Source organism: Hyperolius riggenbachi, chromosome 5 (genome assembly GCF_040937935.1).
Source record: "Hyperolius riggenbachi isolate aHypRig1 chromosome 5, aHypRig1.pri, whole genome shotgun sequence".
Taxonomy (NCBI): Eukaryota; Metazoa; Chordata; class Amphibia; order Anura; family Hyperoliidae; genus Hyperolius; species Hyperolius riggenbachi.
In genome coordinates, this window is record NC_090650.1 from 390120789 (window position 1) to 390192877 (window position 72089).

Here is a 72089-nt window from a genome sequence, read left to right on the forward strand (position 1 = left end):
CAGTTCTGTCAGATTTCTACTACCTACTGTGACAGCAACATAGGAGAAAAGTAATTTATTACTCATTTTACTCTGGAAGAAATATACTTCTTAATTGTATATGTTTACAAATATTTAAAATTTTAAGATTTTCGCGACAGAGGTCCTTTAAGGACCAGAGACTACTGGGACCAAAAACGTCTCCTACCCACGTATCACCGCCACAGGCCCTTTGCTTTGCCATCGCTATGATGGCAAAGCTCTGAGAGCCGGGCAGGAGTTGATTTCATTGGCTCCTGGCACTTTGATTAATGTGAGCCAATAAGATTGGCGGTGGTGCAACTGGAGGCAGCGGGTGGTCCGTGCGAGTGCGTTAAATGACATCTACGCCCTGGCAGGAATAAGCAGCTACAAACAGGGTGTAAATCTCAATAACCGCGGTTAGAAGTATTAAAGGAAACAAAGTGAAAACATTTTCCCGTTTTACTTAGCTCTGTCTTCTTCTAGCTCCATGTAGTCGTTCTGGTCCCTCCCATCGTTCCGCACTGAACTCTGCGTCAGCTGTGTGCCTCGGAAAGCTGCATGTGCGCCCCCGGCCCACTTATAACCCGCATGACGAGAGGGACTACAGGGGGATAGAAGAAGCCCTAAGTAAGGAAAACTGGGGATATTTTTTCACTTACCATACCCTTTAAGTAGTACATGCATATCTTTATGGCTGCAGGTAACCCCCATTACCAGGGGTCTGTGCTGCTGTGTGTACTAGTATTACTTACCTATCTGTGAACCATTGCCTTCACATCAGATCTAGTCTCTATCTGTCATCCATTCTCTCCCTGACCTATCAGACCTGATGTACAGATCACAAATGAGACACTATGCACAAAATTTCAATAACTGTGGCCTGAAAGATCATTTTGAGAAAGATCATTGTACAGACATACTGCTCAGCATCCTGTTCTGCTGAGAGGGAATGTCAAGTGAGAGGTTCCCAGCTGTGACAGTAACAGAAATGTCATGAGGCAAAGTGCTCCGACACGGAACATTTTGGAATGTGTTTTGTATGCCCAAAATAAGTCTGTCATCAATCCGTGAAACACAGAAAAATATTAAACAAAGGTACTGCGGGGATTGCTAATTTCTGGAGAAGTAGAATTTAACTTTAATCTTAATAAAAATGTTCCGTTCCATATCAGTGCGAAGCCAGTTAGAAGGCCTTGTTCACATTGCGTTCTGATTGCGTTAGCAGTGGGCATTTTTTGCCGGTTTTTTTTTGCGATTCTAGGCGATTTCTGTGCGTTGAGCGTTTTCTGTAAGCATTTTTGTAAGCACTTTTTTGGGGCGTTTTGCGATTTCTAAGTGTCCTAGGCCTTACTTTTAAAGGGAAAAATGATCTAAAAACTTCACATTTAAATTGACAGAGAAAAAAAAACCGCCCACGAAATCGCTGGCAAAAGCGCTTTTTCTAGCGATTTGCACTTTAGACATATTTACAAAACAACTACTCATTTTTTTACTCTTCTTTGTCTGATTTAAAGGGTTACAGAAGTCCACAAAAAAATTTATGTTTTAGGTTGTTTTTTTAGCTGGCTTCCAGTTATGTTTCCTGTAGTAATCCCCTGTACTGTCCCAGCCCACCTTGAACTCTTACCCCTTTAGCTACAACTGGTTGGTCTCACTCCTGTTCCTAAATTCTCCATAACATAAAATAACCTGGAAAACCAAGCAAGAAAAGTGAGACCCTGCCTCTCCCTCACATGTCTTCATAATAATAGGGGTAGACGCATAGACTCTACCGCATCACACAAAATAGCAGGTTTACCTGGAGTAACCCTTTAAACCTTTTGTAGGTTTCCATTTAGGAAATTTTAAAGTGATGAGGTCAGAAGTACGTGAGTCATCATTGCTGCCATTAACGGGAACCTGAAGTGAGAGGGATATGGAAGCTGCCATATTTATTTCCTTTAAACAATACCAGTAGCCTGGAAGTCCTGCTGATCCTCTGCCTCTAATACTTTTAGCCATAGACCAGGAACAAGCATATGCAGATCAGGTGTTTCTGACCAGTATAGTTCTGGTACAAGCCCAATCCCATAGAGCCATATCAATCCCCACCATGCACTGAGGAGGGCCAAAACAGGCTGTATGCGCATGTGGGGTTGGTATAGGCTTGTTATACACCACCAGATGTAAGCCTGGCTTCAGGGGCATAAAGAGATAATTTGCATATTCCATAGCGGTGCATTGTGGGTACACACAGATGTTCACTTAAAGCTGAATTATTGTAAATTCCTTCTTGTTTTAAAGGAAACAGGAGCTGAACAGATTTAAAAGTTTTATACATGCCTGGGACTTCCTCCAGCACCATGCGCACATATCGCTCCCACGCCGCCGTCCTCAGTCTTCTCCCTCTTCGGTACCGGGTCCCGTAATGTCCTCCAGTCGCGGCCAGTCTGTGCAAGAGGAAGTGCGCTCTTTGCGTATCTCTCTGGCAGCTGCCAGAGATACGTAGAGATACGTACTTCTCTTCTCTTGCGCAAGACTGACCGCAATTACGGGATCTGGTACCGAAGAGGGAGAAGACTGAGGACGGCGGCGTGGGAGCGATATGTGCGCATGGTGCTGGAGGAAGTCCCAGGCATGTATAAAACTTAAAATCCGTTCAGCTCTGGTACACTAAGTAGGCAAACCATACTAAGCAAATTTGAGTAACGATAGTGGAGCCAGGACTCCCGATTTGTGCATTTGCTCTGAATCACAGAAGCAGAGGATCAACACTATACATAGGCAAGCATTTTTAAAAATATGAATTATAGCAGGCAGCCTCCATTTCAGCATAGGTTTCCTTTACAAGCGTAGGCTCTGGGGTTGTCCTCTTCAGTCTGGAGTGAAACAAACATGCCGCTTAACATTTTCAGTCTCCAACCTGTGCTTCAAGTTATTCGGTGGTGAGGCCAGTATCAGGATGACAGCCCAGATGTTTGCACCTTTAAAGGACTTTAAACTGAAGTAAGAGGTATAATGGAGGCTGCCATATTTATTTACTTTCAAGCAGTACTAGTTGCTTGGCAGCCCTGCTGATCTATTTGGCTGCACTGCAGTAGTGTCTGAATCACACCAGAAACAAGCATGCAGATAATCTTGTCAGACCTGACAATAATGTCAGAAACACTTTATCTGCTGCATGCTTATTCAGGGTCTGTGACTAAAAGTATTAGAGACAAAGGATCAGCAGGATAGCCAGGCAATATGCATTATTTAAAAGGAAATAAACATGTCAGCCTCCACATCCTTCTCACTTTGGGTTACCTTTAAAAACATTTTCTCACTCTGACACTCACATTCATCTACCCTCTTGAGGTCCTGTGATAGCATAGCAGTTTTAAAATTATTAATTATACAAAAAAAGTAACAGAAAGACAACTATGAATAATAAAAGGAAAACCGTATAAAGACACAAATCAATATATAAACGAATATCAGTTTTAACACTTCTGGAGAACAATTGAAATGTTTGTGAAAAGTAACACAAATGACCGTTTCAACTGGAAAACCTCTGAGGTCACTTGGAGGGACCAAGAACCTGGTTTCCCCTTAACCCACAAAGGCTGAACTTACCAATCCAACAACCTGTGAACCAAGAAGTCCATTTACCAGCTGGAATCCAGATCTACTGTCCAAATTCAACAGCTTTCCTTCTACAACTTCTTTATGTTTCGAGGTGTTGGCAAGCAAAAAGCTTCCTGAAGACCTTCTGAGTGGTCAGTCCCAAGTCATGAAGAAGAGGTGATGAAGGTTCAGTTTAGAGCGGCCACAAAGAGGCCAACACAGGCAAAGAACAAAGCTGAATACACAACTGAGCAGAGTCTCTGCCCTAATGAACCAGCTCAGGCTGGTTCTCCACGAATGGCAGCACTCCGCTAACGTAGTAAGCTATGCCTAGAGACAAGAGGGCAATGACGATGAGCAAAAGAAGCACCCTCCAAAAACCCAGATCCTCCACAAATTCCTGCCAAGTAGTGCGAAAGCTGGACAGGACCCCTTCCCCCTGCTGTAGGTTTGGGTTCAGGAGAGAGTGGCTTTCCATAGCGCTGTAAGAGAAGAAGACATGTCAGAGGGCACTCTAGAGTAGGCATTCATCATCTGTACGCTGTACTGTTACGAAGGGTAAACTCACAAGATCTCATGTTGTCCCATAAAGGAGGACATTAGACTTCAGAATCAAACAAGGTTTGTATAAGTGTAACATTTCTGATAATGCCTTTAAAAAAAAAACCTGCCTGGCATGTGTCCTTTATACCTATATTTTCTGTGTTGGAAACCCTTATCTGATATATTTCAGCCATGAGAGCTGGGTTTTTGCCCCACCCACTTGGTGTACTAAACCGTATCTTTTGTAAAATAAAAAAGTCCACTCCAGGACATACACAAATATATTGTTAGGTTTTCAGAAGACACAACAGTACTCTCTTAACTTGTTTTTAAAGGACCTCTGTTGCGAAAATCTTAAAATTTTAAATACATGTAAACATATACAAATAACAAGTAGGTTCCTTCCAGAGTAAAATGAGCCATAAATTACTTTTCTCCTATGTTGCTGTCACAGTATGTAGTACAAATCTAACATTACTGACAGATTTTGGACTGGCCCATCTTCTCATGGGGGGCTTCTCAGGGTTTTCTTTATTTTTAAAAGCACTTAGTGAATGGCAGTTGCTCTGTCCAACTGCCAAAAAAGTGTGGCAGTGGGTAGAGAGGCTGGCCAGCATCTTTGCATAAATCTTTTTCAGGGAATGTCTTTATAAACAATAAAAGGCCATGCTGAGAATCCCCCTTGAAAAGATGGACTAACCCAAAACCTGTCGGTAACGTCAGATTTCTACTACTTACTTTAAGTGACACCAACACAGGAGAAAAGTAATTTATGGTTCATTTTACTCTGGAAAAAATGTACTTCTTATTTATATGTTTTTGAAAATTTTAAGATTTTTGCGACGGTGCCTCTTTAAGGAACAGACATCAGACATGTCAGACAATTGCTGTGGGACCCAGGTGGGATGGCTGAGCAGCAGAAGAGAGAGAACGGGGGAGTCTATAAATGCACTGAATATGTGCACAGGAAATTTTGGGTGTGCCATTCACCAAAGAATGTACTGTTATCTTGGCTAAATGGAAGCATGATATGTAGAGCTTCATCTGGATCAAGTCTGTGGCTGATGGAGGGACACCTGAGTCAGAATAACGTTATTGAATGACTGTTGCTGTTTCCTGGCAGCAATCATTCACTTTAACACAGGACTGTGCGCATTAAGGCCCCATTCACACTAGAGCGTTTTGCCGGCGATTTTGGCAAAACGCTCAAGCGCTAGTGCAATAATGACCTATGGGCCTGTTCTCACTTGGGCGATTTGCGTTAATAGCCGGCGATTAACGCAAATCGCCCCCCCCCCAAAAATTGTATCCTGCACCATTTTCAGCCGATTTTTCCGGCGATCACGTTTAGTGCTATAGAAGCGTTAATCGCGATCGTGGAAAATCGCCCCAAGTGTGAATGGCGTTAATCGCCAAAAAACGCCATAGGAAACCGCTAGCAAAAGCGCTAGCGTTATGTAAGTATGAATGGGGCCTAAGCAGTTAAACAGCCAAGAAACCGTGAGACACAACTTGAGATAAGGTTTTAATGCAGGAAAGTTCTAAGGGTCATTACTTCTGCTTTGTTTTACTGCTTAAAAGACAGAGTGTGGATTCTAAACTGCAACTGTGACAGAATGATGCAAGGTTATAAATTAAGTTACATAACTGAAAATTAAAATATGAGACTTATCTTTGTAACTAATGTTCTATTGATTATCCAGGGCTGTGGAGTCGGGACAAAAATCTTCCGACTCCGACATTTATGAAACCACGACTCTGACTCCAACTCCGGGTACCCAAAATGGCTCTGACTCCGACTCCTCGACCCCGACCCCTTAGTCTAAGGATTTTGTACAAAAATCATCAGACTCCAACTCCTCAGTTTATGAAATCAACAACTCCGACTCCGGGTGCCCAAAACTGCCCCGACTCCTCGACTCCGACTCCAACTCAGACTCCAAAGCTCTGTGATTATCCGTACTACAAATACAATTCATTATCTCATAAGTTTATTTTTGCATCAAGATTTGCTTTAAAGGGAACCATAGCTGAAAATAATAAAGATTCTATACATACCTGGGGCTTCCTCCAGCCCCATACGCGCTGATCGATCCCACGCTGCCATCCTCCTCTGCTCGCAGCTACGAGAACCGGCTCCGCGCTGTTCTGTCAGTCTGAGCCAGTCTAACGTAGCAAAAGTGCGCCATTTGCGTATCTCTGCAGCAGTGTATGGAGAGATACGTAGAGGGCGCACTTCTCCAGCATAGCCCGGCTCCGATGACGTCACTGACGGGAGCCGGTTCTCGTAGATGCAGACAGCGGAGGCGTGGGATCGATCAGCGCGTATGGGGCTGGATGAAGCCCCAGGTATGTATAAAAGCCTTTTCATTTTTTCAGGTAGAGAACATCTCTGGTTCCCTTTAATTATGTGACTTGCTTGGGAACAGACACATTAGTTCTTCATTATGGAATATGTGCACATTTTCGGAGTGTTTCATTTCAAAGCAAACCTGTAGAGGTTTGTATGACAGTGAACTAGTGGCAAGGATGGGAATGGACTCACTTGCCTTCTGGTGCTAACTGCATAACCTACACAATCTGTCTTCTCTATGCATAATGCCAAATCCCCTGCCATGATTCCCATTAATTAAATGTGTCCTTAAGCCTCCTCACAACAGCCGAAGCCAAGTGAGGTTTCACAAATAAGCTGCTAACCAGAGAGCCGTCCCTGAATGCGTACGGTCCGCTCAGACGCCTGCTCATGGAACACAGTGTTCATGCCCAGCAGTGCTGCTGCTCAAGAGTCACAGCGACTGGAAGGCAGACTGTACCATAGTGTGACTCATCACACAGCTCTGCCAGAGGCTCTGTGACTTGTCATGAATGGGCAGCTGCAAGAATCAAAACTCCTCTGTAGTTATCATACTGAATCTTCACCGGTTTATTTTTCTTGCTTCTGTGAATCCTGATACTGCATTTAACCACTTGAGTACCAGGGGCTTAAACACCCCCTAAAGAACAGGCCATTTTTTACAAAATAGGCCACTGCAGCTTTAAGGCCTCATTGCAGGGCCGCACAACTCAGCACACAAGTGATCTCCCCCCCCCCTTTCTGCCCACCAACAGAGCTTTCTGTTGGTGGGCTATGATCGGAGCGATGATGGGAGCCACGATGTTTATCTTTTTTTTCACAAATATTTATATCTTTATTTTCTAAATAAAATCTGATTTTTTTTTGTATACCTATATAGCTGTCCCCAGTACAGAGCTGCCTTAAATGTACGGAGTAAATAGACGGCGAACACTGTCTAACAGTCCCCTAGCGGCGATCACCGCTGGGAGACAGATGACGGAGCAGAGATGCGCGTGCATCGGCTTGCGCGATCTCCTGCAAAACACGCCCCCAAGACAGCACGTCGATCGGCGGTCCTGGAGCTGCCGTCGTAATTACAGCCATCGGCATGAAGTGGTCAGCTAAAGTGACATTAAAGCGACCCCCCCGAACAAACAAAAACTTAAGATTGATGAATTCTTTGTGTAGTACGGATAAGTAATAGAATATTAATAGCAAAGAAAATAATCTCATTTTTATTTTCAGTTATATAGCCTTTTTTTTTTTATAGTATTGCATCATATTGTCATATCTGCAGTTTGCTATGTTTTATAGTTTAAAATACAGAGCTAATGACCCTTTGAACTTCCTGCAGTTAAAGCCTTATCTGAAGCTGTCTGTCACAGTTTCTTGGCAGTTTAAGTGCTCCAGAAAACAGCAGTCGCCGAGAAGCTTCCTGTACTGAAGCAATATAAGAATTGTTCCTTTGCTACTAATGTGCGATTTCTTAGCTGTACTACACATACAACTTATTATCTCATACGTTTATTCACTTTAAAGAATACCTGAAGGAACATGTAAAATGATGAGATAAACATGTGCATATGCACCCCCAATCCAACTTACAGCTAGGATGTGTTTTTCTTATTTATAGCTGTAAAGGTGGCCATACAGCTAGCAATTTTGCATCCTAATCGACCATCTGATTCGAGAATTCTACAGAAGCTGATATACCGTATTTTTGCGGACTATAAGACGATCCTGACTATAAGACGCAGAGGTTTAGAGGACAAAAACCAGGGGAATAAACATATACTAAACCTGGTGCATCCATGGTGAAGGGACATCTTGTGGATTATGTCCCCTTTGTACCTCATGCCTCCCTCATGTGTCTCCCTGTGTCCTCCTCTATGCCCCTTTGTCCCCCGTGTCCTCCTCTGCATGGGCACAGTACAGGAAGTCCCCGACATTGTGGCGGATTGGAGAATTGTATTGGCAGAGTTCACAAGTCAGGAACTCCCTGCATTTGGACTATAAGACGCAGTGACTCCCCCCCCTCCACTTTTGGAGGAGAAAAAGTGAGTCTTATAGTCCAAAAAATTACAGTAAATTGGTGCTGCAAGCTGTCTGCCCGATCGATGATTTAACAGATTTCAGCACGAAATCAGTTAAGTCATCAATCAAGCATGCTGGAAAATTGCGTTCAAAAGCTCTCAATCATGTGCACAGCGGTGTTTGATATTATTATTATTATTATTTAGTATTTATATAGCGCCGACATATTACGCAGCGCTGTACAGTGTATATATATATATATCTTGTCACTAACTGTCCCTCAAAGGAGCTCACAATCTAATCCCTACCATTGCCATATGTCTATATTATGTAGTGTAAGTACTGTAGTCTAGGGCCAATTTTTTTTTTTTTCAGGGGAGCCAATTAACTTATCTGTATGTTTTTGGAATATGGGAGGAAACCGGAGTGCCCGGAGGAAACCCACGCAGACACGGAGAGAACATACAAACTCTTTGCAGATAGTGCCCTGGCTGGGATTCGAACCAGGGACCCAGTGCTGCAAGGCGAGAGAGCTAACCACTAAGCCACCGTGCTGCCCATAAGCCACCGTGCTGCCCATATATATGATATAGCAACATACGTGATGCACCCCTAGCCACGGCCCCTCCAGGGTAAAATTCCTACCCCCCCCCCCCCCCTGGTGCCCATGCTGTGTAAATTCACACTGGCACAACTCACGGCATAATCTGCTGTCACCCCCGTTACAGAGCGCCTGCACCATGTGGCACCAGACGCAGGTGTCAGACGTCACACATGAGCCAAGTGGTACACGCCTCACATGGTACGGGCACTTGCGGTAACCGGGGTGACAGCACAGGATGGAAAGGGTGGCGTCAGCGGGACAGGAGAGAATTTACACAGCATATTTTACCCCGGAGGGGCAGCTGCACCAGAGGGACACATTACACTGGGGCAAAAAAAGTTAACGCCTATCTCCAGGACTGGGCAAGGTTTGACTTCCTCCCTCCCACCTCACCAACAAACTTAATGGGACGAGGGGTTGGTGGAGGTGCAGCATGGTTGGTGCAAAGCATTTGGATGCCTGGTATGGAAAAACCAAACGGTACAGGGGTTGTGGCAAAGAAAGAGGTAAAATAGTACGGATTGAAACCATAGCTATTAAGAGATGCTATGGCTCTATAGCCCAATGGTGGGGTCACATGACCCTGAAGATCGAAATACTTGATTGCAGGCAAGCACAGTGGGGGAGGGTGAAGTGGTGCTACATTAGTTGGGTAGGAAAGCAGGGCAACATTTAAAAAAAAAAAAAGAAGAAAAAAAAGTGGACTTGGGCTTGACAACAGTCCGAAATAGGCTGTCTACATGTGGGGTTGATGTGGCTCTGTAAGATGTATTAGCTATAGGCTTGCTATACAGCAGCACTTCTGGTCTAGATGTAAGCCTGGCTTCAGGGGCATAAAGAGATCATTTGCATATTCAGTAGTGATGCATTGTGGGTAACCACAGTTGCTCACTTAAAGAGACTCCGTAACAAAAATTGCATCCTGTTTTTTTTATCATCCTACAAGTTCCAAAAGCTATTCTAATGTGTTCTGGCTTACTGCAGCAGGTTCTACTATCACCATCTCTGTAATAAATCAACTTATCTCTCTCTTGTCAGACTTGTCAGCCTGTGTCTGGAAGGCTGCCAAGTTCTTCAGTGTTGTGGTTCTGTGATGCATCTCCCCCCTCCAGGCCCCTCTCTGCACACTGCCTGTGTATTATTTAGATTAGGGCAGCTTCTCTCTTCTCTCTTATCTTTTACAAGCTGGATAAATCCTCATCTGAGCTGGCTGGGCTTTCACATACTGAGGAATTACATACAGGCAGAGCTGTCTGCACTCTGCAGGAAGAAACAGCCTGACACTTAAGTGGAAGATAGCTGCAGGGGGAAAGAAACACACAAATGATCTCTTGAGATTCAAAAGGAAGGGTGTATACAGCCTGCTTGTGTATGAATGTATTTTCTATGTGTGGACATACTGTACATCAACCTACTTCCTGTTTTGGTGGCCATTTTGTTTGTTTATAAACAAACTTTTTAAAACTGTCTTTAACCACTTTTAATGCGGCGAGGAGCGGCGAAATTGTGACAGAGGGGAATAGGAGATGTCCCCTAACGCACTGGTATGTTTACTTTTGTGCGATTTTAACAATACAGATTCTCTTTAAAGCTGAATTATCGCAAATACCTTCAGTTTAAGGAAGGCAAATTACACTAAACAATTGATTCGTTAGCTATAAAATCTAATGTCTATAGAGGACTTAAAGGCCCCTAATCAATATACAAAAACATTAGATAAGATATATAGATAAGTTACTTGTTATAGTTAGTTTTTCATCTCGGATCCACTTTAAATATTTTTGTAAGTTACAGCCAAAATAATTGAACGACATTTAGCACAGAAATCCAGCAGAAATTGAACGCCAGGGAGGCTACAGGGCAACTAAAGTGAGAGGAATATGGAGGCTGCCATATTTATTTCCTTTTAAGCAATACCAGTTGGCTAGTCATCCTACCGATCTTTTAGGCATCAACAGTGTCTGGATCACACACATGAAACAAGCAGGCAGCAAAGCCAGTCAAACTTCAATGCAATATCTTATCTGCATGCTTGTTCAGGGTCTATGGCTAAAAGTATCAGAGGCAGTGGATCAGCAGGACAGCCAGGCAACATGCATTGTTTAAAAGGAAACAAATATGGCAGCCTCAATATCCCTCTCGCTTCAAGTACCTTAAGAGTAAACAACTTTAATCTAGGAATGTGGTTGAGAAGAAAAAAATGGTTTTGTATGAATGTGCATTGAGTTTAATAGCTGCGTGGTGTCTGCATAAGGATTTTCTACAACAAGCTGAAAGATTTGATTTGTAATCTCTGGGCTAGGTTTAGAGATCAGTAATTGAATATGTGTAACTATCACAGAGGAGAAGTCAGACATAACGTACAATAAAAAAAAAATACTTGAGATTATATCTGTTCCCCAATAAAATAAAGTGGATAGAGGAAAAACAAGATAAACAAGTTGCTCAGAAGCACAAGATGATCTTCCTGAATCTCACTGCATTGTTAAATACATTCAGTGGAATATAGGCTTAAGCTGCTTGCGCTATTACCCAGCTCTCCTGAACTACCAGTAATTCTTAGACAGTAAATCCCAATTGACGTACAATGAGAATCCTCTGTGTCCTGACTCACATGTGCGCCACAGAGAATGGAGCCTTAGCAGCTAGAGACACCTGCTGGTTATATTAGGAAGTGAACCTCTAGTAATTAACCTATACAGGTAGTCCCCAACTTACGAATGCCCGACTTACAAATTAACCACTTAAGGACTGCAGTCATAAAACCCCTTAAGGACCAGAGCCTTTTTTTCCATTCGGACCACTGCAGCTTTCACGGTTTATTGCTCAGTCATACAACCTACCACCTAAATGAATTCTACCTCCTTTTCTTGTCACTAATACAGCTTTCTTTCGGTGCTATTTGATTGCTGCTGCGAGTTTTAGTTTTTATTATATTCATCAAAAAAGACATGAATTTTGTCAAAAAAATGACTTTTTTAACTTTCTGTGCTGACAGTTTTCAAATAAAGTAAAATTTCCTATACATTTGAGCGCGAAAGTTATTCTGCTACATGTCTTTGATAAAAAAAAACCCATTCAGTGTATATTTATTGGATTGGGTAAAAGTTATAGCGTTTACAAACTATGGTGCAAAAAGTGAATTTTCCCATTTTCAAGCATCTCTGACTTTTCTGCGCACCTGTCAGGTTTCATGAGGGGCTAAAATTCCAGGATAGTACAAATACCCCCCAAATGACCCCATTTTGGAAAGAAGACATCCCAAAGTATTCAGTGAGAGGCATGGTGAGTTCATAGAAGATTTTATTTTTTGTCACAAGTTAGCGGAAAATGACACTTTGTAACAAAAAAAAAAAAAAAAAAAGTTTCCATTTCTTCTAACTTGCGACAAAAAAAAATGAAATCTGCCACGGACTCACTATGTTCCTCTCTGAATACCTTGAAGTGTCTACTTTCCAAAATGGGGTCATTTGTGGGGTGTGTTCACTGTCCTGGCATTTTGGGGGGTGCCTAATTGTAAGCACCCCTGTAAAGCCTAAAGATGCTCATTGGACTTTGGGCCCCTTAGCGCAGTTAGGCTGCAAAAAAGTGCCACACATGTGGTATTGCCGTACTCAGGAGAAGTAGTATAATGTGTTTTGGGGTGTATTTTTACACATACCCATGCTGGGTGGGAGAAATATCTCCGTAAATGACAATTGTTTTCTTTTTTTAACACACAATTGTCAATTCATAGAGATATTTCTCCCACTCAGCATGGGTATGTGGAAAAATACACCCCAAAACACATTATACTACTTCTCCTGAGTACGGCGATACCACATGTGTGGCACTTTTTTGCACCCTAACTGCGCTAAGGGGCCCAAAGTCCAATGAGTACCTTTAGGATTTCACAGGTCATTTTGAGAAATTTCGTTTCAAGACTGCTCCTCACGGTTTAGGGCCCCTAAAATGCCAGGACAGTATAGGAATCCCACAAATTACCCCATTTTAGAAGGAAGACACCCCAAGGTATTCCATTAGGAGGATGGTGAGTTCATAGAAGATTTTTTTTTTTTGTCACAAGTTAGCGGAAATTGATTTTAATTGTTTTTTTTCACAAAGTGTCATTTTCTGCTAACTTGTGACAAAAATAAAATCTTCTATGAACTCACCATACTCCTAACGGAATACCTTGGGGTGTCTTCTTTCTAAAATGGGGTCATTTGTGGGGTTCCTATACTGCCCTGGCATTTTAGGGGCCCTAAACCGTGAGGAGTAGTCTTGAAACCAAATGTCGCAAAATGACCTGTGAAATCCTAAAGGTACTCATTGGACTTTGGGCCCCTTAGCGCACTTAGGGTGCAAGAAAGTGCCACACATGTGGTACCGCCGTACTCAGGAGAAGTAGTATAATGTGTTTTGGGGTGTATTTTTACACATACAGATGCTAGGTGGGAGAAATATCTCTGTAAATGACAATTATTTGATTTTTTTTTACACACAATTGTCCATTTACAGAGAGATTTCTCCCACCCAGCATGGGTATGTATAAAAATACACCTCAAAACACATTATACTACTTCTTCTGAGTACGGCGATACCACATGTGTGACACTTTTTTGCAACCTAGGTGCGCTAAGGGGCCTAACGTCCTATTCACAGGTCATTTTGAGGCATTTGGATTCTAGACTACTCCTCACGGTTTAGGGCCCCTAAAATGCCAGGGCAGTATAGGAACCCCACAAGTGACCCCATTTTAGAATGAAGACACCCCAAGGTATTCCGTTAGGGGTATGGTGAGTTCATAGAAGATTTTTTTTTTGTCACAAGTTAGCGGAAAATGACACTTTGTGAAAAAAAAAACAATACATATCAATTTCCGCTAACTTGTGACAAAAAATAAAATCTTCTATGAACTCACCATACTCCTAACGGAATACCTTGGGGTGTCTTCTTTCTAGAATGGGGTCATTTGTGGGGTTCCAATACTGCCCTGGCATTTTAGGGGCCCTAAACCGTGAGTAGTCGTCTTGAACCCAAATGTCTCAAAATGACCTGTGAAATCCTAAAGGTACTCATTGGACTTTGGGCCCCTTAGCACAGTTAGGCTGCAAAAAAGTGTCACACATGTAGTATCGCCATACTCAGGAGAAGTAGTATAATGTGTTTTGTGGTGTATTTTTACATATAACCATGCTGGGTGGGAGAAATATCTCTGTAAATGACACATTTTTGATTTTTTTTACACACAATTGTCCATTTACAGAGAGATTTCTCCCACCCAGCATGGGTATGTGTAAAAATACACCACAAAACACATTATACTACTTCTCCTGAGTATGGCGATACTACATGTGTGACACTTTTTTGCAGCCTAGGTGCGCTAAGGGGCCCAACGTCCTATTCACAGGTCATTTTGAGGCATTTGTTTTCTAGACTACTCCCCACGGTTTAGGGCCCCTAAAATGCCAGGGCAGTATAGGAACCCCACAAGTGACCCCATTTTAGAAAGACGACACCCCAAGGTATTCCGTTAGGGGTATGGTGAGTTCATAGAAGATTTTATTTTTTGTCACAAGTTAGTGAAAAATGACACTTTGTGAAAAAAAAAACAATAAAAATCCAATTTCCGCTAACTTTTGACAAAAAATAAAATCTTCTATGAACTCATCATACACCTAACAGAATACCTTGGGGTGTCTTCTTTCTAAAATGGGGTCACTTGTGGGGTTCCTATACTGCCCTGGCATTTTACGGGCCCAAAACTGTGAGTAGTCTGGAAACCAAATTTCTCAAAATGACTGTTCAGGGGTATAAGCATCTGCAAATTTTGATGACAGGTGGTCTATGAGAGGGCAAATTTTGTGGAAACGGTCATAAGCAGGGTGGCCTCTTAGATGACAGGATGTATTGGGCCTGATCTGATGGATAGGAGTGCTAGGGGGGTGACAGGAGGTGATTGATGGGTGTCTCAGGGGGCGGTTAGAGGGGAAAATAGATGCAATCAATGCACTGGGGAGGTGATCGGAAGGGGGTCTGAGGGGGATCTGAGGGTTTGGCCGAGTGATCAGGAGCCCACACGGGGCAAATTAGGGCCTGATCTGATGGGTAGGTGTGCTAGGGGGTGACAGGAGGTGATTTATGGGTGTCTCAAGGTGTGATTAGAGGGGGGAAATAGATGCAAGCAATGCACTAGCGAGGTGATCAGGGCTTGGGTCTGAGGGCGTTCTGAGGTGTGGGCGGGTGATTGGGTGCCCGCAAGGGGCAGATTAGGGTCTAATCTGATGGGTAACAGTGACAGGTGGTGATAGGGGGTGATTGATGGGTAATTAGTGGGTGTTTAGAGGAGAGAAGAGATGTAAACACTGCACTTGGGAGGTGATCTGATGTCGGATCTGTGGGCGATCTATTGGTGTGGGTGGGTGATCAGATTGCCCGCAAGGGGCAGGTTAGGGGCTGATTGATGGGTGGCAGTGACAGGGGGTGATTGATGGGTGGCAGTGACAGGGGGTGATTGATGGGTGATTGACAGGTGATCAGTGGGTTATTACAGGGAATAACCGATGTAAATATTGCACTGGCGAATTGATAAGGGGGGGGTCTGAGGGCAATCTGAGCGTGTGGGCGGGTGATTGGGTGCCCGCAAGGGGCAGATTAGGGTCTAATCTGATGGGTAACAGTGACAGGTGGTGATAGGGGGTGATTGATGGGTAATTAGTGGGTGTTTAGAGGAGAGAATAGATGTAAACGATGGATTTGGGAGGTGATCTGATGTCGGATCTGCGGGCGATCTATTGGTGTGGGTGGGTGATCAGATTGCCCGCAAGGGGCAGGTTAGGGGCTGATTGATGGGTGGCAGTGACAGGGGGTGATTGATGGGTGGCAGTGACAGGGGGTGATTGACAGGTGATCAGTGGGTTATTACAGGGAAGAACGGATGTAAATAATGCACTGGCGAATCGATAAGGAGGGGGGGTTGAGGGCAATCTGAGTGTGTGGGCGGGCGATTGGGTGCCCGCAAGGGTCTAATCTGATGGGTAACAGTGACAGGTGGTGATAGGGGGTGATTGATGGGTGATTGATGGGTAATTAGTGGGTGTTTAGAGGAGAGAATAGATGTAAACGATGGATTTGGGAGGTGATCTGATGTCGGATCTGCGGGCGATCTATTGGTGTGGGTGGGTGATCAGATTGCCCGCAAGGGGCAGGTTAGGGGCTGATTGATGGGTGGCAGTGACAGGGGGTGATTGATGGGTGGCAGTGACAGGGGGTGATTGACAGGTGATCAGTGGGTTATTACAGGGAAGAACGGATGTAAATAATGCACTGGCGAATCGATAAGGGGGGGGGGGGGTTGAGGGCAATCTGAGTGTGTGGGCGGGCGATTGGGTGCCCGCAAGGGTCTAATCTGATGGGTAACAGTGACAGGTGGTGATAGGGGGTGATTGATGGGTGATTGATGGGTAATTAGTGGGTGTTTAGAGGAGAGAATAGATGTAAACGATGGATTTGGGAGGTGATCTGATGTCGGATCTGCGGGCGATCTATTGGTGTGGGTGGGTGATCAGATTGCCCGCAAGGGGCAGGTTAGGGGCTGATTGATGGGTGGCAGTGACAGGGGGTGATTGACGGGTGATTGACAGGTGATTGACAGGTGATCAGGGGGGATAGATGCATACAGTACGCAGGGGGGGGAGGGTCTGGGGGGGTCTGGGGAGAATCTGAGGGGTGGGGGGGTAATCAGGAGGGAGCAGGGGGCAGTTTAGGGACTAAAAAAAAAAATAGCGTTGACAGATAGTGACAGGGAGTGATTGATGGGTGATTAGGGGGGTGATTGTGTGCAAATGGTGGTCTGGGGGGTGGGCAGGGCGGGGTCTGAGGGGTACTGTGGGCGATCAGGGGGCAGGGGGGGGGGCAGATCAGTGTGTTTGGGTGCAGACTAGGGTGGCTGCAGCCTGCCCTGGTGGTCCCTCGGACACTGGGACCACCAGGGCAGGAGGCAGCCTGTATAATACACTTTGTATACATTACAAAGTGTATTATACACTTTGTAGCGGCGATCGCGGGGTTAACAACCCGCCGGCGCTTCCGATTGGCCGGCGGGTTGACGTCGCGGGTGGGCGGAGCCTATTGCCGGTGGATGCGCGCGCATCCCAGCGCGCGATCCCCGGCCAGAGAGTGCCCCAGGACCTGACGCCAATCTGCGTTACGTGGTCCTGGGGCTGCCACTTTGCCGCCGCCAATATGAAGTAGGCGGTCGGCAAGTGGTTAACTGCAGATCCAAATGGCCTGAAAATATGAAATTTGATTCTGAGGGAACAAGTCAATTTTTTTTCCCCCAAAAACACCTAATAGTTTTGGAGAAAATCGATGTTAAAAAAATTCAAAGAAAAAATGTTTTTTAAACTTGGTAAAATTACATTTTGTGGCAGGACACTATACTATATACGTGAGTTCCAAGTTCTGTGAAATTAGCACATTACGATCATCATTAGGACAGAAAGAGGCACAAAGGGACATGGGGGAATTAAGGTGGTACAGAGGGGACACAGTGGATGCAAAGAGGGGGGCACTGAGTGAACAGGAGGACAGTGGTGACAGTGTGGGGCACTGGAGACACAAGGGAACAAAGGTGATACAGAGGGGGACACTGGAGGCACAGGGACAGAAGGGACACAGAGGGGGTCAGTGGATGCACAGGGGGAACAGAGGTTACACAGAGGGGATAATGGAGGCACAGAGGTGAGACAGTAGGAACAGAGGTGACACAGAGGGGGACACTGGAGGCACAGGTACAGAAGGGACACAGAGGGGATAATGGAGGCACAAAGGAACAGAGGGGGACACTGGAGACACAAGGGAACAGAGGTGACACAGAGAGGGAAACTGGAGCACTGGGGACACAGAGGAGGACACTGGAGGCACAGAGGGACACAGGAGGAACAGAGGTGACACAGAGGGGGACACTGGAGGCACAGAGGAACACAGGAGGCACACAGAAACAGAGGTGACACGGAGGCAGACACTGGAGGCACAGAAGGGACACAGAGGGGATAATGGAGGCACAAAGGAACAGAGGGGGACACTGGAGACACAAGGGAACAGAGGTGACACAGAGAGGGAATCTGGAGCACTGGGGACACCGAGGGAGATGCTGGAGGCACAGAGGAGGTACAGGGGACAGAGATGGCACAGTGTTCTGGCATAAGAATGGATTCAGGTTAAGAACGAACCTAAAGTCCCTATCTCATTAACCGGAGACTACTGTATTTTTGAAAGCATGAAAAGTGAGCTTTTCACTTTTTCACTCAAAAGGGGGCTCACATTGAAGGACTACATCTCCCGGCATGCATTGCGCCGGCCAAGAATGCGCCATAGGAGCTTGAATCAGCTGCACCTGCAGGACTTGCTGAGGAAGATGGTGGAATGCATACAGATGGGAGGGGCTTGGGAGCAGGCCCATAGGAGTGTAATGCTTGCTACCTCCCCAACGGCCCACACTGTTCACAAACCTCCCTCAGGGCGAGCTTCACGTTATAAGTATATAAAATTCACTATATTAATAAAATTATTAATATAGTGCAGAGAGATCCCTTTAATCTACATTAACTGATGCCCAAGCTGGTTCGGATTAAATCTGACTAAAGTGCAGCTTTAATGTAAGTAAGAGATGGGCTGCTATAAAGAACGCTCACATTTTTAATGACTTCTAACGCATTAGCCATAAGAATCATCTTCGGCGGTGTCTGATCCTGGTCACGAATCGGAATACTTGATTAGCTTTTACGCCATCCAAGGGATTCACTACAGGAAATGGGCTGCAAATCTCCTCTTGACACAGTTACACATTAGCTGGAAATCAAAGGTCACCTTCGCTGTGAATACCAGATTGGGCTGGTGCTCTTCTGCTCTACAAGAGGTGTTTGTGCAATTAAACCACTGCAGAGAGACACATTAAGGACAATAATGAGCTTTTATGGTGACAATTAACTAAAGAGTAAGGTGCAAAACAAACTGAATTGGCAGCAGCAGGGCAGAAGTACACAGTGCCTGTTAACAGGTGCACCTTAAAGTGGGCTTGTCACCATAAAAAATCAAATTTCAACAGCAATTGGTCTGAGTGTATTTACCTTCCTGGCGGTAACCCCGACCTACACCCAGGGTAGCCGCCGCAGAGGATTACAAGGCCCAGAGAGGAATTTTTTTGAATAAAGCTTGTTGTAAACCTTGTAGCTAGCACTAGGCTAGCTACCTGTGTCCCCCAAGTCCCTCCGCTCTGCTCCGATCCCCCTGATCGCCGCCGTTATACGTACCACCCCGGATCCCGCAATAGCGCAGCCTCTCCAATCACCTCCAGGCTTCGCTATGGGGAGAATTGGGACTGTGCACGATGTCATGACGTTAGACGTCATGTCCGAACGTCGCCATAGCGACGACTGAAGCTTAATGGGGAGGCTGCGGCTCTCGCGGGATTGCGGCTGGGTAAATATAAGCGCAGGCAATGGGGGGGGGGGGGTGGTTCAGAGAAATGCGGGGGGGACTTGGGGGATACAGGTAGCTAGCCTAGTGCTAGCTACAAGGTTTACAACAAGTTTTATTCAAAAAATTCCTCTCGCGGGCGCAACCACCGAAACTGCGTACCGCCAGGGAACCAGAAATGAACCTAGACGGGAAAATGAAAAAGATGTTATACATACCTGGGGCTTCCTCCAGCCCCATAAGCTTTGATCGATCCCACGCCGTAGTCCTCCGCTGCCTGCATCTACGAGAACCGGCTCCCGTCACTGACGTCATCTGAGCCGGGCTACGCAGGAGAAATGCGCCCCCTCTACGTATCTCTCCAGCGGCTGCTGCAGAGATACGCAAACAGCGCACTTCCCTTACGCTTAGACTGGCTCCGACTGACGGAACAGCGGGGAGCCGGTCCTCGTAGCTGCGGACAGCGGTGGATGGCGGTGTGGGATCGATCAAAGCTTATGGGGCTGGAGGAAGCCTCAGGTATGTATAAAATCTTTATTTCATCTATGGTTCCCTTTAAGTGATAAAGATGCTAATCCTGCATTCAAAACTTTCAAAAATGTTTCTGCTGTTATGATTTGGAGTTATCACATATTTAAGGAGCACTGGCCCTTTAGTAGTCATTGCCAAACAGTTGCATGCTGGGGGTTCTTTTTTATCTATTATATATTCCTCCTCTTCCATTTATTCCCCTGCCTAGCAGCTTATCTGAAACACGATCCCCTGCTCACTTGTGTTTACAAGCAAGGCCGAGGTGACTCACCGACTGTAGGAGAAAAGAAAAAATAGTAAAGGGCAGAAATGACATCAGGATTTAACCTAAACTGTGGGCAAAAGACATGGTTCCCACCAGGAACAGAATTATTTTCATTTACTATATAACATTCACTGAAATCAAAACGTGGACATTACAATACATGTGTTATGTAAGTATATCAAGTATTTATCTACTTATACAGTGGTTTGCAAAAGTATTCGGCCCTCGAAGTTTTCTACATTTTGTCATATTACTGCCACAAACGTGAATCAATTTCATTTGAATTCCATGTGAAAGACCAATACAAAGTAATTATTCAGCCTGTTCAGTCAATACTTTGTAGAACCACTTTTTGCTGCAATTACAGCTGCCAGTCTTTTAGGGTATGTCTCTATCAGCTTTGCACATCTAGAGACTGAAATCCTTGCCCATTCTTCTTTGCAAATCAGCTCCAGCTCAGTCAGATTAGATGGACAGCGTTTGTGAACAGCAGTTTTCAGATCTTGCCACAGATTCTCGATTGGATTTAGATCTGGACTTTGACTGGGCTATTCTAACACATGGATATGTTTTGTTTTAAACCATTCCATTGTTGCCCTGGCTTTATGTTTAGGATCGTTGTCCTGCTGGAAGGTGAACCTCCGCCCCAGTCTCAAGTCTTTTGCAGACTCCAAGAGGTTTTCTTTCAAGATTGCCCTGTATTTGGCTCCATCCATCTTCCCATCAACTCTGACCAGCTTCCCTGTCCCTGCTGAAGAGATGCACCCCCAAAGCATGATGCTGCCACCACCATATTTGACAGTGGGGATGGTGTGTTCAGAGTGATGTGCAGTGTTAGTTTTCTGCCACACATAGCGTTTTGCATTTTGGCCAAAAAGTTCCATTTTGGTCTTATCTGACCAGAGCACCTTCTTCCACATGTTTGCTGTTTCCCCCACATGGCTTGTGGCAAACTGCAAACGGGACTTCTTATGCTTTCTGTTAACAATGGCTTTCTTGCTTTTGCTGTGAAAATTGTTGCGCAAACGCTGACCGAACAATCGATTTCCATCCGAAATCTATCGTGTCCATGCGGATTTCGCTCAATCGCCGGCGGGTCAGAAGTGCGTCGATAGCGGCGTTCAAATGTCCGCCGACCGCCGCTAGCGGCAATACATTACCTGATCCGGCCGGCGCATTTCCCCGCTGCTACTGCTCCGCTGGGCTCCGGCAGGCTTCACTTCTTTCTGTCCGGAAAGAAAGTTTAAACAGTAGAGCGCCCTCTACTGTTTAAACTTCCCCAAACGTGAAGTGAAGCTGCAGCCCTGGAGCCGAGCGGCGGAGAAGTGGACAGCGGAGACCAGGGGACTGGTGCCGGCCGGAGCAGGTAATGTATGCGCTGGGAGCAGCAGCAGCTCAGCAGATGGTGAATCGGTTTCATGCTGAAATCGATTCACAATCTGTTTGCAGTAAAGGCAGCCATACGATCCCTCTCTGATCAGATTCGATCAGAGAGGGATCTATCTGTTGGTCGATCTGATTGCAAATCGACCAGTGTATGGCTACCTTTAGATGACTAGTTAACTCTAAAATAACTAACTGCACTCCTCTGCCAGGATAAATGGGTTGTTGCAATAACACATCATCTTGGGGCAGGTTTAAAATTATGAAAGACAACTAACGCTAACCTCCCATCCTAACACACCAACCTCCCCCCTCTCTATGTTCAACACGAAACCTCCCCTCTCCACTCCTTACACTAACCTCACCTCTCCACTCCTTACACTAACCTCCCCCCCCTCTATGCATAACACTAACCTCCCCCTCTCCTAACACTAACCTCCTCCTCTCCACTCCTAACACTAACCTTCTCCTCTCCACACAAAACACTAACCTCCCGCTATCCACGCATAACACTAACCTCCCCCTCTACATCGAACACTAACCTTCTCTTTCCTAACACGAACCTCCTCCTCTCCACACATAACACGAACCTCCTCCTCTCCACACATAACACGAACCTCCTCCTCTCCACACATAACACGAACCTCCTCCTCTCCACACATAACACGAACCTCCTCCTCTCCACACATAACACGAACCTCCTCCTCTCCACACATAACACGAACCTCCTCCTCTCCACACATAACACGAACCTCCTCCTCTCCACACATAACACGAACCTCCTCCTCTCCACACATAACACGAACCTCCTCCTCTCCACACATAACACTAACCTCCCTCTCTCCACACATAACACTAACCTCCTCCTCTACATCGAACACTAACCTTCTCTCTCCTAACACGAACCTCCTCCTCTCCACACATAACACGAACCTCCTCCTCTCCACACATAACACGAACCTCCTCCTCTCCACACATAACACGAACCTCCTCCTCTCCACACATAACACGAACCTCCTCCTCTCCACACATAACACGAACCTCCTCCTCTCCACACATAACACTAACCTCCTCCTCTCCACACATAACACTAACCTCCTCCTCTCCACACATAACACTAACCTCCTCCTCTCCACACATAACACTAACCTCCTCCTCTCCACACATAACACTAACCTCCTCCTCTCCACACATAACACTAACCTCCTCCTCTCCACACATAACAGTAACCTCCCCCTCTACATCGAACACTAACCTTCTCTCTCCTAACACGAACCTCCTCCTCTCCACACATAACACGAACCTCCTCCTCTCCACACATAACACTAACCTCCTCCTCTCCACACATAACACTAACCTCCCCTTCTACATCGAACACTAACCTTCTCTCTCCTAACACGAACCTCCTCTCCACACATAACACGAACCTCCTCCTCTCCACACATAACACGAACCTCCTCCTCTCCACACATAACACGAACCTCCCCCTCTCTACGCATAACACTAACCTCCCCCTCTCCACGCATAACACTAACCTCCCCCTCTACATCGAACACTAACCTTCTCTCTCCTAACACGAACCTCCTCCTCTCCACACATAACACGAACCTCCTCCTCTCCACACATAACACGAACCTCCCCCTCTCTACGCATAACACTAACCTCCCCCTCTCTACGCATAACACTAACCTCCCCCTCTCCACGCATAACACTAACCTCCCCCTCTCCACGCATAACACTAACCTCTCCCTCTCCACGCATAACACTAACCTCCCCCTCTCCACGCATAACACTAACCTCCCCCTCTCCACGCCTAACACTAACCTCCCCCCTCTCCACGCCTAACACTAACCTCCCCCCTCTCCACGCCTAACACTAACCTCCCCCCTCTCCACACATAACACTATTCTCCCCCCTCTCCACACATAACACTATTCTCCCCCCTCTCCATATCTAACACTAACCTCCCACCTTCACATCTAACACTAACCTACCCCCATTTCACGCCTAACACTAACCTCCCCCCCTCTCCATTCCTAACACTAACCTCCCCCCTCTCCACGCATAACAATAACCTACACCCATACCATGACCAACACTAACCTCCCCCCCTCCACATCTAACACTAACCAAAGCTCCTCCAAGCCTAATACTAACCCCCCCTCCCCATACCTAACTCTAACAACCCCCCCCACCCACCCCAATAAACTTGGATAATTCCAACTAATACAGAAAAGCGAAACACAAAGGCAACTATTTAGCTTTAAAGGGAACCAGAGAGGAAGGAAAATAAAAAATAGGAAAAGCTTTTATACATACCTGGGGCTTCCTCCAGCCCCATAAGCCTGGATTGCTCCCACGCCGCCATCCTCCGCTTCCTTTATCGCCGGTACCGGGTCCCATCACTTCCGGCGGACGCGACCAATTTTCCGCATGCACAGGGGCTCTCTCCAAATCCTTACGCATGCGCCTGCGTAGTATGGAGCCGCACGCGTAAGGATATGGAGAGAGCCGCTGTGATGTGAAAAATTGGCGGCATGCTTACGTCGACTGGCCGAAAGTACGGGACCCGGTACTGGCGGATAGAGGCAGCGGAGAAGTGCGGCGTGGGAGCGATACAGGCTTATGGGGCTGGAGGAAGCCCCAGGTATGTATAAATGCTTTTCCCCCCCAACATCTCTGGTTCTCTTTAACAGAAAACCAGGGCTGTGGAGTTGGAGTCATTTTGGGTACTTGCAGTTGGAAGTTTCATAAACTGAGGAGCCAGATTATTTTTGTACCAAAGCCTTAGTTCTGGTAAGTATTAGACTAAGGAGTCAGAGTCGAGGAGCCAGAGCCATGTTGGCTACCTGTAGTCAGAGGTTTCAAAAACGGAGGATTCAGAGTCGGGTGATTTTTGTACAGACTCCACAGCTCTGCAGAAAACTATAGATCAGCACATCCTGCCATGTGGCGTAATGAGGCTTGACAGTGAACTGAAACATGACCACATAAGCGATGTTATGTAGAAGCACAGGTTAGAAATTATATGAAATAATATAAAATGTTACAACATACCAGTCTTCCTCTGTGGATCCTTCCGAGAGATTGCCGTGTCCCTTTTCCATCAGCAGCTCAGAGCACTGGACATACCTTTCGCTCTCAACCGTCTGCATGGGCTCCATCTTAGAGTGTGTCCCTCTGTTAAAGCCCTTCACTTCCTGTTCCTCCAGAGACTCTAACATGCGGATGACTTCCTTATTCACTCCCCTGCGCTTGGCCAGAACGAGGGGAGTGGCACCTTGGTGATTACTGCAAAAAGAATGAAGAGAATATTACAGAGGAAGGAAGACTGAACACCCCAAAACCCAAACCCTTTTTTTTAAAGAAGAGAATGCACTTGTTCTATTTGTGAGCATTTTGCTGAATGCTCGTCATTGAAGACAAGGGCTCGCTCAGGAATCAAAACTTTTTTGCATTTGCGCATCTCCCATTTGCAAGTTTTTTTCCCCACATTTTTAAATCAGACAGCCTTCTGCTGTCTTCTGTACGATGCACAGATCCCCAATTACAATGCATTTCATCACAATCCGAAAAAGTACATATAAACGAAAAAAAAAATGCATGTAGAAAATCGCAATCGCAGATCATCAGAAACTCCAAAACTGCACGCAAACACGCTAGGACAAGCGAGTTCCATGCCTTAGGGTATTTTATAGAAATCCCTGATAAGGTCCCTGGACAGTCAGGCTCATTCCAAGCCCCACTAATTTGTGACATGCTGACCTGGGCCAATCATCCAGTCAGTGATGATACGAGCAGGCACAGATTTAATTCATAGGACCCTATTGGCCAGCCCTTCTCAACCAGGGTTCCCTGGTTTATTTTCCCTATCGAGGTCAGCTGCTTCAGCTGGCAGGTTGAGAAAGTTCCAAAATGATGTCTCTAGCTACTCAATGTGATCTTCACTCATTTTCCGCCCATCCTGAATTCTAGCTTCCCTAATTGTTCCTCACTGCTGCAATGGCCATGTGACTGTTATGACATACCGTACTACATTGTGGAATACCACAACTAAAGATGTATAAACAGCAGATGATGAGGAAAGGGAGAAAACCCAAACACCGGGCAACTATAACAGGAATGCAATTATGGAGGGCATGAAATAAGTGCCCATTAAAGGAGAAACATGGATTGGGACTATTACAATAATAAAAGGTTTAAACTCTCCCACTTTTAATGACCAATACTACTATAAATAAATTGCCTCTCCCTCAGTTAATGCAGGGGTTCCCTGAGATCCTAAAATAATTTGATGGGGTTCCTACAGAGTAAAAAGTTTGAGAAAGGCTGCTAAAGGCATAGATGTCCTGGCCCCTTAGACTTCACCCTTCATGAAACTACAAAAAGTGTGCCAGCTGTCATTTTTACCTTACTTCCTTTGCCCATCATAGGTAGCCAAAGGTGTCCCTTAGCATTAGGTAGACAGAGGTACCTTCAGTGGTAAGTAGCTAGAGGTGCCCCTGACTGAAGGGACATCTCGTCAGTGGAATGCCGAAAGCTGGGCGGGTAGTCTCTCATTTACACTCATCAGGAAGGAGGGGAAGGGGCACTGGGGGAGGGAAGTGAGGCGCCTTCTTCATCATCACATGCCTGTAGGCATATGCCTACAGTGCCTTATGGTAAATACGGCCCAGGATACGAGTCATGTCTTGCATTCTTGTCCTGAGCCGCAGTCTCACAAAACGGTGAAGCCGCAGAGTGAGCATGGTGGCACACAAAAGAGAATCCTCAACGTTGGTTAAATAAAGCCCTGCTTCAGCCTACTATTGGTTTTTCATAGGATTGCAAGTTATTTATTACCAGTGTTTTGTGCATTGGATGTCCGTACTTCCTGCAATAAATTTATGTATCCATTTCCTGTTGATATGCAAGTGCAGTTTTATAGGAAAGACAAGGGTACAAAATCCCTCCCCATTCAATCTTCACCCACCTCAGGGTGCCCACTAACGTACAATTTTTATGAACAATTATTTATCTTGATCAGATAAATTTGCTCAAATGGTGAATAAACAAGTCAGCAGTTGCTCACGATAGATGAAAAATGATCATAAATAGACTGTTTATTGATCCGCCCGGGAGATTTGAAAGATCGTATCTGATCTTACCGGAAAAAAAATTGTACCGCTGTTGGATAAATACAATCGTGTAAAGCCAATTAGTTTCAATTTACTGCTATTCCTGGCAGCTGCATGCTCTGCATGCATACCTCCAACTCCCGATCACGTGACATGCATTTGGAGACAGAGATATGCAGCATAGAGCATGTAGCTGGTAGGAAGATCAGAGGAGACCAGAAGCAGCACCGGAGCAGGTAAATGTTAAAGGGGTTCTGTGGATCGTTAAAAAAAAAAAAAAACTGACACTTACCTGGGGCTTCTATCGGCCTCCTGCAGCTGTCATGTCCCGCGCCAACCTCCTACGATCCTCCGTTCCCCGCCGCTGGTCCTGGTCCAATTATTAATCCGATGCTACTGCAGCTGCGCGCGTGCTCGCTCCCGCGCACGTCTCCGGGAGCTTACGCTCAGTAAGCGCAGTAAGCTACCAGAGACTATTCGTCTAGTTAGACGAAGAATTGGACCGGCGGCGGGGAACAGAGGATCGTAGGAGGATGGCACGTGACATGATAGCTGCAGGGGGCCGATAGAAGCCACGGGTAAGTGTCAGAACCCCTTTAACTGCTCTACTGTGCTACTCTGCAAAAGGGGGAGGAGCAGGTCCTTATATCCCTCAAAACCCCCTTCCCCCAGCACGGTCGCTACAGTTGCACAATTTAGTCTGACACTGTGCAATAAATGCTAAATCTTAATAAATAAAATTAGCCTGTGACTACATTTTGGTCCCTTATGTAATTGAGTTTGACAACTCTGCCCTAGAGGCTAAAACGTGACGACAAAACATCAGGAACCAGTGCTACAGGCTTTCCTGCTCAGTAGCCAACTGTGTGCACTGGCCCTTAGGCCTTGTTCACATTGCGTTTAGTTTTTTCCCGAATCCCGGCGCTTTGGTGGGCGAATCGTTTTTGTGCTTAGCGGTTTTCTAAGCGTTATTTCCGAGCGGTTTTGTAATGCACTTCCTGACGCAAGTCACAAACTGAACTCTATGACCCGGAAAAGAATCAATACAATTTATTCTTAAAAACGCGAGCACAATCGCCTTATTGTGCGGTTTTTGATTTTCCTATACCTTCCATTGAGGCGCGCTGATATGCACCTTCTCATAGACATTCATTGTCCACGCAGTCGGGAGGGGGGCGGCCTTTTTAAAAACCGCACGTGGCCGAAAAATTGCCGAAAACACCTGCAGTGTGAACATACTGTTTTATCACCTGTAATGTTGTTTCCAGTCCTCACCAGCAGGCTGCTGGATAAGTTGCCAATAAAGAAAACAGCATGTGAGACAGCAGCTTAGCTAAACCAGGCACTTACCATATGTCAATCTTAAGCCCATTGGAAACTAGAAACTGAATGGTGTCCACGTGGCCACACAAGTGCAGCGCTGTGTTCCCCTGGTAATCCGTGGCCAGAAGGTCTGCCCCAAACTTGTGCAGAAGTTGGCAGATGTCTACATTTCCTCGGGCCGCAGCTAGGTGCAGGCCGGTGCGGCCACGGGTATCCCGGATGTTGGGGTCAAAGCCACTCTCCAGGAGACGCTTGGAAAAGTTGAAGTCGCCATCAATGCAAGCCTGCAGCAGCGGCACGTTGGTCAGGGAGGAATCGTTCACAAACACATAAGACATGATTGGACCCAGATCTGCTGCAAAGAGATAAAATGGAGGAATTAGCACAAATCAGCTCTTTTTAGTGCAGTTTTTCTTAACATTTAATTGGTATGCACCCCTTTTTTGAAAGTCTCCAAGTACTCCCTGGTAAAGATTCTCTCATGTACCTCTTGGCACAGATGCATACCTCTCTATAGCATGCATAATCCTTTTAAACCATCAGTGACCAGATAACATATTGAAGGCAATACAAGTAACCCTGTGTCACTAAAGCCTTATGGCCCATACTCACGGGCTACAAATGTCGCCGCAACACGCGGCGCGCGTGTTGCAGCGACAGGTCGCCCGTGAGTATGCGGCGTTGCACGGGCGCGCACCCCGAACTGTCGCTCGTCGCTGATGTCGCCAGCCGATTAAACCACTCAATCGCCTGGCGACAGTCGCCGCCGCAACGGTCGCTAGTCCGCGTGAGTACGCGGACTAGCGACAGCAACAAGATAAGTAATATATTGGGCATCCGGCGGGGGGGGGGGGGGGGTCAAGAACAGAGACAGGTTCCGCTGCATCAGCTGCCAGGTCCCTCCGCCGTGTGTATGTGGAGGGACCTGGCGACGAGCTGTCGCCGGCCTGTCGCGCACACGCTCACGTGTGCTATCGACAGGCCAAAAAGTTGCCCGTGAGTATGGGCCATAATACACACATGGTTTGCGACTGGGGTGGCCAGTCCAGGCTGTCACTGCCAAGAATCTAGCATGTCTCTGTATACATGCTAGATTCTCGTCAGGGACCGCCTGGACTGGCCACCCAAGTCGCAAACCCTGTGTGTATAAGGCTTTAGTGACACAGGGTTACTTTGTACTGCCTTCAATGCTTTGCCAAGAGAACACCTTGGCTGAGCACATTGTTCTCCTCTTTACCCCCCAAATACACATAAACAGACACACACACACACACACACACACACACACACACACACACACACACACAGGAAGCCTCTCCGTCATACACTGCCGCCGTCCGTCCTCCTTCCCTCCTCCATAGGAACAGAGCATGCTGTGAGGCTGAAGACTACCGAAGCATCTGTACAGCTATTTTTTTTAATTTTTTTTTTTTATTTTAATGCCTCCAGGGTTGGAGTTGTTTTGAATAGGTGTGCCAAGGGGTCCCAAAGGCGCTAGGGGAAGCATGACAGAAGGCTCTGGTTTCAAATGTGTTGTGTTGGACTCTGGATTGTTGGGCTATGGGTCGTCAAGTTGTTAGATCCTGTCAATCTGAGGTTGTGGGAGATATGATACAGTTGCAACAGTTGCAACAGATCCTGCATTCATCCAAGGCCAAAATTGTGTAGCGATTTGAATATTAGTATGCCAATTTTAAAGAGGATTCTCCATTTTATAGGTAGAAGAGCAAGTAAAAAAAGATTGGCGTTATGTGGCAATAGCTTGGTTGGCTTGTCAACAGCCATGCGGCAGCATTCTGTACTGGCTGCAGGCAGTGAAGGTCTTTATTTGGAAGGCCCTTTCCAACATTGTAGTGATGTGATGAAGGCATGAACTAGGGTTGAAACATCTGCTAGAGGTATGAGGTGCTTGATTTTTGCTATGTTCGTTAGTTGAAAAAAGGAATGTTTCACAACAGCTAAAATTTGATTCCCCATCAATCAGTACACCCAAGCTGCACACACACTCAGAGAAAAGAAGTTCTGAACTTCCTACCCTAAGCAAACCCGAATTCAAAAAAATTGCCTACTTGAAAATCTTCTACTTTTCTCAGAAATGGACTCATTTTCATCCGCCCTCCCACAGCACAGCAACAGTCAAGGCTAAGCACATTGTTAATGAGCATGTGTGAACTGCACATGCCCAGCGAAAGGAACCACTCATGTACAATGGAAACGAGATGTGCAAAAGCAGTTCCCTTAATTCGAACGGCTGGATTTAAAGTGCACCAGAGCTTGTGAAAGAAAAAGTTTGATACATACCTGGGGCTTTCTCCAGCCCCATAAGCTCTGATTGCTCCCACACCATCGTCCTCCGCTGTCTGCAGCTTCAGGAACCGGGTCCCGTCACTTTAGGCAGTTGGGGCCAGTCTACACAGGAGAAGTGCACCCTCTACATATTTGATGGAGAGATACGCAAACAATGCACTTCTCTTACGTCAGACTGGCCCTGACTGACAGAAGTGACGGGACCCGGTTCCCAAAGCTGCAGATAGAGGACAGCGGTGTGGGAGTGATCCAAGCTTATGGGGCTGGAGGAAGCCCCATGTATGTATCAAACTTTTTCTTTTCACAAGCTCTGGTACACTTTAAAGTATACCTGACACGAGGCAAAGCTATCTTAGGTAAGCACAGAGGAATGTTCATGCAGGGAATAGGATGGTGAAAGGAGGGAAAATCGCTGCAAGCCCGCCTCTTTCTGTCTGAAAATTTGACTTTAGCCAAAAGTCAACATTTTTAAGGCGTGATTACAGGGATCAGAGGGAATGAGGAGGGGACTGGACATACAGCCTGATTCAATTAACTTTTTCTCCTGAGTTTTCTAATTTTATACAAAAGATAAATATATCATAGGAGAGCACTTAGGAGAAAAAGTTGATCGGATCAGGCCAAATATACAGAGGTGGATGGATCCAGCATGAACATACAGCTGTGCTTACTAGAGGTAGCTTTGCCTCAGGTCTGGTGTGGTTTAAATATTGAATACTTTATGCAGGAAGGAGTGAAGGCAAGACTAAAAAAAAAAAAAAAAAAACCCTGATAAGACACTGGGCCTAGTGTTTTCCATCCTCAGGTGTTAAGGGTACTAAGTTCAGTTATTGATAAACATGTATTTTTTGTGACTCTCTTTCAAGTGGGATAGTTCCAATGGACTTGCATACAGCCCCTGGTTTCCCATTATTTAGGAAGGGCAAAAAGCGTATCCCAGAAATGATACACCTGTAAGCGTAACATCAGTTGTGTGCAAACTATTTAACTATTTTTTAGCATCAATATGGATTTACTAAGAAACAGATCTTGATTGACTAACATGCTCAGCTTTTATTACACGCTAAATTCTCATATGTATATTGAGAAAGCTGGACATGTGATACTCGTGGACTTTGCAAAGGCCTTTGATACTGTTCCCCACAACAGTTCTGTGCAGAAGATGAGGATGCAGGCACTGGTGAAGAATCTGTGTACATGAACATGGAACTGAGACACTCTTAAGAACGCTTTTTTTTATCTGTCAGCGCTGGGTTTTAAAAAAAAAATGCTCCTATTGACTTGCATAAAAAATGCTGCGATCACGATATTTTGAAAAATCGTGATCTCGCTAATTTTGCTGCGATTTTTCCCTCGATTTTAATCCAAGTCAATGGGAACATTTTTTAAAACCGCAGACGCAGTGCTGACAGATCAAAAAGCGCTCTGCAGGCCTAATGGAGAGAAGGTAAAGAGCTGAGGTTAACAGCTCATATTAAAAATGGGTAACTGGTAGCAGTGGCAACAGTCACATGCACATGGCCACTGTGCCATTGGTGAATAAGTATGGAGGCTGTAACTCAGGATAGGCAGACAAGGAGTAAAGAAAGCACACAAGAGCCGAAGACCTCCTCTGAAGGTCACTAGAGGGAAGAATCTCAGGAGAACCGCTGCAGGGTCCTCAAGGAACCCTAGGAAAAGCCTGCTGTATAAAAGCTTGTGCACACGTCCAACAAAAGAGCACGAACAACCCATCAATATGACTAACTGCACAACCAAGTGATTGCACGACTTGTATTTTCCCGCATATTAACCACTTGAGGACCAGGGGATTTTCTAAGGATCTGTGCTGCGTGGGCTCTCCAGTCCGCAGCACAGATCAGGATTGAGCCAGGGTGACCAGACTTCCCCCTTTTCTTCCCCACTAGAGGATGTCCTGCTGGGGGAGTCTGATCGCCGCTGGCTATTTCTGCTTAGCGGGGGGGGCTCCTCAAAGCCCCCCTCCGCAGCGATTTTCCGCCTCGCTCTGTTTCCCTCCCTCCCCTCCTTCCCCTGGGCGGCGCAGGACGACGATCCGTCCTGCACCGCCTCTGATAGGCTTCAGCCTATCAGATGCCGGCGATCCCCAGCCAATCAGAGGCCGGAAATCGCCGATCTCCTTTACGGCGCTACTGCGCAGTAGCGCCGTAAACACCAGGGATTTCTTCCCCGTGTGTTTACATTTAGCCTGCGAGCGGAGGCTCGCAGGCTGTTCACGGAGACACCCTCCATGGTAACACCACTTCGACCTGCCGACGCCTATTGTCGTTAGGCGGTCGTTAAGTGGTTAACCAACTGAACAACAAACTCATTTGCATACTGCGCAGACAAGCGAGAGATGGACTGCATGACACGGACATATGAAAAACAAGTACAAGTCATCAAAAGACTTGTACACACGCTGCCAACTGTACAATATCAGCCCAACAGTTGTGTGAGTTGATCCGCCGGTTGTATCAGATTAACCGCCTGTTATCAGTCACTTGTCTACAGTGTTCTCCCCAGAATTTTTTTTTTTTTTACAGCCGGGTGGCATGAAAAAGTAGCTGGGAGATGACAGCCGGGTGCTTACCAAAACTAGCTGGGTGGAGCACCCGGCTAAAAGAGCCTGGAGAGAACAATGGTCTAGTCGTCTGTCATGAGTACACGCGCCCAACAAACCAAGGTTGGACGATAGCTTGGCAGAAAAGTTGCACGTGTGTACGAGCCTTATACATAGTTACATAGCTATTTTGGTTGAAAAAAGTACATAAATTGGAGAATAAGGTAAAATAAACTTACGTGTTCTTGAAATCGGGCAATCCAATTAACACTACTGTGCGTTTTGATAAGATGCAATCCAAGATCTTTTTTTTCAAATCTGCAAGAAAGAAAATTATATTGTCTTATTACAGTAATAGACAGTCAGTGTTCCAGCTATCATTCTACAGTATAATATTCTCAAGCAGAAAGCAAGACCGTTATGCCAAATTTTACCGTTGGCTGAAGTTGAGATAGACTTTGCTATAGGATTTTGCTTCTACTGCATATAAAAACTATAATTAGCGTATTCTCCAGCCTAATATCACAGATATTTATCAATGAGTTGCTAAGGATTCCAAAATGATGCAGATGCATGAGAATGCGGTACTGCCCAGCACATCACTGTGCCCCGTGCACTGCTTGCGCAGGCATCCCACACCGGCATTCTTTGCTGAAATCCACTCAGCAAGGCGTCATTGTGCCCAGGCACTAAATGATTTTGACTGGCCCAATTTTAAAGAGACTCTGTAACAAAATGTTCATCCTTATTTCTTCTATCCTATAAGTTCCTATACCTGTTCTAATGTGCTCTGTCTAACTGCAGACTTTTCTAGTTGCACAGTGGCTGTATTATCTCTGTTATATCATCTAATTTTCTCTCCTCTGTCGGTCTGAGGCAGTCAGGCTGGAATGTGCTGTGCTGCTTGTGATTGGAAAGACGCTATACACACCCTCTCCAGGCCCCCTGCACTCTGTATGACTCACACACTGAGCTACTCTCAGCCTATCACTTGCTATGTCTTGTTTGTAAACACTGCCTAAAAATGGCAATTACAAGCCAGGATTGCAGCAGGGAGTGGCAGAAACAGCACAGAGGGGCCCAGGAGAACATAATGAATAGAATGGTATGCTTTTTATTGTAAGAATTTTAGAGTACAGATTCTCTTTAAAGGGGAACTGAAGAGAGAGGTATATGGAGGCTGTCATGTTGATTTCCTTTTAAGCAATACCAGTTGCCTGGCAGCCCTGCTGATCCACTTCCTCTAATACTATTAGCCATAGCCCCTGAACAAGCATGCAGCAGATCAGGTGTTTCAGACTTGAAAGTCAGATCTGACAAGACTAGCTGCATGCTTGTTTCTGGTGTTATTCAGATACTACTGCAGAGAAATAGACCAGCAGGGCTGCCAGGCAACTGGTATTGATTAAAAGGAAATAAATATGGCAGCCTCCGTATACCTCTTACTTCAGTTCCCCTTTAAGCATTATACAAACTGCAATTAAAAAATGCATCACGGAAAAGTTGCAGCTCATTTGTCCACTTTATATATTGTGAGTAGGGATGAATGATCCATATAGGACCGCCGTTCCAAATCAATTGGAACAGAACAAGAGTTTGAGCACCGTGGCTGCGGGGTAACTCGCCCTTGACACTGCCCTCCACAGTGCACTCCAGCTCTTTATACTTCCTTCACAGCCAGAAGGAGAAAGTAGCTGGAAAGCTGGGGGCAGTGCACAGACGCGGCATCAAGGAGTTCACTGGAACCAGGAAATTTGGGCACCCACTAACAGCAAAAGTTTAAGCGCAGGCTTAGGAGCCCATTGTAATTATCCCTAGGGAGGGGAAATTTGGGCCCCTGGAAGTCGGGGGCTGCTGCGGGAGCCTAAATTCCCCCCTTCTTACCTGGGCGCCTGGGGATTGTTTTTCTTTTTACTGGTGGCAAGGAGGGTTAAAGTTAGCTGTGGGTAGGGTTTGAGGCGGAGCCTAAGGTTAGCCAGGGGAGGAGGAAGGGTTAACCACTTAACGACCGCCTAACGCCGATACGCGTCGGCAGGACGTTAGTGGTATAGCATGGAAACGGCCTTTCCATGCTAGTTCACAGAGACTGTCTCCGTGAACAGTGTGCGAGCCGCCGATCGCGGCTCGCATGCATAATGTAATCATGCGGGGAAGAAATCCCCACTGTTTACATCACACGGCGCTGCTGCGATCGGCGATCCCCGGCCTCTGATTGGCCGGGATCGCCGGCATCTGATAGGCAGAAGCCTATCCTATCAGGCGCAGGACGGACTTCCGTCCTGCGCATTACTGCTGAAGAGGGAGAGGGAGGTAAGCGGAGGGAGGGCGGAAATGGCTGCGGAGGGGGGCTTTGAGGAATAATAATAATAATAGCCGGCGGCGATCAGACCCCCCCCCCAGGCAGGACATCCCCCTAGTGGGGAAAAAAGGGGGGAAGTCTGATCGCCCGGCCACAATCCTGATAGGTGCTGCGGGCCCCCTGGTCCTTAAGTGGTTAAGGACCACGGGCTTAAACCCCCCTAGTGACTAGGTTATTTTTTACAAATTAGGCCACTGCAGCTTTAAAAGGTGCGTACATACATCGGATTTTTCCAAACAACCGGTCATTTGGACGTCGAATTGGGCGTGTTCAGCTGATAAGACTGGTTCTGACGGATCCGCTTGGCGGATCGGTAAAATCCAGTGTTATCAGCTGAACGACCGTTTGTACACACGCCCGATTTGACGTCCAAACGACTGGTTGTTTGGAAAAATCCGACGTGTATGTGCCTTAAGGGCTCGCTGCAGGGCCGCACAACTCAACTCAGCAAGTGATTCCCCCCCCCCCCCCCTTTCTGCCCACCAACAGAGCTTTCTGTTGATGGGCTGTGATCGCTCCCACAATGTTTTGGGGATTTTTTTTACAAATATTTGTTTTAACAATAAAATTTCCCTATTTTTTTTTTTTTTATTATTGTTTTTTTAACCCTCCCTCCATTGTGTTTCCACATTTCTGCGATCTGCAGTGCTCAAATTCTGGTTGCTCTTAATAATTTGGAAGAGCATTTTGAAATGGAACACTCATCCCCAATCGTGAGCTCCATGTTGTATTGAGAAAAAAAAGGTCCCTACTCAAGAGTTTTAAAAAAAAGCATTTCCCAAGCAGAGCACATTGTTCAAACGATGGTGCGATCTTTGAAGAAAAGAATACCTGAAGTGAGGAAAAAAAAAGTTAGAAACTTCAGTAGAGCGAAAGCTCTGGATAGTCCAAAAGCTTCCATGATCTTCTTACGTCCCTCTGTTCAGCACCGGGCCCCATTTTGCAACATTCAACATTATTGTTGAATAATGCTCCCTCGATGTACAAGAGTGGTCGTGCTGAACAGCCTGTTCAGCACCCCCGCTATTGTACATGGAGGGAGCATTATTCAACAATAATGGTAGTACGGACGGCGAATTGTAGTTTCACAGAGCTGTTCATGTGCGGATTTGTTCAACATGCACCAGCAGCTCTGTGCTAAGGTACAGATGTCCTTGTACACTGAGGGGAATGAAGCTGTGAAGAAGAGGCTCCCGGCTGGTGTACCAACTTGCCAGCAAACCTGTCAAGCCAGCATACATTTTCTTCTGCTCTTGCGCAGCGACACCTCCTATGTGGTTAGGTCATAATAAAATATTGGTAAACATTACCGATATTTTACTATATGAATGAAGTGGTAGAATATTGGTAAATGTACTATTACAGCTATCTTAAAGAGTAACTGTCAGGCTGCAGAAGCTAATTTAAACCTCTATTCTCCTGTGTTAAACAGTTTAGACGGAAGCCAAAAAGGCAATAGTGAAGATAAAAATCGATGTGTGCTTATCAGCAAAGCTGTTAGACCCAAGAGGACGCAAGCCGCATACCATACTGCAAAGCATTCTGGGGCCCTCCCCTCGGCTGCTAAGGAGAAGTTACAGGATCAAGTTTCAGCAGCTTGTAACTCAGTCCAGCGCACAGCACTGATAAATTGATAAATCTCCCGGCAGAGTACACTGCAGGAGTCCGCTATTGTTCCTAGCCACATGGCTAATTAATATTCACTGCACACTAGTGTTATTCAGTACGAGCTTTTCTGTGATCAGGAAGCAGGCAGGACATGACGACACATTTGGCTTCATAGGAGACAGACAAACATGGAACCTGCCATGAGCTGTCAGGAGCATCAATCTCTGCATATACTATATACAAATTCTGTGAAGTACAAACGTGGACAGTGAAATGCATATGTAATGTAAGTACAGCCAGTATTTAGCTACTGATATACGTGTTTATTTTCTCTGAGACCTTATACCTAACAGCTCCTCTTTAAAAGCTGTACTATTACCGCCATCTTAAAAATAGTGTATGGTAAGGCCCGGTTCACATCTGCAAAAACAGCCAAAAGGATACGGTGAGCGGATCCGGTCTCCAGATCTGGATGGCTCAGTCCATGGCTCGGTTCACATATGAAAACGGATCTGGTCAATGATTGAGTGGATCTGTTTTAATTCAGCAAATACATACCTGATCTTTTACTGCAGCTGACGGTAGAGGGTCCGTCTTCTTCCGCTGTGACTACACTCACATGACACGGAAGACTCTACCACCGGCTGCTACGGAAGATTAGGCATGTATAAACCCTCCCTAGCCCACCCAGTACCCCCCCCCCCCCCCCGGCTGCTGCACCCTCCCCTCACCTTTCGGCCCATGCCCCCATGGAACGGTCCGTTTCTTCACTAGTGTGAAAAAACGTTCGGTTTCCCATTGCCCCCAACGCTGCTGCATTTTTGTCTGGATCCGTACCGGGGGACGCATGTGAATCGATCCATAGGTTAACATTGGATCCATTCACATCCGTTCCGTTTGTACAGTATACGTTCCGGAAAAAAAACGCTAATGTGAACCAGGCCTAAATTAATAGGTAAGTTAGTCGGCGTTAGTCTAGTTTAGGGGACCCAGCAGGAAACCTCATAGGGAACAGTTCTCCAATCACAGCATACCTCTACAGCATGAAGCATTGTGATTGGCCTAACAGTGTGGGTGTAGTTTACTGATACCTAGCAGTGCTTTATAAATAATAGAGGATGTTGTCCAGCCAATCACGTCAGCTGAATTTCCCTATGAGGTTTCCTACTGGGTCCCCTAACCTAGTGCCAAAAAAACCGTTTCACTTACCTGGGACTTCTACTAGCCCCCTGCAGCTGCCCTGTGCCTGCACCATCCTAGAACGAAGTTGCGGTCCCCCACCATGGCAAAGTTTTGTTTTTGGCGACCACTGCACCTGCGCATCCTCGCCCTTGTTGCCAAGTCCCAGGTAAGTGAAACGGGGTTTTTTTTGGGGGGGGGGGGGGGTGGGGTTAGTTAAGGTTCTCTTAACTTGTCAAACTAACATACACATATTTTACTTGGTCATGTATGCTAGACTGTTGGAAAACCGGCAGTGAAGAGGTCGTGGAGTCCTCTGGCGCATCTTTTTTGGTTTTTGGTTTGCTTTTCAAAAGGCCACTATCGCAAAAAAAGTAAGCAGTTAAAATCTGACAGAACCGACATGTTTTGGGCCAGTCCATCTCCTCATGGGAGATTCTCTGGTTTTCTTTGTTTTCAACAACATTTCCTGAACAGTAGTTTAACTGCCAAAATAGTAAGATACCAGCCAACCTCCCTACTCACTTAGGGCCCATTTCCACTAGGAGCGGTGCTACATAGCCGCATCGCACCGCAGGTGTCCTGAAACACATGCACGTCAATGAAAGAGTTTCCACTGCGTGCATGTTCTGCGGAGCGGTGCGGAGCGATCCGAGAATCTGCAGCATACTGCAGATTCTCACACGCCCGCAGCCGCGTCCCATCTCCTCCAATACATTTCCGCATCGGGAGATGCGGAAGTGATACGGCCGGCAGCAGAAGTGGTGCGGCTAAGTAGCCGCATTCACATCACTAAGTAGTGGAAATGGGCCCTTACACATTATTTTGTCAGTTAGACTTTGCAAGTGCTGTTCAGGCAATGCTGTTGAAAACAAAAGAAAACCCTCAGAATTCCCCATGAGGAAATGGACTGGCCCAAAACCTGTCGGTTCTCAGATTTTAACTGCCTACTTTTTTTTGCGATAGTGGTCAAGTTACCTGGCTGACACACTTCAACATTTCCTGGCTACCAGGCTATGTGGACAGGTCACAGATAAGCCATTCCAGGCTCTATAAGCTGAGGGGAAAGGAGGAGGGGAGGAAGCAGCAGCAGGGAGAGAGGCACTGTGGGTACCTGTTTTGTTGTGGGTACCTGTTTTGTTGTGGGTACCTGTGTGTGTCATTCTAATGTCTGCAGCCAAGCATTCCGCAGAGAGCTGGTTTCCACTTTATTGATTTTCAGGCTGTCTACAAATTGCCATCACTGACCCGCTCCCAGCCCAGGGAGAAAGCAGCAGCAGCTGACTGCTGTGTACAATTACACTGCTCTGCCGTACATGTCACCAGTTGCCACCCTGCCCACTCCCCCATCACATTCCGCCCCGACATCACAGGCGGTCACGTCACGCCCCGACCGAACACAACATACCACCCACCTTCAGCACCAGCTCCGGGCCTGTCTGTGCCATCAGAACCGGAAGTGATTATTGGGGGAGGAGCCGTGACCGAGGCGCGCTCCCGACTCTCCCTGCCGCCGCCGCCTCCTCCTCCTCCTCCTCCTCCTCCTCCCTTCTGCTTGTGTCAGACTGTCAGGACGCAGGCTGCTGGGGCTGGAGAGACAGCTTCGCAGTAGGATTTTCACTACTTTTGTGCAGCAGAAACCTAGTTCTGTTTGTGAATTTATGCTTATTGCTTACAGGAAAAAATATATTTTCCCCAAATAAACAAGCATACAGTATAGTTATCTGTTTCCATAGATTTATGTATATCACCACTATTGTAAGAAAAACAAAAATTTGCTTTCCTAAAACAGAAAGAATTTGCGATAATTCAGGTTGGAGTGAGCTTGAGATGTCTCCCAGAGCACCACTGCTGAATATATGCAAATTAACCATTGTTACCCTTAGAAGCTAAACACACCTCCAGAACCGCTGGAATGCAATGATGTGTCAGCTTGTTAAATTGTACAGAGCCATAATAATCCAACATGCATACAGACTGTTTCGGATTGTTTGATCCTCATCAGTGCATGGCATGGATTAATTTGGCTCTATGGAGTAGGGCTTGTAAACCGAGAGGTACAGACTAACCAGCAAGCTCATGGTGACCCAGAACTCATTGGAGTGTGTAAGGGACTACAATGGTCCTAAAAGCCCCCTTACTAAGATGTTAAGAAAAACAAAAATTTGCTTTCCTAAAACAGAAAGAATTTGCGATAATTCAGGTTGGAGTGAGCTTGAGATGTCTCCCAGGCACCACTGCTGAATATATGCAAATTAACCATTGTACCCTTAGAAGCTAAACACACCTCCAGAACCGCTGGAATGCAATGATGTGTCAGCTTGTTAAATTGTACAGAGCCATAATAATCCAACATGCATACAGACTGTTTCGGATTGTTTGATCCTCATCAGTGCATGGCATGGATTAATTTGGCTCTATGGAGTAGGGCTTGTAAACCGAGAGGTACAGACTAACCAGCAAGCTCATGGTGACTATTGTAACACATACATTACAAGTACTCATAAACGTGCTTCATTTACCACAGTGTTTCTCAACATTTTATTGGTATGTACCCCTTTTAAAACTGTATTTACCAAGTACCCCCTACAATAGTAAATATCACACTGTACCCCTTGACAAATATATATTTAATCTTAGTACATGATAATTGGTTATACATAATTTCCAAGCATTTACTATTGCTTTTAATGAGCTACAATACTAAATTGGTGTTGTTAAAATAATATTTATCATTTCCTAAAACCCTAAATTTGTTAATCTTGGTTCCGTATATCAAGCCCAAGTACCCCTTGGAACCATCAGATCTACCCCTTGGGGTACCCATACCACAGGTTGAGAACCTATGATTTACCACACTAGAAACATCTGGTTTATTTAAGTTATTTTGTTATTTTAGGCCTCTTTTTCCACAGGCAGTTGTACTGTGTGCTCAACAAGCAGTTGCCAGGCAGCAGTGAGCAGTTGCCAGGCAGCAGCTAGCAGTTGGGAGAGTTTGAGAGGCATTCCACTGCCCATGAAAAAGAGGCCTTCGGATTCTTTCACACTGAGCATGTTGCATTGCAAAAGGTAGACGAAAATTTGGGAGTGCGGTGCGACCATACAGAGAAGCATAGAGTACAATTTTATTTTATTAATTGTATTTATAAAGCGCCAACATATTACACAGAGCTGGACATTAGTTTAAGTTACAGACAATATTTAAAGTGATCCTAAAGTCAAACCAAAAAAAAGAGTTTTACTCACCTGGGACTTCCAATAGCCCCCTGCAGCTGTCTGGTGCCCTCGCCGTGTCCCTCCGATGCTCCTGTCCCCGCCGGCAGCCACTTCCGGTTTCGCCATCAGGAGCCAACAGGCTGGGAACGCGAGTGATTTTTCGCGTTCCCAGCCACAATAGCGCCCTAGAAGGCTGGGAACGCGAATAACTCGCGTTCCCAGCCTGTCGGCTCCTCACGGCGAAACCGGAAGTGGCTGCCGGCGGGGACAGGAGGATCGGAGGGACACGGCGAGGGCACCGGACAGTTGCAGGGGGCTATTGTAAGCCCCAGATGAGTAAAACACTTTTTTTGGTTTGACTTAAGGTTCACTTTAAAGGTGACATACAGCAATAAGACAATACATGAATACATGCAAACCAGATCACGCAGCACCTTATGAATACAAGGTAATGCTAGGTCAGCCACTGGATGGGAGCATGAAGATTAGGCAAGTCGAGTTCACATCCATAGGATGGGTGTACGGTAATGATAGTATGCTTCTCTGACACTATAAACACACACTGTCCAGTAAACACACAGCATGCTGTGCAATACCCCGACAGGACCTTCCACACCACACACAATGTAAACATACTACAGGAATATTGTCAGTATGAAAGGACCGTTACTTTATCGACTTTTTTTTATTTTTTTAATTCTAAGTAAACCTGAGGTTTTCAAAGGAAGACGTTAAATATTTACCTCAGGATAGGGAAGCTTTTGGATCCTTCAGAGCCTTCCGCCGTCTCCCTACTAATCCCTAAAAAGGAGACGGGGAAAGGCTCTGAAGAATCGTTATCCAGTGGCTTCCCTCTACGGAGCAGTGCTTTTCTGCACTGCTAGATTTGGGCGCAGCCAGCGCCGCCATAGACTATAATGGGAATCAGTCTATAGCGGCGCTCAGTGAGTAACGTCGGCACCGTCAGAAGACGGAGCCGAAGTTGCTTTAAAAACACAATAATTCTAAATCCGCTCACGGTTGAATCTCTGGTTTGGTCCTCACTAACGCGTCCCTCCCTTCTTCTATCTGCATCCCCCTACACCTTGCATACTCTCAAGATATGGAAAAGATACCGCTATGTATTAGGCCTGCAAGCTACCCCCTCTTTATTCACTCGGCTGTTTGACAACCCTGACTTCCCTCCAGGCCTCAATTCCGATTTAGCTTGGTTAGCAACCTCCCAATACAAGAGACTAGCTAAATTTCAAAGATTTGGGAGCCTTAAAAAATGTTTGCAACATTTCCCCCCCAGGGGGTGGTATTATTTCATACTTATATGCCCAATTAGCATCCCGAGCTCAATCTGCCATGGATCCCGTTCTGGAGAAATGGGAAGCAGACCTTGATTTTCACCTTACTCCCAAGAGGTGGGCTCATTGTTTCGAAGCCCTTATGAAAGGGAGCATCTATTTCTCTATATTGGAGACTAATGTAAAGCTCCTTCATAGAGCTTACCTGGCTCCCGAGCGGGTTTCTGGCATCTTCCCTCAAGCCTCTTCCCTATGTTACAGAGGCTATGGTACCAAAGGTACTTTAGCTCACATGTGGTGGACATGCCCCCTGGTAAACAGATTTTGGTCACAAATTGCTGGGCTAATAGCGACGGTCCTCCAGATCCCGTTCTCTCCAACACCCTCAGTTTTTCTACTAGGCGAAAAGCCGTACAATATTAAACACCCAGCCCATAGGCTAGTGCAACATATTCTAAATTCTGCAAAAACATACTTAGCCTCACGCTAGAAAGACTCATTTCTCTCCCTAGATCAAGAGAGCTCCAGAGCTGGGCAGGGATAAGCATAGGAGCACATGACCTGGATGGGTGAAAGGTGACCCCAGGCAGTTTTGATAGGTCAGCTAGGGTCAAGGTGACAAACTAAGGCAGGCAGAAATCTCCTAGCCTTTGTTAATTACAATTGGAGAACAAAGGCACTTCCTTTCACTTCAAGAGAACCTAGATCATGTGATTGACAAGGTCCACAGGATCCTGATTCTTGAGAGAATGGTTGCTATCTCGGGGGATCGGATGCTACAATTCAGTAATACATGGTCCCCTTGAATTGATTATGCTGACAATAAAGGCCTTCGCTACGCCTTATTTTTTACACTGAAATATTTGTCATTTTTGGCTTCCTGTGCACTATTTTCTTTTACGCCATATATCTATACCCACATCGCTGCTGGTACTCTGACTACACTGTTAACTTATCTTGTTTTGTTTGTTTACTTTTTCTTATTGTATTATCACCCCCCTGTGTGGGGATTTCAGAATTGTTCTTCCTTGTTAACTTGCTACTGCATAATAACAAATTTGAAACTAAAAAACAAAATAATTCGGCCTCCAGCAATCGCTGGAAGCCGAATTATATCATTCCCCACCATCCATGGGAATAGTAATTAGCACAGCCCGGACTTATGCAGAAGCAGGATCAACCATATAACAGCTGTATACTGCGCCAAAGTCTACCGGTGCCGATTTCATATGTATGTTCCCTCTACCTAGGTAAGTACCTAAATTGGGCACTTTTTTCACTACAGGTTTCCCCACCTCTTGTTTTCCCCATTCCTTTTTAGATTGTAAGCTTGTCGCAAGGGCAGGGCTCTCTCACCATTTTGTGTCTTGGATTTTTATTTCATAGCTTGCACTCTGTTATACATTTTATTCATCATGTTACATCTGTCATTGTAACCCCCAGTTCTGTATTTTTTATCAGTGTCCATATTTCATGAATATCATTGTATGTACCTAATTTTCCTGTTTTGTACAGCTCCACGGAATATGTTGTCGCTTTATAAATAATAATAGGTATCAGCAGCAGAGGGGTTGCGGAGGATCTGTGAAGTCTCTGAAGCATCCAGAGACTCCCCTCTACAGTGGCATCTAGTCTACCTGTTTTTCTTGTCAGCTTTAGGTTTGATTTAAATATTTACATATTAAAAAAAAAGTTAGATACCTATTTAGAGGGAAGGTTTTGGATCCTATAGTCCCCAAGCATTTCTGAAGACGAATGGATCCATACTGGACTCATGCATGCGCAGCACAGATACGCTCAGCTAGGAAGAACTCAGGGATGTGAGTGCTTCCGGAGCCTTTTGAGGAGTCCTGAAGCTACGAATTTTGAATAAAAGGGGCCCATCACCTAACGATTTTCCCACCAATATACAGCAGATTTGATCACTGTGATCGAATCTGCTGTGAAATAGTCGTGCAGACGCTGACAGAACGATCAATTTCCGTCCAAAATCAAATGTTCCCGTCAATTCCCGTCGATCCGTCCGTGCGGAAGATTTTTCTCGATGGCCGGCGGGTCGGGATTGCGTCGAATTCCTGACGACTGATGCAATACAGCGGAGATACATTACCTGTTCCAGCCGGCGTGACTCCCCCGGTCTCCGCCGTCTTCTTCTCCTCTCTGGGCTCCAGGGCTGCAGCTTCACTGAACTTCCTGTTCCGGCAGGAAGTTTAAACAGTAGAGTGCCCTCTACTGTTTAAACTTCCCCTGGACAGGAAGTTTAGTGAAGCAAGCTAGCCGGACCAGAGACCAGCGCAGAGAAGAAGACAGCGGAGACCGGGGGAGTCACGCCGGCCAGATCAGGTAATGTATAGCTGGCGGGCAGGCGGCAGCTCCACAGATTGTGATCGGTTTCATGCTGAAATCGATTCACAATCTGTTTGCAGTAAAGGCAGCCATACGGTCAGGGCCGGATTTCTGGCAAGGCCACATAGGCCATGGCCTAGGGCACCATACGTTTAGGGGCGGCTCAGTGAGTGGCAGTAAAGCTGTTCTATGCAGCCATCACTATCTACAAGGACAGCTTTATCCTTTGAACTCTCTGTCCTGTACTTGTGCTGTCCCTGCAAGATATGTAAGCTCTATCCTGCAGGTACACATCAGCCTCACTCTCATGGTGACACATTGGATCCGTCATTAATGAGATGGCAAGCATAACATAAAAGTTCAAAACATAACATATAATCTATACCCATATTATTAAAATACCTATTGTCTGTGACACCAATGATGGAAAGTAAGGAGAATTCTCTTTGGGGCACACAGAGCTAACAACCATACAGACGATATAGTTGGCCTTGGGCGGTAAAAAGTACAAATCCGGCCCTGCATACGGTCCCTCTCTGATCAGATTCGATCAGAGAAGGATCTATCTGTTGGTCGAATCTGATGGCAAATCGACCAGTGTATGGCTACCTTAAGACAGACAGGAGATGAGAAGTTGGAGAGGATCAGGTAAGGCATTATGGGATCCAGAGCCTTTCCTCTAAATGTAGATTTGTCAGTGGTTAAGACATTAATGGCTTTGTGTTAAGTTATTTTGATAAGACAGGCACAGCCATACTCATTTGGGTGCAGGTTGGCTGAACTCAAGCATTGTGGGAAGAGCAGCCACAAACTTCCAAAGAGTCCCAGTGACTGGCACTGGGGCCAAGAGGACTAAAGGCCCGTGCACACCAAAAACGCTAGCGTACCCGCAAACACTAGCGTTTTTTCAGAGCAATTCTAGACATGTACAAAGAGATTTTTACACATGCCTAGCGTTTTTTGGGGCGTTTTGGTGTAGCATATTTTATGTTTTGTTACAGTAGCGCTGTAACTTAACAGCTTCTGTAACAAAAACGCCTGCAAAATCTCTCTGATCTAGCGCTTTCCAGAGCAGCTCAGAAATCAGCAAAGATGCTGCAGGACCCGAGTTTGCTTTTGGGGAAAAAACAAATCGCTCTGGTGTGACCCATCCCATTGAAATACATTAGCCAAGTGGTTTTCAAGCCACAAGCGTTTTTAAAACGCTCAGAACTGCTCTTGGTGTGCACCAGCCCTAAGAAAGGTTTTAGAGATTCCAGGGGATTCACTCCTACTAGGTAAGTATCTGTTTTCCAAGCTGCCTCTTTTTTTCTGTAGTACCCCTGAAACAAGAGGTTTTTTTTTTACCTTTTAATAATGGTTTATGTGCAGCATCCAGTGCCCTCTGTGGCCCCGCACTGCTCAGCTTTTATTTTCAAGAGAAACACCGATTACAGGCGGGAAGTGGCAATTCTCATCCTCTCTGCCTGTCCCTAGAATTGCCCCTTTAACTCTCTGTTTATTGTTCCGATACACGGTGTCACTGGCACTGCACACAGTGTGCAGGAGAGCTGCAACATGTGCCTACTTCAGGATAGTTGTATACTTGTGCAGCATACTTCCTTACCACAAGGTATTGAAGCATTGTAAGGAACTGTGCTGTACAAGTATCTACAACTATACTGAAGCAAGCTCATGTTGCAGCTCTCTTGCGCACTGTGTGCAGCGACACAGTATATCGGACCAATAAACAGGGAGTGAAAGGGGCATTCCTAGGGACGGGTGGGAAGGAGCACAACTGCCAGTTCCTACCGGCCCATAACAGACATTCCTCTCAGTCTAAAATAAAAGTCGGGCAGTGCGGGGGTCACAGAGGGCACTGGAAGGTGAGGATGGTCACAGCGCCACACGTAAACCATTATTAAAAGGAAAAAACAAAAAAAACCTTGGTTCGGGGTGCTTTAACCTCCCAAGCGTTGAGGGCCCATTCACACTTAAAAGCGTAAACCGGTAGTGCTTAGCGCTAATGTTTTGTGTGGGTGATTTTAACACGTTTCGCGCGGTAAAAATCACTGTATACTCCCACAATTCAGAGCAATCACGATCAGTGCTTTTATAAGTGCTTCTGAATCGCGGCAAATTGCTGCAGGGAACACGTTTTGCGATTGCCGTTAATCGCAGAACGCCCATGATTGGCAGCAATCACAGCAGTTAGATCACTGCCATAGGTTATTAAAAAGCACATTAAATTAAATTAAAAAGCGCCATCACTTCTGTGATTAGCGGGAATCACCCACTAATTGCCCGAGTAAGACCGGGCCCTAAAGGATAAAGGATGTGAGCAGGGACATGCATCTTTACTTACTTGTGGCTTCTTCCAGCTCCCAGGAGTCTTCAGGTTCCCTCGCCGCAGTTCCAGTGTTCCCCGCTGGCCACCCCTTAAAGAGACACTGAAGTGAAAAAAAATATATGATATAATGAATTGGTTGTGTACTATGAATAATTACTAGAAGATTAGCAGCAAAGAAAATATTCTCATACTTTTATTTTCAGGTATATAGTGTTTTTTCTAACATTGCATCATTCTATAATATGTGCAGATTACACAACACTCAGCATTCAAAATGAGTCTTTAAGGGCCCTTTTCCACTAGCAATCGCTAGCGTTCACGCTGAATGCTAGCGATTGCTGAATCGCAATAGCGGCGATTCCCCGACGTTCGCGGCCGCGATTTTGCTATGCTATGCACTGCATAGCAAAATCGCGGCAAAAGTCGCTCCGCGGCGCGATCGCGATCAAGTAAAAACGAATCGCGGTAGTGGAAATGACCTACCGCGATTCCTATGTTAAAAAGCAAACCGTAGCGATTGTAAAATCGCTAGCGGTTTGCGTTTTTGCGATTCAGCCAGCGCAAACGCGCTGGTGGAAAAGGGCCTTCAGAGCAGTCTGTGAAGTAATGAACTCTCCTCTGGCAGAGGAAAAGTAAACAGTTCAATTACAGTGGAGATAATAAAAGTCAGATAACAGTCCTCTCCAAGACTAACTTAGTCAGAGAGCTTAATAGCTTTTTTGCATAGAGATAACAACTGGAGTTTCTCAACTCTTCCTGTACTGGAAACAATTAGACTGATGTATCTGATCTTAATGTTTTATTTCTTAGCTGTACTACACATACAAATCATAATATCATAATTTTTTTTCGCTTCAGTGTCTCTTTAAGGCTGTCCCACTCAACAACAGGCCGGCGCTTCTGTGCAGGTGCCTGTGTACACGCCCACATCATCAGACCCATACTGCACCTGCACCAGTGTTGCCAACTCATCCCTTTAAATACGGACGCTTATGAATTATACATGTCTTGTGGCTAGTTAGATGCAGTTTAGGCACTGATTATTTGTGAGAAGCCCCAGAACCTGTATAACTTAGATGTGTAAGTATTTAAAGGGATGAGTTGGCAACCCTGACCTGCACATACTACTACACAGGTGCCCGGTGATGTGGGCACATCTGCGAGCGGCACTTCTGTGCAAGCGGGCACATGTGCAGAAGTGCCGATCCACCAGCGGGTCAGCCAGCCTTATGGACTGGAACCTGAAGACTTCTAGGGGCTGGAATAAGCCCCAAGTAAGCAAGGATACATGTCCCTGCTCACCTCATTTGTCCTTTAACCAGCTGAGCGGTCTGGACGAGCTCAGCTCGTCCAACACCGCCAGCGGCTGCCGCTCAGGCCCTGCTGGGCCGATTTTAATGAAATAAAAAGCAGCACACGCAGCCGGCACTTTGCCAGCCGCGTGTGCTGCCTGATCGCCGCCGCTCTGCGGCGATTCGCCGCGAGCAGCGGCGAAAGAGGGTCCCCCCAGCCGCCTGAGCCCAGCGTAGCCGGAACAAAAAGTTCCGGCCAGCGCTAAGGGCTGGATCGGAGGCGGCTGACGTCACGACGTCGGCTGACGTCGATGACGTCACTCCGATCGTCGCTATGGCGACGATATAAGCAAAACAAGGAAGGCCGCTCATTGCGGCCTTCCTTGTTTATTCTGGGCGCCGGAGGCGATCGGAAGATCGCCTCCGGAGCGCCCTCTAGTGGGCTTTCATGCAGCCAACTTTCAGTTGGCTGCATGAAATAGTTTTTTTTTTATTTAAAAAAAACCCTCCCGCAGCCACCCTGGCGATTTAATCAGAACGCCAGGGTGGTTAAGGAAGAGCCTAACTCGTCCTAAAAAAAATAAAAATTGCTGGAATCGGTAAGGACGAGTCAGGCTCGTCCAGCTATTAAATTATTCAACTGCGGCATTGATGGCGTGCAGGATCCTTCACCGGCGTGCGGCTTCCCTGCAAACGCATTTCCATCTTCTTTGCGTGATCTGCGGCGGCGATCTCCTTCTCTTCCTCCTTCAGTCACTTACAATCCCTCAGCAATCGTCCCACGGCCTGTCCCTCTGAGGATTCTGAGCGCGCCCCCTGGTGTTCGGCCCAAATCACATCAGGTGGCAAATTCAAATTATTTTATTTTGGACCCACTACAAACATCTGTATTAAATCCAATATAAAAAATTCTAATGCTGGGCATACACGGGTCGACCTTCTCTTATCAATCAAGCCGCTGATGGCTCGATTGATAATATCCGACAGGTTCGATCACCGCGCGGATCGATTCCCCGCTTGATCCCCGCGGGCGGACAACAGCGGGAAATCGAACGGCTGATAAGGAAGCGCCCGCGGGGACAAGCGGGAATCGATCTGGGCGGCCGCGGGGACGCGGCGGGAGTCGATTCGGTGGCTGATTGAGCCGTTGGATCGCTCCATGTATGCCCAGCATTAGTGTAAAGAAAAAAAACAAAGCTGTGGGCAGCCCTACTGCCCATAGCAGCAAATAAATAAAAAAAAAACAAAATTAAAATAAATGAAAAAAATGTTTTTTATATTGTACGCATGCTTGCTGACAACTTGCAAGACTGCACTTTTTCCACAAAAATGATTACAATATAAAGAAAAAGCTTTTGCTACAAAAAATTGCAGGGAAATTAAATGCTGGGGAGGATAAAGAGGACCTAAACTCTTTCATAGGAGAGAAGGAAAACAGAGAAACTCACCCTGTTTTTATGAAGAGATAACTAATTCTCCCATATTTGTTAGTAATGAGCCACTGTAATTTGAGCTGTCAGCTCTGTGCTGAGGTTTGTGCCATTCAGACAGGCTAAATGTTTAACCATTTCTGCGCTCCCATGAAACCAGGAAGTAACTAAACTGCAGCATCTCTGAAGGAGCTCTAAAAGATGTAAGAAATAAATGTTTTTCTGCAAAGGTTATTATGCTGCTGCTTATCTTTTAGAACAAAGGACGTCCTGGGTTTAGGTTCACTTTAAGGATGTAAGCAATTTTCACATTTCAATGCTACTTCCATTCATTCGGCAATACCTTTATTACTACTTATCATGCCTAAATCCGGTCCATAAATATTGGGACATCAGCACAATTCTAACATTTTTGGCTCTATACACAACCACAATGGATTTGAAATGAAACTTATGCTGGGAATACACAATACGTTTTTTGCGGTAGATTCTCAGCGCGAGTGCCTGGCCAACCTATACTTGGGGCAATTGTACCTAGTTACCAACACTGGGGGCACCTATACCTGGCTACTTACCTATCTACCTATACTGAGGGCGCTTTTTGGGGGGCTCACCGCAGCTATAGTGTGCGGTGCAAATTTTCAGGTGCTGTGCGATCATTCCAATCAGGGGGGAGGGAATCGCATCATCACAAGTTTGCCTCAGACAGCAAAAAGTCTAGAACTGGCCCTGAGTTTGCATATGTGCTTCCCACTTGTTAAATGGACCAAAAGTAATGGGACAGAATAATAATCAAACTTTCACTTTTTAATACTTGGTTGCAAATACTTTGCAGTCAATTACAGCCTAAAGTCTGGAATGCATAGACCTAACCAGACACTGGGTTTCATCCCTAGTGATGCTCTGCCAGGCCTCTACTGCAAATGTCCTCAGTTCCTGCTTGTTCAGGTGGTGCCTCAGTTTGAAAAGTCCGTCATGGGCAGGGTCATTGGTTATACATAGGGAATTATCATTTAAATGCCGCGGTCTGCCCATCGTAGCTGGATAAAGGGGCGCATTATGAAAGGTCTTTGGACCAGTAAATCTTTCATTGTGGCTTTTGACTTATGCCTATGCTCAGTGTCAGACCAAGATAAGCTTTAATTTTGGGCACAGTGGTAGTCTCCCATTTTGTCACCATATAGTGGGTGGGGTTATGTACCAATCACTGCACTCCAAGTACTGCTGTGGACATGCAGTGGGGCGTCCGTGCACACCCACCATTAATATACAGGATGCGCCTGTATGTCCTGATTGAGTAACTGCAGCTCATACTTGACGCATACGTTCATCAAGTTTAGGTTAAGTGGTTAAAGAAATTGGGGATAGACTTGTAGATACTTCCAATGACGCTGAGGCGACGTACCGATCATCAGTGTCAATGGTACCTCGACAATCCATTTTGATTGTGTGGTGAAGCAAGCACAAGCTTATCAGTCAAAAATCAGTGACATACTTCCTTTGCAGCAGGGAACAGGTCACTGAGCTGGGGGCGGAACTATGCAAATCACCCTGTCAGCACACTCTGCTGCAGGGCGATTTGAACATTAAATGGTGTGGTGCGATTGTCTTGCAGCAGGTTCCCCTGCCACAGTATAACCACATTGCACCATTTGCAGGGCCAGCGCTACCATAGAGGCAAAGGGGGCAATTGCCTGAGGACCCCAGAACCTGTAGGGGGCCCTAAGGTATTGCCTACCCTTCTCCCCAACTTAACTATTTCTCCCTGGAGCCCCTGCAGAGCCTTCATCAGAGTAGTGTCTCACCTATCCCGGTAGGCGCACACCTCTATCAGTCTGTGGCTCTGTGCACTCACGTCTTCAGCCACCGCTGACTGCATCTTCTCTGTGACCTCCGGCATGATGTTAAATAATAACATGCGCCAGGTCATGGAGGAGAGGCAAGACAAAGTCTGGGAGTGCAGGGAGCTATGTACTGACAGAGGAATGTGTATGCCAGAACACGCGAGACCCTACTCTGCCAAAAACTCAGCAGGGGCCCCGGGGAGCACAGGTAAGTTGGGGGAAGGACAGCAGCTCCCTCGGGGGAAATTTGGCTGCAACAAAGGGGCCCCATAGTTACTAGAACTGGCCCTGACCATTTGTGACACCAGCCTTAGCCATAGACCCCATACGTTATATTCATTTCAAAGAGACTAAGCCCATTTGTATAACTTTCAGCCTCATACTACAAGGTGCATGTAATATCATCTGCCAGGTTATTCACACTTTTAAAGGGAACCTGAACAGAGGGGTATGGAAGCGGCCATATTTATTTCCTTTAAAGGGAACCTAAATTGAGAGGGATATGGATGTTTCTTTTTAAACAATACCAGTTGCCTGGCAGTCCTGCTGATCTCTTTGGCTGCAGTTGTGGCTGAATCACACACCTGAAACAAGCATGCAACTAATCCAGTCTGACTCCAGTCAGAGCACCTGATCTGCATGCTTGTTAAGGGGCTGTGGCTGAAAGTATTAGAGACACAGGATCAACAGGAGAGTCGGGTAACTGGGATTATTTTAAAAGGAAAAATCCATATCCTTCTCAGTTTAGGTTCCCTTCAAATCAAAACCAGTTGCCTGGCAGCCCTGCTGACCTTACTGGAATGAGTAGTGTGAAGCACACACCTGAAACAAGCATATCACTAATCCAGTCAGATCACCAGATCTGCATGCTTGTTCAGGGTCTCTGGCTAAAACTATTAGAGGCACAGGATCAGCAGGACAGCCAGGCAATATGCATTGTTTAAAGGGAAATATATCAGCCTCCATATCCCTCTCACCTCAAATTCCCTTTAAAGGAAATATTCAAGGAGGGAGAGAAAATAAATAAATGAAAACAACCCCCCCCCCAAAAAAAAAACCCAGACATTTACTTAAGCCCTTTGCAGTCAACATGTCCCTCGCAGCAGCTCCAGTCCCAGCCGGCGACCTCGCGAGGTCCACTTACTGCGCCTGTACGAGCACTGCTGTCAATCACTCGCATGTGGTAATGGAGTGTACTGCGCCTGCTCAGTACACTTCACATCACATGCGAGTGACTGACAGCAGGGCTCGCGCAGGCGCAGTAGAGGACGACCTCGCGAGGTCAGCCTCTGCAACAGCAGGAACCCCGGGCCGGAAGCAGGGACCGGGGCTGCTGTGAGGGACATGTTGGCTGCAAGGGGTTGGAGGAAGCCCCAGGTAAGTAAATGCATTTTTCTTCTCCCTGGACATTCCCTTTAACCACTTGAGGACCGCAGTGTTAAACCCCCCTAGTGACCAGGCCATTTTTTGATAATTGGGCCACTGCAGCTTTAAAGAGAATCTGTACTGTAATATTCTTACAATAAAAAAGCATACCATTCTATTCCTTATTTTCTCCTGTGCCCCTCTGTGCTGTTTCTGCCACTCTCTGCTGCAATCCTGGCTTGTAATTAACAGTTTTAGGCAGTGTTTACAAACAAACTAACCAGCTTCTAATAGGCTCAGCTAAGCATAGTGTATGAGTCATTCAGAGTATGCAGGGGGCCTGCAGAGGGTGTGTATCGCTTCTACCAATCACAAGCAGCCCTGCACATTCCACACAATCAAGCTTTAGCCCGACAAACAGGACAGAGGAAAGATACATTGCTTTATTACAGAGACAGTGCAGTTAGGAAAGACTGCAGTAAGCCAGAGCAGATTAGAACAGGCATAGGAACTTATAGTATAGAAGAACCAAGGCAGGGCCGCATAACTCAGCACACAAGTGATTCTCCTTACCAACAGAGCTCTCTGTTGGTGGAGTCTGATCGCTCCCCCAGTGTTTATTTTTTCACAAATAATTTTGTTTTTGTTTTTTATTAAATGTATGCTTTTTAAATAAAAAAATGTTTTTGCCCGTCTCCCTCCCTCCCCCGCCAGCCAATCACTGTGGTCGACTGTCATAGGCTGAAGCATATGACAGCGGATCGCCCCTGAGCCTTCCAGGGGGACAGCTGTGTCACACAGCTGTCCCCAGTACAGCGCTGTCATGGATCGCAGCGCTGTACAGCAATAAAAGACGGCGGTTGGTTTCGCCATCTAACAGTCTCCGAGCGCCAATCACTGCTGGGAGACTGAAGGCGGAGCGTAGCTCAGTCATTCATATGGAGATGCGCACACATCAGCACAACGCGATCTCCTGCAATCCCCGCCTGCAGCCATTCACGCCAATCGGCGTGGAGTGGTCCTGGGGCTGCCGCCACGTTCACACCAATTGGCGTGGAGTGGTTGGCAAGGGGTTAAGACACCTGAACTAACAGAGATATGGAGGCCACGATATTTGTTTCCTTTTAATACCAGATGCCTGGTATTACTCTTTGGCTGCAGTAGTGTCTGAATCACATGCATGAAACAAACACGCAGCTAATCCAGTCACACTTAAAGGACACCTGAAGTGAGAGTGATATTAAGGCTGCCATATTTATTTCCTTTTAAGCAATACTAGTTGCCTGGCAGCCCTGCTCATCCTCTGCCTCTAATATACTTGTAGCCGTAGACCCGGAACAAGCATGCAACAGATCAGGTATTTCGGACATGGTCAGATCTGACAAGATTCGCTGCATGCTTGTTTTTGGTGTGATTCAGGCACTACTGCAGCCAAATAGATCAGCTGGATTGCCAGGCAACTGGTATTGATTAAAATGAGCTAAATATGGCAGCATCAACAGTCTTTTCACTTCATTTGTCCTTTAAAGAGAACCTGAATTGAAAATAAAAAGTCAAAATAACCATACACAAGTCATAATTACATCCTGTGTAGTCTGCTCCTCAATCTCTTTCTCCTCTCCTGCGTCCTGTTTATCCTCTGTAATCAAGGGAATTCTCTCCAACCTCCATTTTGAAAATGGCCATTATCCCCAGAACAGCTGTCTGGTCAGCATACTGTTAAACTGTAATATCGCCCACATGAGCCATAGGGATACATAGACATTACCTTGCTCATCAGTTGTCCTCTCAGCTATAACCGACAGCAACTGATATACTTTAGTTCTGACAAAATGTTATCAGAACTGGAAGGGATTATTGTGAAAAGAAAAGGGTGAGCTTCTGAGAGGAACAGATGGCAAGGTAACTATGTAATTTTCATTTGAAGTTACTCAGTTCAGGTTCCCTTTAAGAAATGATACAGGAACAGCTGTCCCCATGTTCTTCTCACCTCAACTCTCCTATCCACAAATATAAATGTAATTCCAGAAGTTGTGTATGATGGAGAAAATAATGAGACATGTATATTTTATTTACAGTTTGCTGTACATACACTTACATAATATTACAATGTAGATTACATGAGTAATTACAAATGATTAATACACAAAACAGAATACAATAAAGTTCCTCCGTTTGATAGCTGGTTATCCTCCCCAACCCTCCTCTGATTAGAGACACACTTTGAAAAGACACACATGAATGAGGCTTATGCTGGGTACACACACACAATGCGTTTTACCGGCAGATTTCCCATTCGATCAATTTTCGATTCGTTTTTCTTACTCTATTCTTTTATCTTTTCTTATCAATTTCCATTCGCTTCTATGAGAAATCGAGCGGTAAAACAATCGAAAGTAATAACAGACATGACGGAAATCATCATAAGGCCCCATTCACACTCGTTTTTCCGACGATTTCGGCAAAACGCTCAAACGCTAGTGCTTTTGAAAGTGCTAGTGTGATAAAAGCCTATGGGCCCATTCTTACTTGGGCGATTTGCACCAATCGCCACAAATTGCACAAAATCATGAAACGCAAACGCATAGTCTGCACCATTTTTAGGCGATTTCCCGGCGATCACGTTTCAGTGCTATAGAAGCGCTAAATGCGATCGCAAAGAAATCGCTGCACTGTCCAGTAATTTTTTTTTTTCAGAAAAATCACTCCCGCAAAACGCCGGCAAAAAATCGCCAGTGTTTTGCGCTTCTAAATGTGAATGGGGCCTTACTGTTAACTGAAAGTGTCAGGGCTGGTTTATACGGGTTATTGCCGGTCGGGCAGCACCTGTACCATAGTTTACTGTCGTTTGCACAAACGCAGCATTCCGATCCCAATATTTCCCATCGTTTCAGCCGAATCTGTACAGGGCCGGTGCTACCATAGAGATATTAGGGAGCAATTGCCCCAGGGCCGCTGAGCACCGATTTGTGAGAATAGCAACTCTGCTATCCCGGCGCACTGTTCCCTGTCTTTATCCCTGCTGGCTGCCGCTTCTCCATAATCAGTCATTACACAATAATTGCAGAGTGGCGGAGAAGAGGCAGCCAGTGGGGATGAAGACCGGAAGCATGGATGGAACTGCGCGCCGGGATAGGGGAGTTGCTGTTTTGATAAAAACAGTGCAGGGGCCCTGGGGGACACAGTAAGTTTGAAGGGGGAGATCTGGGGGGCGCCGCAGCTGGCTTAGGGGTGGGCCCTTGGGGGGTGAATATGCTGGTGAGGGGGCAGGGGGGCCCAAGGTTAGTTTTGGCACAGGGCCCCATTGTGGCTTGAACCAGCCCTGACTTAGAAGCAGCGTGCTGCTTTCAGGGATTGCTTACCACCGCATCTCCATGTCCCCCCACGAGCGTGAAAATCGCGTGAAGTTGAAAAATGCTTTTCTGCACGCCTACAGAAAAGCATTTGACTGACACACCGGCAGATGCTCGTGTGAACGAGGCCTCATACTCAAGTGTGGCTAAATTCTCTTAAATAGTATCAATATCAATACAATACACTTCCTATGATCAGTTTTAAAGAGAACCCGAGGTGGGTTTGAAGAATGTTATCTGCATACAGAGGCTGGATCTGCCTATACAGCCCAGCCTCTGTTGCTATCCTAAACCCCCCTAAAGGTCCCCCTGCACTCTGCAATCCCTCATAAATCACAGCCACGCTGCTGACAAACAAGCTTGTCAGAGCTGGCTGGAGCTGGCTGTGTTTATCTCTATAGTGTCAGTCTGCTGCTCTCCCCGCCTCCTGCAGAACTCCAGTCCCCGCCTGCATCCCTTCCCTCCCTGCTGATTGGAGGGAAGGGACGGGGCAGGGACCGGAGCTATGCAGGAGGTGGGGGAGCAGCCGAGACTGACACTACAGATGTAAACACAGCCTCACAGCACGGCTGTGATTTATGGGGGATTGCAGAGTGCAGGGGGACCTTAGGGGGTTTTAGGATAGCAACAGAGGCTGGGCTGTATAGGCAGATCCAGCCTCTGTATGCAGATAACATTCTTTAAACACACCTCGGGTTCTCTTTAATCCCCATTTGAAACAACAAGCACGTCTCTTATTTGCAGTAAAAACGTCTCAGTGTGTGCTGAAGTGCTGATAAGTGTCCAAGCAGGGAGGATAAGGAGTACAAAACAGCATTTTTTTTTTAAATGCTACATTTCACATCCCTATTTATTAAAATATACATTTTAAACCACATTTTTCAATGCACATTGCAGCAACTTTACTGCAAGTAGAAGTGCAGATGTACTAGTTATATTGAATACATTGGACTAACGCTGCTTTCTTACATTACTTGGTTATTTGAACACAAATAACCTGACATGAGAGGCTGACATTTTTATTTAATTTTTTTTAATGCTACTTGATAGGCAGTTTTGCAGTTTCTCTGCATTCTATACTTTGTTACCGGTGTACAGATGGAGATTTGCAACAAAATTCTTACTAGTGTTTGTGCACACTGGACTCTCAGCTGAGCAGCCAGTTCTGCCCAGGGGAGAGGTGAGGCCAAGTGTAAACCAAAAAGCGCTAGCATAATCGCAAACGCTTTAGTGCTTTTTGAAGTGATTTTTTTCAGAGCAATTCTAGGCATGTGCAGAGCAATTTTCTAAACATACCTAGCGATTTTTGGAGCAACTTTTTTTATATTTTGTTACAGTAGAGCTGTAACTGAACAGCTTCTGTAACAAAAAAATCGCTTTGATCTAGCATTTTTCAGAGCGATTTTCCACTTTCCTATAATTAACAGAGGCAAAAATGCTGCAGGCTGCAGCCCCTGCATTTGGGACAAAAGTACATCGCTCTGGTGTGATCCATCCCATTCAAATACATTAGCCAAGCACTTTTCAAAGCACTGGCGATTTCAAAAGCGCTCAAAAGCGCTCTTGGTGTGCACTAAGCCTTAGCAGACGTCATCTCAGTATGAGCAGTAGTGTAGCAATAGGTAATGTAAAGGTTGTGACTGCAGCTGGACTCAAAGACCCATCTGAATAGGGAGGGCAGTGAGGGAGACATCAGCCTAAAGGGGATCTCAGGTAAACTTTAAGGTCTAATTCCAGGATTCCTTTTGTTTTTATGTTAGGCTTAGTATAGGTTATGCTGGTTTAAGGAACCTGAAGTGAGAGTGATATGGAGGCTGCCACATTTTCATTTTTAACAATACTAGTTGCCTGGCATCCTGCTGATCTTTTTTGACTGCAGTGGTGTCTGAAACACATACCTGAAACAAGCAGCCAGGGTATATGGCTAAAAGTATTAGAGGCAGAGGCTCAACAGAACAGCCAGGCAACTGGTATTGTTTGAGAAGAAAATTATGGCAGCCTCCATATTCTCTCTCACTTCAGGTGCCCTTTAAGCTGAAGGACCTATTCATTCAGATAGTGCTGAATAAAAATGCCAGCATAATATTTGCTGGTGATTTTACAGTATTTTCCATCTACTTCTATGGAGGTGATAAATCAGATGCGATGGCATAAACAATGGGACAGTGTTATGCAAAAAGAGCATACCTTAAGGTGGCCATACATTAGGCGACTTAGAGACAGAGTGACCATTCAATTCGATTATTATAATCAAATTGGATGAAAAGGAGTGCCGCCAAGTGCATGCCAAACCGACAATGTGACCAATTTCGGGATGAAAATTGGTCGCATTCTCGATCGCGCATGCTGCAAGATGTTGCTTGATCAGGTGCGCGGAGGTAACGCCATTCAATTTCCCAACGATTGCGATGAAACCCACGACGGTGCCCCATGTAAAGAATACATTACAATGTCTGTGGCCTGTGCTTGTCCCTCCACTGGCTTTCAGACACATTCCCCTCTCCACACACGCACGCCCCACGTGGTCTCCTAGTAAGGGTGTGCGTATGACGTCACACACGCGCGCCCTTACTAGGAAACATGGGGGGCGCGTGTATGCAGAAGAGATACCACAGAGGCAGCGGGTGATAAGCACGGGCCACGGACAGGTAATGTATCCTTTACACGGGGTACATTTACATTAGGGAGGCACAGCGTCGGCGCGGTGAGGCGGCGGATGCGGCGCACAAAGAGGATTCCAGATCTATTACAGCATAAACTTGATTGGGAATCGGCCTGTGGTGTATGGGCAGCTGACAGATCTCTCTCTAATCAGATTTGATTAGATAGAGATTTGTCTGTTGGTCGAATCTGCCCATACATCACTAGATATATGGCTACCTTTACACCCCAGCGGGACACAGAAAAACAAACGGCTGAGAAGCTCAGGGAGGTGGGGATTATCTGGTCCTACTTTACATATTTGTATGTAGTTTTAGGGCTGGTTCATAATGCAAGAGCGTTTGCCAAGCGCTTGTGATTTGAAAAGCTCTTGCTAATGAAATGCTATGTGTTCTCACTGGAGCAATACGTTTTTAAAAAAAAAAAAATCGCCATAGCATTACATTACTAGTGCTTAAAGTGAACCCAAGGTGAGAGTGGTATGGAGGCTGCCATATTTGTTTCCTTTTACAATACCAGTTGCCTGGCAGTCCTGCTGGTCTATTTGGCTGCAGTAGTGAACCACACGAGAAACAAGCATGTGGCTAATCCTGTCAGTTCTGACAATACTGTCAGAAACACCTGATGTGCTGAATGCTTGTTCAGGGTCTATGGCTAAAAGTATTGGAGGCAGAGGATTAGCAGGATAGCCACTGGTATTGCTTAGAAGGAAATAAATATGGCAGCCTCCATGTCACTCACACCTCGGGTTCACTTTAAAAAGCTCTTGCAGTGTGATCCAGCCCTCAGGGCACATTTCCACTTGTGCGGTGGGAACTGCCGCGGAAAAAATTTGTATGCGGATGCGAATTTTGCATGCGGTTGTATGCAAATTTTCATGCAAATTCGCATACGATTTCACATGGATGACTATGTATGGGAATTTAACCGTGGCAGTGCCTGTGTGCTTTTCAATTGTTTCTATGCAAAATCGTATGCGAATTTGCATGAAAATTTGCATACCAAATTTTCTATTAAATACATTGTATGCGATTCGCATAGCGGTATGTGAATTCTGATGGCTTTGCCTTGCAGATTTTTTCTGCACAGAAAAACGCTCAGAAATCCTGACAAGTGGAAACAGTTCCATTCTCTTGTATTGCCGATGCGAATTTGCATCCCGCATGCAAATTCGCGATAGTGGAAACGGGCCCTTAATGTCAGTCAGCAGCAGCAATGAAGGTGAAGGAACAACAGTTATATTTTAGGGCGTTTGCTGGTTTCACATTGACACTATTACAGACTGAAGTCTTCTGACTCAAACACATCACTTTGTCCAACAAATGAAGAGAAAGAAACTTTCTCCTTCGGGATGTCAGCCTGTAAAAACAAAAACAACAAAGCATAACAAATAAGTAAATAAAATGCATGGAGTAAATTGCACAAATTGATTCCAAACAAGGTAGCATCAGGGTAGAGTACACTTAGAGCTCAGTACTGGGGGTGAAGAGAGACGGCCCCCACGCCTCTATGGAGTCAAATCTGAGCACGGCCACCAAGTAACACCACCCCATGTCAGCGCTTGGTGGTGTTATAAACGCTGCTATTTGGCTGCATTTTAACCACTTCACCTCTAAGGGCTTTTCCCCTTAAAAAAACTGGAGCAATTTTCACCTGTCAGCACGCCATCCATTCATTCGCCTATAACTTTATTGCTACTTATAACAACAAAACAATCTATATCTTGTTTTTTTCGCCACCAATTAGGCTTTTTTGGGGGGGTACTTTTTGCTAAGAATTATTTTAGTCTAAAACTGTTTTAACGGGAAAAATAAGAAAAAAATTGAAAAATATTTATTTCTCAGTTTTCGGCCATTATAGTTTTAACATGCTAACGTAATTAAAACCAACACATTGTATTTGCCCATTTGTCCCGGTTATTGCAACATTAAAATTTTATCCCTAGTACAATGTATGGCGCCAATATTTTATTTGGAAATAAAGATACATTTTTCAGTTTTGCGTCCAACCCTAATTACAAGCCCATAATTTATAAAGTAATAGTAATATACCCTCTTGAAATACATATTAAAAAGGTTCAGTCCTAAGGCAACTAGTCAATTTTTATTTGTCAATTTTTTTTCCAAAAATGTTTGGGGTAACTATTGGGGAGTGTGGGAGGGCAGGGGTTAATTTAAAATGTAAAAATAAGTTCTAAAAAGGTCCTTTATTGAAAAAAAAAAATAAATGTAGATGTCATTTTACTTTTTGGACACAAGATGTTCTCGCCGGCACACTTTCTTATGCGTAGTATTACTACGCATAGAGAAAGTGATGTGTGGACGTTCTTTGTGAATGGCAGCGCCGTCTCAGATGGCTGCAGTCATTCACACGGGGATTTAAATCCAGATCAGCTGATTTCAGCGTGGCTCTGAGAGCCAAAACTGGGCGCCCCATAGCAGCAATGCTATGCTGCGTGGGGCGCTTAGCGGTAATTCGGGGCTCTGGCGGCTGCCAGACTCCGAAATACATCTCCTTCCGAGTTGCGACAACTCTAAGGGGGAATAGTATTTAACGCGGCCTCGGAGTTTAGCATCAGAGGTGAGAGCCATCATTCAGCTCTCACCGCACCGAACTGATAGGCGCCAAAATAATATGCACCCCTGAAATCAATGAATGGAAACTATTTTCCCATTCATTGATTTATTGGCTACTAATCGGTGGCGGTAACGTGCAGGGGGGGCACGGGGGACAAGAATGTGCGGTGAGTAGGGATGTAGTAGCTATGCAAGTTGTACAAGCAGTTATGGCATTTTGCAGGGATGTAGTTACTCGTCCCGGGGGAGGGGGAAGTGGTTGAATTGCACCAGAATGGCACTAGTGGCTGGCATCCAGAGGGCTGACTTGCCCATCAAATGTGACAGAAGCCTGATAGTATAATATCTGTGGTCCACTTATGCTCCCTAATTAGTTACTTATCAGTAGGGATGATCGGAACAGGCGATTTCCGATATCGCGGTAATTCCGCTGTAACAAAATTCCGTCACCGCTACATTCCGGCGGATCCCCGCGGTATTTCACGGAATTCCGCATTCCGGCGGAACAATTTCCACAATGTTGAAGGGAACCTAATGGTTGTTTCCTTTTAAACAAATACCAGTTCCATGGCAGTCCTGCTGATAACTGTGGCTTTAGTGGTGGCTGAATCACAATCCTGATTACAATTTTTTTTTGGTGGGGAGCAGCAGGAGTTGTCATAAGCCATGGGACCTAGAGGTGGTTCCATGGCAATCATTACAATTTTTGTTTGGAGCAGAAGGATAAGTTGTAGGCCAAAAGCATAGGGTTAGGATAGAATAGAACGTTGGACAGCTGCAAAAGCTGCATTTTTATGATCTTAAAATGCAAAAATATGCAGCAGAGTTTGAGAGGGAGACCATTTGAGGCTTGAAAAACAGCATAATTTTAATTCAGTCTGTCTAATCTTATTCATGAATCAGTGAGAGGGGCCTTGTAATTATTACTGATCCATGGCGCGTTCATTTTTATGAACGTTAGTATGTCCACATTGTCTGTGGACAGACGGGTCCGTTGGTCGGTGACCACCAGGGTTGCCAACCTAATTTCTAATTTTTTACGGACAAAAGGTCCAAAAAAGCAGGACACACAAACTTTTGGACGGACATGTGGGCGGAGTCAGTAGCGCACTTTTTTTTTAACGAGGGAAGGTCACATTTTTTAAGTGTAGTTTTTTTTTATGCTACATAAATGGGTGCCAAAGGCTATTTCATACCCCTCTACTAGCAACCCCAGAGGCAAGAAGTGATAAATGCAGCACCCTGTGAGCCCCTTACACCCAATGAATTATGGATCAGGAAAAAAAGGCGATAGTCTACTTCAGGTGACTAAAGGGTGAAGCAGAGCCGGGGTCATAAGAGGTGACTTGCTGTCACAAAGCACTAGATTTTTTTCCACTCATGCTGTGCACTGCTTGTCTGCACCCCACCCTACCCCCAATGAAAAAAGTGCAGTGCTCTGTGACGGCAAATCACCTCTCCTAACTCCTGCTTTATTTCTCCCTTTAGCAGCTAGAATATTCCTGGCAGCTCCCCTTTTATTTATTCTAGCTGCTAAGTATTACCTGGCTGCCTGGTGGGATCAAGGAGAATACAGAAAAAGGCTGCATAAAGCACACACATACAGTTACATCCCTGAATGACCCTGACCCTCCAAGCATTTTATCACATTGTTTATCTTTATTGACCTATAGCAGGGACAGCAGCTGTTTTGAGCAATGTAGCCTGACAGGCTGAGCCACACACATTACCTGGCTCAGCTGGCTGCTGCAGTGCTCCGCGTCATGCTGGACAAGAGTGGCTGAACACAGGACGAGTCAGGATAGGATCAGAAAGAGCTGCCTGCCATGTGCAGATTCCAGCAGGAGAGATGATCTGCTTTCAATCAGAGCTCTGCACTCTTTTTTCACTTTCAGTTTGGAATCGGCAATAGGGCAGAGGAAAGACAAGCTGAAATGTGCAGGGGAGTGACAGACATCATACTGTGTGTGTGTCTCTCTCTTCTGCTCTATTGCGGATTCCGAGCCGATAGTGAAAAAAAAAAGTGCAGAGCTGAAATGACCTCTCCTGCTGTGTGTATCCCCACAGCTGGCCGCTTCATGGATACCTGCTGCCCCGGGGAACAAATAGAAGAGGAGGAGAAGAATGAATAAACTGTTCCTTAGCAGTCACTTCTGCATGCTGCGTGTGCCCTGATCACTCCAATTAGCTGTAGTCTGGACGGAGTTTCTATGTGGGCGGGCTCACTGGGCAGAATCTCTCTCTCGCTCTACTTCATTGGCTGGAGAGAGGTTCCTGAGCAAAGAAGAGACTTACTGATTGGATGGAGGGCGGTACAAAAGAGAAAGAGGAGACCTGATCATTTCCCAGCTGCCCGGGGACAAATTTTGCAGTACCGCGGTGCGCACGTGTACAATGACTGCAACAAGAGTTTGTTTGGACGGACGCCTGTCCCAAAATGACGGACACTACGGACAGGGATTTTTAAGTGTCATTTGGACGGACTGTCCGTCCAAATACGGACGCTTGGCAACCCTGGTGACCACCCCACCTGCAGCACTAAATACTCGCTCAGAAAGAACACTGGTGGCGGGTCATGCAAGAACCTCCAGTGCATACTGAGCGAGTTCAGGCCAGGTATCCAGTTGTTTTGTCCAATACTCCATGGGGTCATTACTCTTCATATTGTCTGGAGCACTGGCCGACCCCAAGTAATCATTCACCATACGGGCCAGCCGCTGACGGTGACTACTTTGCCCACTGGTGGTGCTGCTAGAAGGAGTATCTGGCATTGGCTGATAAAATTATTTCAACATACTCAGCAGGTTCACAGATTGGCTATTGGTGCTGCTGCTGGGAGTGGGACAACCAGACCTTTGCTGAGTATGATGAGGCTTGGTAGCTTGTAGCTTTCCTACCCAACGAAGAAGGGCATTCCGGATGTGGCTCATCCTGGCGTCTGCTTGGGAGGGGGGGTATGAACTGCCGCATTTTCCCCTTGCACCGGGGATCTAAGATGGTGGTCACCCACATGTCGAGCCTTGATTTTAGAGTTTTAATCCGGGGGTCCTTACGGAGGCACTGGAGCATATAGGCAGCCATAGGGAAGAGATGTCTGCCATTAATCACCTCTTCCTGGCTGTCAGAACTGTCGTCATGCTCCAGCTCCACATCAGAATCTTCTTCCCACCCCCGGGCAATTGGCTCTTCCGCTTCCACAAACTCTGCCTCCTCATCCAGGACTTGAGCATGCTCACTCACTCCCCTACTTGACTGACCACTGTTCAGTAGTGCTTCCTCCCCCTGTCAGAGCACTTTGTCGAGAGCCTTGTCCAGCATGAAGACAATAGGGAGCACTTCTGATATGCTGCAGTGCTCCTCACTGACCAATTTTGTTGCCTGCTCAAACTGCTCCAAGACTTTGCACACCTGTCCAATCAGCTGCCACTGGTCCACAGTAATGTAGTCCAGTGGCCCTGTTCTGGAGGAAGATGTCTGAAACAGGTATACTGTAGCCTGACCACCATTCGCTGCTCCCACAACCTCTCCAGCATGTGGAGGGTGGAGTTCCACCACGTCGGACAATAAGAAATAAGCCTGTGCTGCGGCAGGCTATGGTGGCACTGCAGCAGTTTCAAGGTCGCGGTGGCGGTTGCGGAGTGATGGATGTGGGCTGACACTGGGCCAAGCAAGGTAAGGGAGTGTAGCCACCTTCAGAAATGGCAGCCAGCATGTTGGCACCATTATCAGACACCACTACACCTGTCTCCAGTTTTCGGGGGAAAAGCCACTGCTGAATCTGATCCTGTAAGGCTGCAAGGATTACAGATCCGGTTTGCCTGTTCTCGTCTATGGATTCAAGTTTCAGCACTGCGTGGCATCGATGGTGCTGCAGACCAGTGTAGGAGCGGGACCACTTGCTGGGAGGCTTAGCAACGGCGGACTGGCCTTGGACAGAACAGGTAGCAGAGGGAAATAGAACAGGCCTCCCCTTCAACCCACGTGGTGGCACCACCAGCTGAGATGCCCCAGATCTTGCACCCTCCTCAGCAGCACCATGGAGAATGACCCAATGGGCGGTAAAAGTTAGATACTTTCCCTGCCCATGCCTGCTACTCCAGCCATCCATAGTGAAGTGCACCTTGCCACCGACAGCGTGATCCATAGACCGGCCGACACACTCCACAATGTGCTGGTGAAGGGCAGGGATAGCATTTCTGGCAAAATAATGGCGGCTGGGGATCCGCCATTGTGGAGCAACACTGTTCATCAGTCTGCGGAAGGAGGCACAGTTCACGAACTGGTAGGGCAGCAGCTGTTGGCCCAACCGCCTTGCCAGGAGTGCATTATTTTTTACAACAAACGGATCAGTTGCAGGGAGCATCCGCTTCCTCTGCAACATTTCTGGCACAAAGGCCTGATGCTGGAACACTGGTGATTCAGAGGAAACCAACAAGGGTGATGATGAGGTGCTTGCCGAAGTCTAGAGCCCTCTTCCAGCCTGGCATGCAGAGGGATTTGAAGTAGAATGGGACGCAGGTTGGACAGGGACAGGACGACTAGAAAAAGAAGAGGAGGGGCCTGTTGCTGCTGCTTTTCCTCCACCCATCTTATTGTAATTCTTTACATATTCGAACTCCCATCTGGTGGTTGCGCAGATGGCTTATCAGACCTGAAGTGCCGAACCCGCTGCCCGATTTGCCTCTGCTCACCGATTCACGGCACACAGAACAGACTGCCCTGGATTCATCCTCTTCCAGAACAGTATAATAATTCCATGCAGGGGACATGGAGCAGTGGTGCGACCTGTTCTAGCACGTCGATGCTCAGCATTCGACAGGTGGGTACTGACAGACGGGAAAGCACTTGCAGGCTGCTGGCCAACCATCTGCTCCGTTTCTCCAAGCTGCTCATGCTTGCTAGTGCCTAACCCACCAGATGGCGACCATGTTGGATCAGCCACCTCATCATCCAAAACATCATCCAGTTCAACCAAATCACTGGAACCCATAAATGACTTTTCTGGACCCCCCACCTGGCCATGAAACACCTCTGTAGTTGACTGGTAGTGATGTAGATTGGTGGTGACACAAGCTCCCAGTTGTGATGGATTACTGGGTGAAGAAAACACAGGGGCCATTTCTGTCACCACAGAACCCACCATTTCTTGGGACCTTGGTCCCATGGTCTCCTCCAATGCCTCATCCCGATCCTTCTGCACATCTCTCTCATCGACATAGGTGTGCTTTAATTCTGGAGGAGAGTACTGGGAGGAAGCAACCTAGTCAAGAGAAGCAGCTGTGGTCGGGTTCTGGTCATGAGGAACCTGGCCACTACTGGTGCTGCTGCCACTAAGCTTCAAGTTCCTCACACTGGGTAGAGGGTTCCTGATCGAAATAATCAACTACCTTGTTCGCCTGCTGCTCTGTCAAAATTTTCCTGCGTGCAAACACAGGGAAGACATCTCTGATCAGGGTCGGAACGCTTCCTGCTGCTGCTGCTACCCTCAACCTGATCACGTACTTGACGTGATCCTCCAACATCACCATCACTCCATTTTCTTTTAGGAGTGGCAGGACGTTACTGCTGCTCTCGCTCCATTTTTTGGAGGGCCAAAAACTTTATTGGGGAAGGGGTATGAGCGACAGAACCAAAGTAAAATAAATCCACCTAACTTGAACTGAAAAAGAAAATAAGAGGGTGAAAAAGAAAATAAATCAAAAAGAAAAGAAAGAAAAAAAAATGAATTTAGAAAAAAAAAAAAAAACTTGCACTACACTCAACTAATCAATTACCTAACTCTCTCACTCTGTCAAACACTAAAGGCTTATACACACATCAGACCATAGACTTTGGAAAATGATAGATCACAGACCAATTTTATCCCCTTCCATGTAGTATGAGAGCCATACTCTACACAGTCAGTCTATTCTATGGAGCTGAACTCCCCATCAGACAGAAATCTGATCTGTTCCTGCAAAATGCATTCATAGTCTATGATATCTGCAGATCATCATACACACTTGTTTAACAGACATTCATCTGCAGATCAGATCCACCAGGATGGATTTTCAGATCTGCAGATGATTGTCTGATCTGCAGATGAATGAATTTGCAGGAACAGATCTTTGGCAGGAACAGATCTTTTGCAGATACTGATCTTTTGTGTCTGTACAGCATCTGTGTGAGCAGAATCTTGCAAAGATTTTTTTCTGATGGGGAGTTCAACTCCATAGAAAAGACTGTGAAGGTATTGCTCTCATACTACATGAAGGGTGGTAAGATTGGTCTGTGATCTTTTATTTTCCAAAGACTATAGTTTGATGTGTATATGAGCCTTAAACCTGCAGCCTGGCTGGCTCTGTCTAATGGTGTGTACACACTTGAAAGATAAATGAAAGATATCAGACCAATTTTACCACCTTCCATTTAGTATGAGAGCCATACTCTACACAGTCTATTCTATGGAGCTGAACTCCCAATCAGGTAAAAATCTTTGCAAGATGCTGCTTACAAAGACCGCTGTACACATTCAAAAGATCAGTATCTGCAAAAGATCTGTTCCTGCAAAAGATCCGTCCTTGCAAAATGCATTCATAGTCTACGATATCTGCAGATCCTCATACACACCTTGTTTAACAGACTTCATCTGCATATCTGACAATCATCTGCAGATCTGAAAATCCATCCTGGTGGATCTGATCTGCAGATTATCTGCAGATGAATGTCTGTTAAACAAGGTGTGTATGAGGATCTGCAGATATCATAGACTATGAATGCATTTTGCAAGGACGGATCTTTTGCAGGAACAGATCTTTTGCAGATACCGATCTTTTGAATGTGTACAGCATCTTTGTGTGCAGCATCTTACAAAGATTTTTACCTGATGGGGAGTTCAGCTCCATAGAATAGACTGTGTAGAGTATGGCTCTCATACTACATGGAAGGTGGTAAAATTGGTCTGATATCTTTCATTTATCTTTCAAGTGTGTATGTAGCTACTAATAGCTCACACACAGTATAATTCTCTCTCACAGTCTTTAAGACAGTCTTAAAGACTTCTGTTTTATATACAGTCTTTAAAGAGACACTGAAGCGGAAAAAAAAATTATGATATTATGATTTGTATGTGTAGTACAGCTAAGAAATAAAACATTAAGATCAGATACATCAGTCTAATTGTTTCCAGTACAGGAAGATTTAAGAAACTCCAGTTATCTCTATACAAAAAGCCATTAAGCTCTAAGACTTTCAATGTCGTGGAGAGGGCTGTTTACTGACTTATCTCAACTGTTAGTTAATTTTTTAGTTTTCCTCTGCCAGAGAGTTCATTACTTCACAGACTGCTCTGAAAGAATCATTTTGAATGCTGACTGTTGTGTTATCTGCACATATTATAGAATGATGCAATGTTAGAAAAAATACTATATACCTGAAAATAAAAATATGAGAATATTTTATTTGCTGCTAATCTTCTAGTAATTATTCATAGTGCACAACCAATTCATTATATCATTTTTTTTTCGCTTCAGTGTCTCTTTAAAAAGACTATTGTTTTAAGTTGAAACAACTAATATGGGTCTGTCTCTCCTTTCTCCAAAACACCAGACTGAAACCCACAAGCTTCGTGACGGCACACCTCTCTTATATACAAAATGGGTGGGATAGCTGATGATAGGTAGCTAGGAGCTGGTTGCTAACGTAGGATTGGTTGGTTTTTGTTAAGACTAATTGGTGCAGAAATTCCGTTTTTAATGCTCTATCCCTTCCGATCCCTCTGATTGGCTAATGCAGCTTTTACACACTTCTGATTAAACTCAGACGGAATTCCGCATAGAAATTCCACTATTTCCGGCTTACCGGAACGGAATTACGGAAATCTCCATTCCGCGGAATCCAACGAGCAACCCTACTTATCAGATTTAGGTGGTCATCGGGCCATTTAATGCCTTCTGGGGAGCTTAGCAGGACTATCTAACACTGGTAATTGGAGGGAACATCTTGTTACTGAATACTAATATAATCCGAACATTTATATAGCGCTTTTCTCCTGTTGGACTCAAAGCGCTCAAGAGCTGCAGCCACTAAGGATGCGCTCAAGGGGCCACCCTGCAGTGTTAGGAAGTCTTGCCCAAGGACTTCTTACTGAATAAGTACTTACCCTAGCCAGGATTCAAACCCTGGTCTCCCATGTCAAAGGCAGAGCCCTTAACCTGCTGGGCGGTCTGGACGAGCTCAGCTCGTCCAGTACCGCCGGAGCCTGCCGCTCAGGCCCTGCTGGGCCGATTTGGCTCAAATAAAAAGCAGCACACGCAGCCGGCACTTTGCCAGCCGCGTGTGCTGCCTGATCGCCGCCGCTCTGCGGCGATCCGCCGCGAGCAGCGGCGAAAGAGGGTCCCCCCAGCCGCCTGAGCCCAGCGTAGCCGGAACAAAAAGTTCCGGCCAGCGCTAAGGGCTGGATCGGAGGCGGCTGACGTCAGGACGTCGGCTGACGTCGATGACGTCACTCCGCTCGTCGCTATGGCGACGATGTAAGCAAAACAAGGAAGGCCGCTCATTGCGGCCTTCCTTGTTTATTCTGGGCGCCGGAGGCGATCGGAAGAACGCCTCCGGAGCGCCCTCTAGTGGGCTTTCATGCAGCCAACTTTCAGTTGGCTGCATGAAATAGTTTTTTTTTTATTAAAAAAAAACCCTCCCGCAGCCTGCCTGGCGATCTTAATAGAACGCCAGGCAGGTTAAAGGATACCCGAAGTGACATGTGACAGGATGAGATGGACATGTGTATGTACAGTGCCTAGCACACAAAAACTTTGCTGTGTTCCTTTTTTTCCTTTCTCTGCCTGAAAGAGTTAAATATCGGGTATGTAAGTGGCTGACTCAGTCCGGATTCAGACAGGAAGTGACTACAGTGTGACCCTCACTGATCAGAAATTCCACTTTATCTCTTTCTTGCTCTCAGAAACTATTTTCTGCTAGGAAAGTGTTTTATAGTTGCAATTTCTTATCAGTGAGGGTTACACTGTAGTCACTTCCTGTCAGGACTGAGTCAGCCACTTACATACCTGATATTTAACTCTCTGACAGAGAAAGAAAAAAAGGAACACAGCATAGTTATTTGTGTGCTAGGCACTGTACATACACATGTCTATCTCATGTCACTTCGGGTATCCTTTAACCAGTACACTATCCAGCCACTGGATATCAGGTTCATGTTCATAATACAGTTACACCTGGCTGCCCAATATTACTAACTAGGTGCTGGCATACAGTACATACCATCTTGGGGACACACCTGGCTACCCTATCTAGGTGGGGGCATACATACCGAGAGGCTCAGAGGGCGTGCAAATACTACCATATGGGTAGAAGAATATATATTATCCAGGGGACACACCTGGCTACCTAATGCCACTACCTAGGTGGGGGCATTCAGTACATACTATCTGGCTGCGCGCACCTGACTACCCCATACTACTATCTGGGGGGGGGGGGGGGGCTCCCAGGGTTACACTGTATTGCTGGGAGAATATCTGGCTAGCAAGCACTGCTATCTAGGGGCACATAGCTACTTATTGTATAGGAGGGCACACAGCTACTTATCTGTTGTATTGGAAAGGCTTGGTGCTCACCTGTTTTTGTGTCCTCCTAAACAGACTTCTTGATTTCTTTGGATCTATCTGCAGGGAACAAAAAAGAAAAGAAAAAAAATCAGCAAAAAGAGAATGGAGAATGTTCTTGTTACACAATGATGTACAGTTACACAAGCATTTATATCAGGCTTTATACTGAACAGGACCCAGCATCCTCCTGTTTGGCAACTCTAGCATCTTCATCCTGTACTGGTCCCAGGATTCATCATATACAATGCAGACACACCGTTGCTACACAGCTCCAGCATTGTCAGTCTCACTGTTCCCTAGCACCCGGTCCAGCCTCTATTCAGTCTATGCCACACCTATTTTACCTGTCCCAGTCCATACGACCGGTCCAGGCCTCAACTTATCTCTATCACTCCAGTCTGCGGTACAACATTCTCAACCCTGCCCGGCCAGTCTGTCCATTCAGTTCCAAACCCTAACCATTCACTTTTGTTCCTCTCCTACCCACTGTCAGCAGGGCCGGTTTTAGCAACGATGGGGCCCCAGGGCAAAATAAACCTGGGGGGCCCCCCCAACAGATACCCCGGAACAAAAATTGGCATTAAGGGAC

At 45.9% G+C, this 72089-nt stretch overlaps 2 protein-coding genes and 1 long non-coding RNA gene across 5 annotated transcripts in view; 1 reads left to right on the plus strand and 2 right to left on the minus strand.

Moving 5' to 3' along the window:
* Positions 1–2589: 2589 nt before the first annotated feature.
* ANKRD46 (ankyrin repeat domain 46) lies at positions 2590–51568 on the minus strand. 3 transcript variants are annotated; one of them, XM_068237734.1, is made up of 6 exons: positions 51508–51568; positions 47396–47480; positions 33291–33369; positions 28212–28539; positions 24802–25035; positions 2591–4070 (listed from the first exon to the last, which is right to left on the minus strand). In XM_068237734.1, exons 4-6 carry the CDS (start codon positions 28520–28522, stop codon positions 3854–3856), a joined length of 762 nt encoding a protein of 253 aa, XP_068093835.1. In that variant the 5' UTR covers positions 28523–28539; positions 33291–33369; positions 47396–47480; positions 51508–51568; the 3' UTR covers positions 2591–3853. The 3 variants fall into 3 exon arrangements, with proteins under 3 accessions (XP_068093836.1, XP_068093835.1, XP_068093834.1); XM_068237735.1 differs by lacking the exons at positions 47396–47480; positions 51508–51568 and adding an exon at positions 39613–39695 and having other exon boundaries at positions 2590–4070; positions 28212–28536; XM_068237733.1 differs by lacking the exons at positions 47396–47480; positions 51508–51568 and adding an exon at positions 39613–39695.
* Positions 29862–37058, plus strand: LOC137519082 (uncharacterized). The gene is made up of 2 exons (XR_011020963.1): positions 29862–30082; positions 36843–37058. It is a non-coding gene; the product is annotated as an uncharacterized lncRNA (long non-coding RNA).
* A 5786-nt stretch (positions 51569–57354) lies between the features above and the next one.
* The window catches only part of SNX31 (sorting nexin 31), a 101003-nt gene continuing 86268 nt past the window's right edge, over positions 57355–72089 (minus strand). Inside the window, exons 14-15 of the mRNA XM_068238395.1 lie at positions 71510–71557; positions 57355–60684 (exon numbers count right to left, since the gene is read on the minus strand). Of these exons, the coding sequence (XP_068094496.1) occupies positions 60601–60684; positions 71510–71557 (132 nt within the window). The 3' untranslated portion in view covers positions 57355–60600. The remainder of the gene's footprint in view (positions 60685–71509; positions 71558–72089) is intronic.

Coding starts and splice junctions, on each gene's coding strand:
- ANKRD46 (XM_068237735.1), bottom strand. CDS start 28,522: ATGTCTTATGTGTTTGTGAACGATTCCTCCCTGACCAACGTGCCGCTG. Junction 25,036..28,211: donor GGGCTTAAGATTGACATATG/GTAAGTGCCTGG, acceptor TTCTTTTTGCAG/TAATCACCAAGGTGCCACTC. Junction 4,071..24,801: donor GGATCCACAGAGGAAGACTG/GTATGTTGTAAC, acceptor CTTCTCTTACAG/CGCTATGGAAAGCCACTCTC.